Here is a 56,438-nt window from a genome sequence, read left to right as displayed (position 1 = left end):
ATATTCAGTCTCTTGTTAATATAGAAAATTCGAATGTAAGATGAAGGAAAAAACTGGTTTTGAACAGCATTCCCCAAATAGTGGTAAATAAACATTTAACTTTTTGCTCAGATACTGTAAAGGCACAAATTTCCGTGGCGATAAATGTTCGTAGAGTTATCAAGATTAAATTAGTTGTTTTGAAACTAACTCTATTCAATGTAAAGTCATATTGAATTTCTTGTAGGATTTAATTTTGTTCATAATTGTTTAAATAAACGAAATTTAATCCCCGACGAATATGTGTGCTTTTACAGTATACAGATTGAAAGCCCTTAGAGAGTGTAGGTATTACCGGTAATTTGAAGCTTAAGTGTTGGCATCTAATTATGAGTGGAAATCTCTTTATAATGATGTTCAACAAATTCAAACAAAAAGAAACAAAATCCACAAAATATTGCTTCTTCAGCAAAATATTTTCAGATTTAAAGAAGACAGATTAAAAAAAAAATAATAATAATATCAAAACGTTCTTTGCTCTAGACGTCAAATCGACATTCAGAAATATCATTGGCAATTAACAGGTGATAAAATTTTCATTCCTGTGTAGATATTTATTAGTTTTTATTTGAACTCGAAATAAATAAGACTAATGAATCTATTTTACATTTGGAAAGGTTACAAAAAGACTGAAACATAATAGCATGAGGTTATCAAACTGCATGAGCTCATTTGAACAGTATTAAGGAATGATACATGTATTAATTTTAAAAAACATCAAAGTTAAACATTTTCGATATGTTTTTTAAAAAATTGAAAAAAATGCAAAGGGAAAGGAAATTAAAAACAACGCCGAAACTGTATTATGAATGCTTTTTATATTTTTAGTATATTCAATAAAATTTCTTTTTCGTTCAAAAAAAACTTTGTGATTATATCAAAATGGAAACATTTAAAATTTATCCTTGCATGTTATTTCGGGGTAAAGTCCATATGTTTAATAAGAATAATACTGTAATCCTTAACCCAACAGGATCTTTGACATTTCATTACTCCAATTTTTTTTTTCACTTCGTAACTCAATGTAATAGAAGCATACGATGTCTTACTACAGCTAAGATACTTGTTGTGGAATGAGAAAATTTAATTTAATTTAAATAATTTAAATGTTACAGTGGTACATGTACATGCAAGATTTAAAAAATATTATTATACCCGCACTTTCGAAAGAAAGTTCGGGTATATTGTTGTTACTCATGTCCGTCCGTCCGTCCGTCCGTCCGTCCGTCCGTCCGTCTGTCACACTTTTCTTCCCTGAACTCCTCCTACATTTTTCACAGTAGCTTAATCATCCTTTGGGAGATGGTTGGTGGTGTCATGTAGATGTGCAGTAAGGTTTCGGAATTTTGATTTTGCCCCGGGGGATCAAATGGGGGTCGAAAAATGACATTTTTTATACAAAAAGCCCCTTCTTCCCTGAACTCCTCCTACATATTTCACAGTAGCTTAATCATCCTTTGGGGGATGATTGGTGGTGTCATGTAGATGTGCAGTAAGGTTTCGGAATTTTGATTTTGCCCCGGGGGATCAAATGGGGGTCGAAAAATGACGTTTTTTATACAAAAAGCCCCTTCTTCCCTGAACTCCTTCTACATTTTACTCAGCAGCCTAATCATCTTTTGAGAGATGGTTGGTGGTGTCATGTAGATGTGCAGTAAGGTTTCGGAATTTTGATTTTGCCCCGGGGGATCAAATGGGGGTCGAAAAATGACGTTTTTTATACAAAAAGCCCCTTCTTCCCTGAACTCCTTCTACATTTTACTCAGCAGCCTAATCATCTTTTGAGAGATGGTTGGGGGTGTCATGTAGATGTGCAGTAAGGTTTCGGAATTTTGATTTTGCCCCGGGGGATCAAATGGGGGTCGAAAAATGACGTTTTTTTATACAAAAAGCCCCTTCTTCCCTGAACTCCTTCTACATTTTACTCAGCAGCCTAATCATCTGTTGAGAGATGGTTGGTGGTGTCATGTAGATGTGCAGTAAGGTTTCGGAATTTTGATTTTGCCCCGGGGGATCAAATGGGGGTCGAAAAATGATGTTTTTTATACAAAAAGCCCCTTCTTCCCTGAACTCCTTCTACATTTTACTCAGCAGCCTTATCATCTTTTAAGAGATGGTTGGTTGTGTCATGTAGATGTGCAGTAAGGTTTCGGAATTTTCATTTTGCCTGGGGGGTGGGGGGGATGGGGATCAAATCGAGGTAGAATTTTTATATATTTTTTTTTTTTACATATATTTGACATGTTTAATCACCCTGCCTTCAAGAACTTCCCTAATATCTTATGCTGCAATAGCTTTAAACCATGATCATTTAGAAAATGATTGGTTTGTTTTGTGTATGTGTAAAATGGTTTCAAAATTTGAATTTTCATATGGATGGCAAAAAGGGGCTGGAAAAATATGGCACCTCCCTAACCCTGGTGGTCATGATTTGTACAAACTTGAATCTACACCTCTTGAGAATATTTCCATATTAATCATGCTCTTGGTGTTCCTGAAAAGAACTTTAAAGATGTGTTTCCTTTTATTCCTAAATAAAACTTTGATCCCTAATTGTGGCCTGACCCTAGCCTGAGGTGATGATTTGAAAAACTAGAAATGTCTATAGGACATGAATGTCCCGCCAGATGTGTATTACTAATGGTACATTAAACAAGAGGCCCATGGGCCACATCACTCACCTGAGTGCTGAAGCTAAGAAAAAGTAGAAATTGGTTTATTATTGAAAAGTTAAAATCCAAAAGTAATCCCATGATCAATCATGGATTTGCTTTTCTTCAAAGAATTTTCCCATATATTTCTATGTAAAACTTTGGTCGGCCATTTTGGCCCCGCCCTACCCCCTGGGGTCATGATTTGTACAAATTTGAATCTACACTACCTGAAGATGCTTCCATATAAATATGATGAATTATGAATTTGTCATTCTTGAGAAAAAGATTTTTAAAGAATTTTCCCATAAATTTCTATGTAAAACTTTGGTCAGCCATTTTGGCCCCGCCCTACCCCCAGGGTCATGATTTGAACAAACTTGAATCTTCACTACCTGAGGATGCTTCCATATAAATTTGATGAATTATGGCTTTGTCATTCTTGAGAAGAAGATTTTTAAAGAATTTTCCTATATATTTAGAACTATGTAAAACTTTGGTCAGCCATTTTGGCCCTGCCCTACCCCCGGGGGTCATGATTTGAACAAACTTGAATCTACACTATCTGAGGATGTTACTCCATAAGTTTCATCTTTCCTGGCACAGTGGTTCTTGAGAAGAAGATTTTTAAAGAATTTTCCAATATATTTCTATATAAAACTTTGGTCGGCCATTTTGGCCCTGCCCTACCCCCGGGGGTGATGATTTGAACACATTTGAATATTCACTACCTGAGGATGTTAACCCATAAGTTTCATCTTTCCTGGCACAGTGGTTCTTGAGAAGAAGATTTTTAAAACATGCCACCAAATTTTCATTAATTCCCAATTATATCTCCACTTGAATGAGGGCATGGCCCTTCATTTGAAAAAACTTGAATCCCCTTCACCCAAGGATGCTTTGTGGCAAGTTTGGTTGAAATGGCCCAGTGGTTCTTGAGAAGAAGTCGAAAATGTGAAAAGTTTACAGACAGCTAGACAGACAGACGGATGCCGGACAAAATATGATCAGAAAAGCTCACTTGAGCCTTCGGCTCAGATGAGCTAAAAACTAAAAACTAAAATTTGTATTTGTGTATAAAGTTTGATGAAAATATCTTAAACAGTTTTTTTTCAGAATTGAAACTAAAATATAAATAAATTGGATATAGATAATAAATTCTCATCAAATTATGTATAAGTGCATGTTAAACATAAAAATGTCTTAAATTATTTCTTAAAACTAAGCAAAATACATATTAAAGAGGAGGGAGGTCAAGGTCACAGGAATGTGCAAGATGAAGTTTTTGATGCAGCTGAATAGCTCTCACTAATACATATTAGCTTATTATGTTTGATAAAAATATCTTGAATGATTTAATGAAACTGAGCTTAACACTTTGTTTTAAGAAAAGAGAGGTCAAAGGAAAGGTTGTGGTCAAAATGTTGTTCTAGCTGAAAAGCTTACATCAGTGTGAATTTACTATTATCATATGAATTTTGATAAAAATATAATTCATGGTTTATTTGAAACTTAGATAAACACATATTTTAAAAAGTGAGGTCAAGGTCAAAAGAAAATTCAAGGTCAAAATAAGTTAATGCAATAATAGCTCTCATCAGTATGTATTAGCATATGAAGTTTGATTAATATATCTTGAACTGTTTATTCAAAACTGATCTAGTCTAAGACAGTGAGGTCAAGATCACAGGAAATGTCAAGGTAAAAAAGAGTGCAGCATTGTAAAGCTTTAATTGCTTACATCAGTATGTATCATCATGTGAAGTTTCATTACACAACTTGAATCATTATGGTTTCTCTAAAATAAAGCTAAACACTAATTTTAAGAAAAGTTAAGTAAAGGTCAAAGGAAAGTAAAGGTAAACAAGATGTGTTTGTGAAACACTATGTGCCCGGCGGAAACAAAGTTCAAAAAATCTATTTTTAGCATATTGGTCACAGTCAAGGTCACAAGGTCACTGACCGTGGTGTCATTTGAAAGAACTTAATCAGTGGAGTATGCATCCCAAATATGAAGTCCCTATCTACTATGGTTTAAATGTTATGGCCAAAAGTGTAAAAAGCTATTTTTAGCATATAGGTCACAGTCAAGGTCATTGACCATGGTGTCATTTGAAAGAATTTAATCAGTGGAGTATGCATCCTAAATATGAAGTTCCTATCTCCTATGGTTAAAAAGTTATGGCAAAAAGTGTAAAAAGCTATTTTTAGCATCTAGGTCAAGGTCAAGGTCACAAGGTCATTGACCATGGTGTCATTTGAAAGAACTTAATCAGTGGAGTATGCATCCCAAATATGAGGTTCCTATCTCCTATGGTTCAAAAGTTATGGCAAAAAGTGTAAAAAGCTATTTTTAGCATATAGGTCACAGTCAAGGTCACAAGATCATTGACCTTGTTTTCAACTGAAAGGGCTTTATTAGAGGAGTATGCATACCAAATATCAAGTTCCTATCTCCTATGGTTAAAAAGTTATGACAAACAGTGGAAAAAGCTATTTTTAGCATATAGGTCACAGTCAAGGTCACAAGGTCATTGACCTTGATGTCATTTGAAAGGACTTTAATAGTGGAGTATGAATACCAAAAATGAAGTCTCTATCTCTTATTGTTCAAAAGTTATGGCCAAGGTTAAAGTTGACAACAGACAAAAAGACAAACAGACAAACAGATAAATAGACAAACAGACAAACAGACAGGACAAAAACAATATATGCCCCGGATCTATTGATCCGGGCGCATAAAAAATATTGCCACAGTTGGATAGTTTACATCAGTATATGCATCAGCATATATGAACTTTGATAAAATATCTAGAAAGTAATTTCTTTGAGCTCGATGGAAAGACAGATGGAAGGGTGGAGGACGGACATGACAAAAACTAATACATGTATTCCTAATCATGGCGTAGCATAAAAAACTTGAATATACATTATATGAGGATGTTTCCATATCAAGATTATACATGCAAATTCAAAGAATTGTGGTCCTTTGCTTTCTGTGTTTAAGTGAATGGGATGCCATAATTTATGGCAGATTGTGTATCAAATATGCATCCCTATCATATGTCACTTTATGAAAATTAGGTCAAAGGGGGGAAATCATCGCATGCTCGAAATATTTTGTTGCAGGTAAAGTACATGTCAAATATGAAAGACCCATCTCTTTTCAATCAAAAGTTATATATATATATATATAAATATATAATATAATATTTTTGAAAAGTAGGTTAAACTTCTAGGTCAAGAAAGTCAAAAGTCATGATATATTTAGAAAAGTCTTTTCAGATGTAATATACATGTATAATTTAAATGCCATATCTTTTCTCTTTCAAAATGATTAATTTAAAATGTTATTTTTTGGAAAGTAGGTAAAATTTTGAGGTCAAGGTCTCACTTGGGTTAAAAAATCATAGTACATTTAGAAAGTTTTGTGGTAATGTACATGTGAAATATGAAAGCCCTATCTCATATTATTCAAAAGTTATGATCAAGGTTAAATTTATTGTGACAGATGCACATACTGTCAAAGATGGCCAGACTGACAGACAAATAAGATTTAATGTTCCCTCCCTTTCCCCCAAAACGGGGGACAATAATGCCCTTGCTGTTCTTGAGAAGAAGATTGATGATGGAAAAAATCCCCTGCATATTTCTTAACGCAAATCAATATTGTGTTTTTATGTCATTTAATTGTTTGTTTGTTGTTAAACATCCCTCTCAGGAATTTTTCACTCAAATGGAGACACCCCCACTTGAAAAATAATGAGGACAAGTCGGATTTGAGGTCAACATTCATTTTAGGAGTTTTCAACCATTAAGACGTAAAGAGACAGGAACTCGATCCTTCCCCTCACCCCATCCCAGACCCCTGTTTATATTCATGACATGTATGCAAACTACTGCTTGTTTTACATTTTTAAAAAAATATGTTAATAGCCTAGCTATATACAAATACTTTAATGTGGTCCATCTCTTTGAATGATTTTCATTCCTAATTCTAGGAGGATAGGTTGATGAATGAAATGTCAAGCAATCTTATTACTGATGCACTTTTATTTCATTTAATGCAGTCATATTGTGAACATTTCCAGTTAGAATCATTAGAAGAGTGAGGATGACCTCCAGGGGGTTCAAAACCTTTATACACCATTAAATTTACATAACATAATAACACAAAAAGCGCAAAATTATGTATGGTCAAATGGAAAAAGTTTCCCATTATTTAGGAGTCACATGATCATTTGCCATTACTGTTTACAGGGACTGGAAGTGTATCTTGAGACCCCCCCCCCCCCCCCGAATTTGCAGGACTATAATATAAAAAAGACTTTGGATGCCCTCCACCCTAGAAAACAGACACCACCATAACTTCTCCTTTTATTTGCTTCTCAGGAAATTCTGGTCTGGAAGTCCCCCCTCCCTCTCAGAAAAAAATTCTGTTTTTTGTAACTGAATGTAACGTCGATAACGGGCGATAACTCTTTAGAATGTGAAATTCGTCTCATTGCAGCATCGGATGACCTTTGATCCTTTAAACTTTAACTTAACCAGTTGCATTTCAGACTATGTTACCCAAATCTATACCAAAACGTGTACTTACCGACTGCCATAGCTCCAACTTCATGAAATATAATCCAATTAAACACAAAATAATTCCAACTGACATACATGCAATGATGTGTACACAACACTAAGCCTAGTACTGCACCTGCAGTGCTATCTAAAAATGATTATGGTAAAACTAGTACTTAAGTTAGGTACGTGACGCAAGCCCAATGTGATGCAGGTTTTCAGATACATTTACAGTATAAGAACAAATTTAAAATTATTATTTACAAAAGATGTTTTATCTTAACTTTGCCATCTAGGCCTATTTCCAAAAACAGGAAAATAGGGTGTGTTTGCGTGTGTGTGTGTTGATGGGAGAAGGGTGGGGGTTGACTAAATTGATTGGGTATACATGGTATATGGCAGCTTTCAAGGTGTTTCTGCCTAATCAAGTATAAAAAAAGTTTGTACATTTTGGAAAAAATAATCAAAAACGCTTTAAACTAATTTGAATAATATTTGTTGTTGAGAAAATAGATTTAAAAAGTTCCAATTATGGGCCAAAAATTTACCCCCCCCCCTTGTTTCAAACCTAATTTACATCATTAATTGAATTCTGTTGTTTAATTTCAGACTGGTAATGAATTATGAATATGAAATACATGTACCTATAAGATCGAGGCTCATGGGTCACATGTTCACTTGTGAATATTATGCTCAATTTGATGAATACATGGAGGCCCTAGCTATTATGTAAATTATTAAATTATATTGACTTTTTCTTTGGTAAAGCCTAATTTTAGAGGAGTGTGCATTTAGAGGCAAACACCTTAGTGCGGGTATTACTGTCTCATGACAGCATCTAGTTGCATATTGATTTTTAAAGACTGTGAATGAAATTATCATTTTGTTTTCTGAGTAAATGTTTTTCTCTTCATTTTATTTACATAAATAGATAAAAATTAATTTATTGTTCAATACAATGATATGGAACGACAGTCCCAGAAGTTCATCAAAAGAATACAGATTTGGAAGCAGTGCAAACACGGACCTATATAAAAATGAGAAGGTGAATGGGCTGATGTGAAAACATATACAGGGTATCATTGATTTTTTTCCAAATATTAATGGGGGTAAAGTGGGATTTGTTTGTGTATATCATAAAATAATTCAATCCAAATACGCCACTACGGAAAATGCATTTAAAATCAACAGCCTTTCGTATGAAGCCAGCGTTGATTTATAAATAAAACACACCTTATTTTATCGCATCAAGACTGATATCTATTTCCAGGTGGATAAAACAAATGTTTAACATTCAGAAACCATTCAGACATATTTTATGCATGGAGTACTATTCAAAAGTTTATAGTCTTATTCTCATTACAATTTTTGTTCAAGCTGTATGCGAGAAAAGATTTGATTATTACCTTACAGTTTACGGAATATCAAAATCCTATCGAACATATACCCTTTCTGCAACTAGAAACCTCTTTAAGTGTGGAAAACCAATGTTGTGTGGAATTACTCTACAATTCTATCAACAGACAATGTGTACAAATATTTTTCTCTACATGGGAAGACAACTCGTATACCGGTCAAAATCTGCAGACAAGTTTAGATTTTGTTCACTTCAGTAAAAGAAAGTAAACATATTATTTCAATATTGTGTGAAAATAATGGTCTAAAATTAGAAAGAAATCGTCAAGTAGCGTTTGACTTAATAATACCTTTCATTAAATGACAACTTCTTTGCATTGACAACATAACTTACAAAAAGATTAAACAAGACTCTTGATATCATTGTGTCATCATTTAAAATATTTCCTTCATAATTTTAAAGTTTTTTTAAAATTAAAACTATCTTGCAGAATATGTCAATTAAGAAAAATAACCAGAATTTTTTTTTCTCAGAGGAAATGATTATGTCACATTGATTTTTTAAAGTTTCTTTTGAAATTTTTAAGGGTATTAATGGAAGTTTATCAAGAAGGAAATACGATTAATTTACAGTTATTTTAGATACATCTTAGTAGCACTAATTTTAGCGAGAGCTTTGCATTTTTTCTGATTTCAGGAGTTCATGGGTTTTAATAGACTCTGGATCGATCTTCTTTATCTTCTCATTACATGTATTACATAACGAAGAATGTATGATTAGAAATAAGATTTTCTATTCTTTGTTATCTTCTACTTGAGTTTTAATGAGAATGTGCCACAGGCATAAAAGATGAAGGATTTGATAATAGTTTAACAATGAAAATATTAATGAAATATTGAGAAAGTTTAAACCTCGTCAATGGACCTTTAAAGTAGGTTTACATATACACATGTACTATGATTAATTTTCAAGAGCATCCAAATGATTTTAATACTACAGGTTCAATGTATTAGCTATATAGATAAACTTTGCCCGAACAATTGATGAAAGCTGAAAATCAACAATGCAACGTATGGTTTTTATTGTAAAAAAGCCTGACTATTTTACATATATGCAAAAATGAAAGCAGACGGTCTCGCAAATTTAGGCAAAAATTAAGGTCATTTGTGTAAAAAATGATTTACAGTACTATAATTTTATATGCAGGCATATAATACATACTGATAGTTTTATAATATGATCATTGCAAATAAGTATGAGTTCAAATAATAAAATAGATAAGAAACGAGTAACATGAATACTTTTCTCCATGCTGTTTGGGATTTGATATACAAGTCTTTTGAAGCTGGAAACGACAATGAATAGACAACCCGATGGGAAAAACACAAAATGAATTGAATATCAATACTAGTTTTTATTTAAATAAGAGACAGTAAAACAACTTCAAACGCTTTACTAAACACTGAGAAATATTGTCAATAATATTAATAATAAAGAAGAAGGAACAATTTCTAAACAAATTAAGCCGTTTTATTTTCTAAAATATGAAAGTGATATAAGACATTCCAATTCGATCTTTTTGATTTATTGGAATTCCATGCATAATTACTCCTAAATGCAAGTATGACGTCATAAACCTTTCCCGTATTTCCTTTAAAAAGGTGCAGAAGCATCAGTTCTCAGCGGAATTTTCTTTAAGAAAAAGACTCTGCCACCATCTCCCACAACGATTTTGAGATATATGACTTTTGAAAATATTTTACACAATATATCCAAAAGGTGAAGTGGACGACTTTGGCAGACACTATTCACTAAAAGAAAATTAGCACAGAAATGAGTCTGATGCTTTTCTTAATATTAAACTTAGTTATGATGTCAGATTTCCAGCACGGTCTTCCTTCGTGCCATATTTTTTTTATTGATTTATCATATGCATCTAATCAACTCTTGTTTAAGCCAATTTCATAAATTGTTGAGAACATAACATTTTTAGGGCGCAATAAAGCCCAAACCATGCCTTCCTCTTCATCATCTTACTAATAAATGTGAAGAGATTCAAGTAGTAATCAAACTGATATTAACAGGTTGTATGCCCCCATGGACTGAATACAACAACCATTGTTACTTGAAAGATCAGAAGAAGGTCACGTGGTCGGAAGCTAAGGTAAGTTACATACTGTAAAAGTAGTTACTCTCATATTCTGATCGGTCAAAATATTCCGAATAGGACCTTAAGCATTAAACAACTACACATTCATGTAAAACTGTTATACTAATTCATTTAAATATTGTTAAAATTGATAGTAAATACTCATTCGTCTGCTCTTCATTTATAATTTCCTGCAATGATTCCCTATGAATAGTACAAAAATTGTCATATAAATATCTAAATATTTTAATCTACCAAAAACGTTCAACGTATCAAATTCAAAAACTAATATATACGGCAAAAGAAGTATTTAAAACAATTTATTGAATTCAGCACATTTCAGAAAGTTTTCAAAATTTGACTTTTGTGGGGGCAAATATATATAATATACCGCATATGGATCTTTATTATAAGTAAAAATACCTAAGAAGTGATGACAAAAACTTCAGTCAAAATACAAACTAATGATAGAAATAATCGCCCAAAATAAACCACGTTAAAAATCCAAGAAGTAACGAAATGCTGACTGTCAACTATGTCGTTTAGAGCTTTTAAACGTTAACTTATTTCACAAAATACTTTTTTCCCACAAGGTTGAGTGTGAAGAGATGTGCTCTCAACTGGTCGTAATTGACAGCAAAGAAGAATTGGTCTGGCTCGCTACAACGTTTCTTTATAAAAGTAAGTTGTATTGTAGATTACCAAGGATATTATTATTATTGCGTAATCACGCTTAAATTTCTGCTTGTATGAATTCTATTCTCGTGTATACATTTACATTTAAGATAATGTGCTAGAATGATAATAATAATTATAATTTGTGTATTATTTCTATTTAATAGCCAAAAATAGTAATCTAAATCTTAGGTACCTGGCATCAGCAGTATTTTTTTAAGTAATAAGGTGTTTGTCTCCCCGATCCCTCAATTTTTAATGGACTTTTTTAAAATACATTTACAGTAAAACACGTTTATAACGAAGTACTAGGGTCTGACAAGTTTGCATCGTTCTTAAAATATACCGTTATATCATTCAAATTTACAATATATATAGTCACAGGGATGCAAAATTTCTTTGCTGTAAGTTTTAATTCAGCGTGTTCGATATAACCGTGCTTTATTGAATATATTCCTTATATTTACACTCTTTATGGATCATTTTAGATAATTGTCCTTTCAATGTATTCACTGACTGTAGCGCCTGGACTAGCGGAAATGACCTTGAAGTTGAAGGTCAATACCGCTGGAATGACTCCAACGTGACCATGAATTTTACCTATTGGTACCCAAAAGAACCAAGCATCATTGATCCAACAAAAGCTGATAAAAGAGATTGCATTGATCTTCTAAGAACTGCCAAGTGGAATGATAGACCATGTTCCTTTCTTAATTCATTCATTTGTAAAAAATCATATGTTTTCTAGATAAATATACAGCATATGTCACAAAACTGCAATCTGTCTTCTAAAATATTTTGATATTTTCTTTAACTGAATTCGGATGTGGACTCATAAGAGTCAAAGATTGTCATGGTGGTGATGTGCAAATAGTAAACAGAATATATTGCCTTATCGATATGAACTCAATTTGATTTTATGCGTTTAATGCGTCAATAATTTTACCAAGATAAAAAACAAAATAGGAAACTTAATGTTAACATGATGACGATTCGATATAGGCCAACATAGATACTAAGCATATAAACAAAAAATAATTAGACTCAATTACCGACCAACGTAGCGATGTCGACGATTTGAACCATGTTAACAAGATTTTAAAAAGGGCAATGTTGACACGATGTCGACTCGACATCGACCAACATTGCGATGCCGACAATGAGAACAATGTAAACAAGATAAAAAGAAACGCAAAGTTGACACAATGTCGACTGGATATCGATCAACATAGCGATGTCGACGATGTGAACGATTTAAGCAGGGTAAAAGAGGCAATGTTGACACGATGTTGACTCGATATCGACCAACATTGCGATTTCGACGATGAGAACAATGTAAACAAGATAAAAAGAAAGGCAATGTTGACACAATGTCGACTCGATATCGATCAACATAGCGATGTCGACGATGTGAACGATGTTAACAATAAAAATAAGAAGGGCAATGTTGACACGATGTCGACTCGACATCGACCAATATTGCGATGCCGACGATGTGAACGACGTAAACAAGAAAAATAAGAAGGGCAATGTTTACACGATGTCTACTCGATATCGACCAATATTGCGATGCCGACGATGTGAACGACGTAAACAAGAAAAATAAGAAGGGCAATGTTTACACGATATCTACTCGATATCGACCAATATTGCGATGTCGACGATGTGAACGATGCAAACAACAGAAAAGGGGAAGGCAATGTTAACAAGATTTTGACAAGATTTTGACGTTATATTGTTGAACAATGTAACATATAGAGAGATAAAGATAGGCATTATTGTCATGTTGAATATGTTATGATATTAGGAGGACTAGCATTTTTAAAGCGATGTCGACAATATCGAAAAAGCATCGTGCACTTGACATTCCTGGTACAGATGGGCATTTCCAATGCCTTTATTTGGCACTCGGGGCCTTCGGGTATGTATTTTAGTCTTCTTTTTAAAATACAATTACTTTTATTTAACATATTTAATCAAAAGGTTGCAATTGTGTATCTTATATTCAAACACAACCTGATTTCTTTCGTATCATAACAATTTCAAAATTTTAATTGGTTTGAAATTTTAACTTAAGTCTGTTTTCAGTTTATTGTCTTGGGGCCTTGCGTTTTATTTTTCTTTTTTGATTAGTTAAGGTTATCAAAAATGAATGACCAAGGTCAAGGTCAGAAATGGACGACATACACGATACTGACCACTAGATTCTCTGTGGTCTAACAGCAATGTAGATCTAGATTTTTGTGGTAATAATGTGATCAGTGATGGGATAAGTGACTGCCATTCAGAAATTCATAAAACTGTGAGTGTTTTACATGCGATTTTTCTATAACTTCATATTTGGTTCACCAAACGGTCACTATTGAGCGATCTACTGAGTTCAGTTCACCTGTACACGGACACGGGGCACATACTTGTCCACTCTACGATCGATTTTATGGTTAGACAGTGATACCGGTATTGACACTAACTATCTATCTGTCTATCATGCCGGGTAGAAAAGCTCAAAATCGATTTAGATATGGGCAAAGAGATCAACTTTCCCCCTTGTCCCCAAATGAATCTGACCACCCAAGTAAGCGGCAGCGTCCTAACTCTACGGGTTCCTTGAGCACTCTAGATCAGGATATTTCCGATCTAAGTGCTATACTAGAAAATGCCAGTGAACACCCTGAATCCCTGAAAAAAATCACTTCTTTGATTCTCAGTAATCCCAAAATAAAAGACTCAATATCAAAAACACTCATTCCTGAAATTGACCGAATGAAATCAGAAATATCTGACTTGTATCAAAGAATTGATGAACTAGAGCAATATTCCAGGAAAAACTGTCTAAAAATCTCTGGGATTCCCGAACCTAGAGAAGGGCAACAAGAAGACACTGACCAGATCGCACTGAATGTTATCAATAGATACATATTAGAAGGTACTGGGCATCGACCTCTGACCGAGTTCTCAATCTCAAATTCACATCGCCTAGGTCCGAGACCACGACCAGGAACTAAAACTCCACCTCGAAACATAATTGTGAAATTTGTGAGGTATAGAGATCGTGCAAATGTCTATAATAATAAAAGAAACTTGAAACCTTTTAATGAAAACCCCTCCAACACTTATAAAATATATATCAATGAAGCCCTCACAAGCAGAAGAGCAGAACTATATACAAAAATTCGAAAACTTCGCCAAGAGAGGGTCTTCCACTCCTGCTGGACAAATGAAGGAAAAATCTTTGTTAAAAAAACTGAAAAGGGCAAAGTATTCAACATAAAGAACGAAAATGACATTGCCAAGGTTGTAAGCTTTATTCCATCTGCCAACACTTATGACCTACCTGAGGACACTAACGAGAGTTTAATACTAGAATGTGAACATTTAGTAAGAACAGCTGTTTAAAACAGCTGATAATCATGGTCAGTAAGACGTTTGGCCAGCAATCTCCTTATCTGTTGTATGTATCCATGGTATCATCATAATCTTCATACAACTATATTCAATTACTCTATATAAGCTGTTAGCCTCATAACCAGCAATTGTTCTTCTTTTATAATGGTACAACTGTTTTGTATTTGTATATACGTTACTTTTTGTATTCTTGTTTATTTTTTGCTTTCTCTCAATCCGGATCTCGGATTTCAGTATCAATACCGGTTTGTCATTTACTGTGCTTTTATTTTTTTCCGATTCAAAACTAGCATGTGCAGTGTAGGAATGTCCGAGGCCAGTTGTTTTCTTGTTCAGCATTATTTCATATTTGATAGTTGTGATTAAGTGCATGTGTCTACTTAGATGGCCAAGGACATTGAGTTTTATTAGGTATGTACTGATCTGCTTACGTATATTGTTATTAACGAAGAGTACTTACTTTTTATTACTTGTTATATACTTTTTGCTTATCATATCTGGCGTGGAAACAAATCCTGGACCACCAAATCTATTTAAACAAAATTTGCGTATAGCACATAATAATGTGTGTAGTCTACTTTCAAAAATAGATGTTGTATCAGCTGAACTTTCTGAGTATGACATTATAGCTATATCTGAAACACATTTAGATAACTCAATCAGTGATGAAGATATATTAATTACTGGGTATCATACCCCCCTGCGTAAAGATAGAAATCGTTTCGGAGGTGGCATTGCTTTATACATTTCTAAAAGTATACATTTTTCAGAAAGAAAAGACCTAGACTCTAGTAATATGGAGATTCTCTGGTCTGAAGTAGTAGTAAATAATAATAAATTACTTGTGGGTGTTATTTATAGACCCCCTAACTCAAAGGCAGAATATTGGGATCATTTTCTATATAATCTACAGCAAGCTTTAGATCTTAATATTCCAATTCTATTATTAGGTGATTTTAATATCAATATGCTGTCCAACCAAAGTAGACAATTTAAACTCTTATTACAACGACTCAACCTTACAAATCTCATAGATAGTGCTACCAACTTTACTGTGAGCACTGGGACATGTATTGATTTAATATTAACTAATAATACTTGTCTGATTCAAAATCATGACATAGCAGCACCTTTTTGCAGCTCTCATTGTGTTATTAGTGTCGAACTTAAATTCACAATCCACAAACAATATGCTTACAAAAAGGTAGTAAGAAATTATGAAAATGTAAATTTTACTGCACTTAATGAGGAATTAAGACAATGTGAATGGAACTCTATTTTATATGATTCAAAAAATATCAATGAAACATATTCTAATTTTGTCTCTTCATTAAACAATTGTATTGATAAACATATTCCTAAGAAAACCATTACCATCAGACCTAGAGATAAAGTATTTATGAATAATACCATACGGAAATTAATGAGGAAACGAAACAGGACACACCATAAAGCAAAGCATACAGACAATCCACTGCATTGGCAGACATACAGAGAACTCAGAAATACAGTTATTGATGAAATTCGAAAATCCCGTGAAAAATATAACAAGAAAATATCCTCAATGATTGATAAATCAATCCCCCCTGGAAAATGGTGGAGAATAGTCAAGTCAATATCAAAACTAAACAAAAATTATGAACCAATACCACCACTTAAATCTAAAGGTAAACTTATCTTCCATCCAGTTGAGAAAGCTACAGTCCTTAATAAATACTTTGCACAAGTTTCATCTATTACACATGAACCAGACATTCCCCTTCATGGTCCTGGTCCACCATTACAAAATACAGACACTTTATCTGAAATTTTTATCACTGAAAATGAAGTTTATGATCAATTATGTATCATTGACAGTAGTAAACCACCCGGTCCTGATGGTATTTCCCCAAGAATTTTGAAAGAAATAGCTAGCACAATTAAAACCCCTTTAACAAAACTCTTTAATAGATCACTAATTGAAAAAAAGTTGCCAGATATTTGGAAACTATCACAGATTACACCTGTTTTTAAAAATAAAGGTAGTGCTCAAGAAGTATCAAATTATAGACCAATATCCCTTACAAGTGTCTTATGTAAAATAATGGAAAAAATTTTGTTTAAACAATTGCATAATTTTATGAAAGATAATAATGTAATTTACAAATATCAGTCAGGATTTCAACCTGGAGACTCAACTGTGAACCAACTAGTAGAAATATACAACACTATAATTTCAAGTCTTGATAAAGGTAAAGATGTTAGATTTATTTTTTGTGATATCTCAAAAGCATTTGATAAAGTTTGGCATAAAGGTCTCTTATCTAAACTAAAAAAATATGGTATTAATGGCAACATATTAGGCTGGATTGAGAATTATTTGTGTGATAGACAACAAAAAGTTGTAATTGATGGCTTTTCATCAAACCATGAGACAGTAAATGCTGGTGTTCCCCAGGGTTCTGTTTTGGGACCTTTTCTCTTTCTCCTATACATAAATGATATTTGTGATGATTTAGCAAACAATATACGTCTTTTTGCTGATGACACCTCTTTATATGCTATTGTAGAAAAAGAAGCCACAAATGTAGCACAGTCAATTACTAGTGATTTAGACCTAATTGATAAATGGTCAAAAAAATGGCTTGTTGACTTTAATCCAAACAAAACTGTAAATGTTGATTTTACCCGCAAAAATATAAAATATCCGCCTATTACATTTGGTCATCATGGCCCATCCATTATTCAAAATGCATCTCATACCCACCTAGGATTACATTTTCAAAGTGATGCTACCTGGACTTCGCATATACAATTAATTCATGAAAAAGCTACAAAACGACTAAATATCCTCAGAATGCTTAAGTATAAGATGAAAAGAAAAACACTTATTAAGATATATTTTGCATTTATTAGACCTGTTTTAGAATATTCAGATGTTGTTTGGGACAATTGTTCTGAAAAAGATGCAAAACTTTTAGAAGATATCCAAGTTGAAGCTGGTAGAATTATTACTGGATTAAGATCAAATTCCTCTAGATCAAAATTGTATGATGAATTAGGGTGGGATCTTTTACAAACTAGGAGGAATATTCATAAATTGCTACTATTATATAAAATCATAAATGGCTATTCACCTAAATATTTAACGGACTTGATTGAACCTTTTCGTCCTACAAACCACCCCTATAATCTAAGAAATAATGATGCAGAATTCAAAATTCCTTCTATTAGAACTACATCATATATGGAAAGTTTCTTCCCATCAACTATTAAATTATGGAATGATTTGCCTGATTATATCAGAAATGCCCCTGGAATATCTTCATTTAAAAGTCTTTTAAATTCATATTATTGTAAAAAAGGTAAAGAAATTTATCATTTTGGAATAAGAAAGTACAATATAATACATTGCCAATTGCGAAATAATGCAAGTAATTTAAAGGCAGACTTATATAACCAATTTTTATCAGAAACACCAATGTGTGAATACTGTATTGACTCTATTGAAGATGCTCATCATTATTTTTTTGCTTGTCCAAAATATAACTCTCCAAGAAATGTACTTTTCCAAACAATTCAAAATATTATTGATTGTGATCAAACTCATGAACTTGATTTACTTTTGTATGGTAGTCCCAATCATGGACTAAATATTAATACTCAAATATTTGAAGCAGTACATGCTTTCATCGCAGCAACCAAACGTTTTATTTGAATTGTAATGTATGTTACTCATGCCAACACTTTATAACCGGTACATGTATTTCATTGTAAATTTTTTTTCTCTCTCTCTCTCTTTCTACTTTTTTTTCTCTTGTTTTTGTTCTTTTGTTTTTGCTACTATGTGTGTCTATTTATTTTTATATCTATATATTGTGTGTTCATTTTGACCTTGTAGGGAGAGGGCTAAAATAGGCTTTGCCTGCTGCCCAATCCCATTCACTTATGTGAATAAAATTTTGTATAAATAAAAAAAAAAGGTTATCCTTAAATTTTGCAATAATTTTTTTGGTTGTTTAATTAAAAACTTTAAAACATGATTGAATGAGTCAAATAAGCTTAGTGTTTTATTTTTTTCTTTGTGAAGATGTCAATAGATACAGGTTAAAAACACAGGTAGAAAACACCTACTCATGTCACGAATATACCTTTATTTTTGCCATCAAAAAGGGAATGAATAAACAAAAAAAATTGAATTAGACGATATTTTTACCCCCTACATCTATCCCTTTAAACATTCCATTATAAATACACTTAAACTACTTACACCTTACTTTTTTGATAACTGTGTTTAAAAATCCGATAAGCATGAAAATGACTCTAATAATTTGCTACTTTACACCACAAAAAAGGAGAAAATAATTTACTCTCACTAGGACCATGGGGTCTTTAAATTCATTTCCCATGAAATTTACGTTAATGCAGATCAGTCATAAATGTTGTCTAAGTAAAGTTTTCAAAATTAAGATGCGGAACTCGTGCCTTAATTTTCATTTGACGTAATGCGTGAATTATAAATCTAGATTTCTAAAAAGAAAATTGTTTTGTAAAATAAAATGAGTGCTCATATAGTTCTCTTCATTCTTGTTAATGTATTGGATATATTCTTATATGTATACGGTATGTTTTACAATTAAACGTCTAACAGCAATTCTAATAAATCAGTAAAAAATTCTCTGCAATGTCTTAAATGTTAATCAAAAATACATTCATCATTATCATCAACTTTTACCCCCGTATTAAACAATATACATTCAATTAATCTCATCCCCGTTTTTTTTTATGTAATAATGTCTTACTGTTTATTTTTTAAAGAATATATTATTAATTACAGTAAATATTACATGAAAATTAAAATAAATGGACAAATCTGTCTCATTCCTTACACTGCATGATAATGATTAAACAACATCCAACTTTATCTACCCTGTCCAATGCAATTATTTCAGGACAGCCAACAGTTATTCTAATAGGGAATGCCAGCGTTACACAGGGTGATCAAGCATATTTGAAATCTACCGTAATTCCTGAGATTAATATCACATCTGTTTTGTGGCAAAAAATATCAAAGGATGACGTCAGAAATATTTCAGTTGATCTGCCAAAATACGAGCAGAGTCAGCTGACTTCCGGTGGAACTATTGTACTCACGCTGAAAATAATCAACGTGAGTGCTAAAGACGAGGTTAATTACAGAGTTGTCGTAGAAAGTGATGGGAAATCTTTTGTAAGCAATCAACACGCACTGGACGTACACGAAGGTAGCTATTTAAGTACTATTACATATATTCATTTAGTTGAAAAAGTAAATAAATGTTGACAATCCATTATTAAAAAAAATGTTTATGAGTCGCCCGCCTGACGTAGTTGTTAGAACGTCTGCTCTAGGGTCGCGCAGTAAGGAGTTAGATCCTAACGTCGCGCGTTCCATTTCCTCTGTGGGGCGTGGAAACCGGTCTTTCGGATGAGACCGTATAAACCGAGTTCCCGGACATGTTTAGTAGAAAAAGATTTTTGTATTCGAAAACGGCTTAGGAATGAAAGAAGACTTCAATAATTTTGATGTTACTTAGTCTTTAATTTGTATTTTTAATTTGTATTTTTATTTGAGAGTTTTAACCAATTTTAGTGATTTGTGTAATTCATTGGAAATGTATTCTTGGTGGGTTTTTTTTTAAACTTCAAAAATACAATTATTACAAAACATCTTGTAAACAGATGCCTCAAACTGTGAACCTGGTAAATATGGAGATAATTGTGAGAAAGAATGCTCCGGAAACTGCGCCAATAACGCGATATGTGACCCTACATCCGGGTACTGTCCGGGGGACTGTACTGAAGGCTGGGAGGGAAAATTGTGTGACAAAGGTTTGTGAGATGAATATTTACTTTTGTCATTTGTAGAATGGCTGTAATCAACACAAAAATGAATCTCAGCAATACAGCTCATGAGCATTCAATGACCATTCTGTTAATTAACGGCGTAGGTTCACCCTGTGCTACTCAATTTGCTACTTAATTTTATATATATTATACATACATTGTAAATTGCTATTGTGGCATATATATGTAGACGAAATGAAATGATAATTCCCTCTAGACCTTTGCATTAGATTTTACATATTTAGAAAAAAATATTGTTTTAATCATATTGGAAAAGATTTAACTCCCACTAATTGTATTTGTAATCTCATTTCACACGGGTGCTTTGAAGTACTAGTATTACAGCGTATGAGTAAATTAATATCAATCATCTATGGCAAGCCCTTTTACTATTTATTCGTAAAATAATTTTTTCTTTGAAAATGAGAGATATCTCTCTAGCATAGAGAGATATCTCTTTAGCTTATGGAGATATCTCTTTAGCTTATAGAGATATCTCTTTGACTAATAGAGATATCTTTAGACTTCAGAGAGATATCTCTTTCAACAAAAGAGATATCTCTTTTTGAAAGAGAGATATCTCTTTTAGTAAGAGAAATATCTTTATAAGCTAGAGAGATATCCCCTTAAGCGAGGGAGATATCTCTTAAAGTTAGAGAGATATCTCTTTAACAAGTTTAAAAGAGATATCTCTCTTAATTAGAGAGATATCTCTTTAGATTTTCAAAAAGAGATATCTTTCTAAGCTAAAGAGATATCTCTTTTAATGAAAGAGATATCTCTTTTCCAGTCACCCTTAAAATAAAATAACTAATTCTCCCGTTAAAAACGAAAGCGAAACAGGAAGTGATGTCTGTTAAGTCGTTCGTTTTCTGGTTATTGAAAAGAAGAGGATAAAATGGACTGATTGATACAGGTAAACAACGTTTAATTGCTTTACTGTTTTAAGCGAAAGTAACAGGATTTCAAGATTGGTTCCATATTATGTTTATTTCATTTATTTAGCTCACAGGACAGCTGAGCCGGGGATCAATTAAAAATTCGAAATACATGTACCCAATTTCATCGATCACGGGAATACAGGGTTGATTACTACGTACATTAAACATTATCCTGATAGAATTAATGTTTTTTAAATTAATTAATACTCCAAAAATAACGTCCAACATTAGTGATTACTAAGTCTTCTTTCAAGTACACAGGGATGTATACACTGGCTACAGTTAATATTGAAGTTGAATATATATATTCAACTTCAATATTAACTGTAGCCAGTGTATGTACGATCAATATATTAACTGTAAAGCCTTATGACCCCCTTCCCAAACACAGGCACCTGAAGTATGGATAATACCCCCCCCCCCTTTTTTTAAAAATTTTTTTTTAATTAAATAAAAAAGGGAGGTATTATCAATACTTCAGGTGCCCGTGTTCCAAAATACTCTTACAATTATTAGAAAGACATTTTATTTTCTTAAAATAGGCATTAGAAATAGGAATTTTCTTATTTGTCTTAGCTAGAACAATCCCCAATTTATCCAATGGTGTCACCAAACAGGTCTGCACTGGGTCCATAAGACATTCATCATTCAATGGTAGAACATTTTATCTACATTTATCATTATATTTCACAGGGATCCAGGAGTTACTGAAACAAGAGGCCTATGGGCCACATCGCACACCTGAGAAGCTTTGACAATTCTGTTCTTTACCACATTTCCCCCTTGTTATACATAATGCATCCCCACCCTACCCCACTGATAATAATTTAGACATTTTGAAATCTACATTACCCATTGATCCTTCCATGGGCACATATGTTTCAGCTTTTTTGGCCCAGTGGTTCCTGAGAAGAAGATTTTCCTATATATTTCTATGTAAAACTTTGATTCCCTGTAATGGCCCCGCCCTTTTCCAGGGGGTCACGATTTGAACAATTTAGAATCTACACTATACCAGGATGCTTCCACATAAGTTTAAGCTTTTCTGGCTCAGTGGTTCTTGAGAAGAAGATTTTCAAAGATTTTTCCTATTTATTTCTATATAAAACTTTGAATCCCCATTGTGGCCCCGCCCTTCCCCCGGGGGTTACGATTTGAACAATTTAGAATCTAAACTATACCAGGATGCTTCCCTATAAGGTTCAGCTTTTCTTTCCCTGTGGTTCTTGAGAAGAAGATTTTCAAAGATTTTTCCTTTATATTTCTATATAAAACTTTATACCCCATTGTGGCCCCGCCCTTCCCTCGGGGGTCATTATTTGAACAATTTAGAATCTACACTATACCAGGATGCTTCCACATAAGTTTCAGCTTTTCTGGCCCAGTGGTTCTTGAGAAGTAGATTTTCAAAGATTTTTCTATATATTTCTATGTAAAACTTTGATACCCCATTGTGACCCGCCCTTCCCCCGGGGGTCACAATTTGAACAATTTAGAATCTACACTATACCAGGATGCTTCCACATAAGTTTCAGCTTTTCTAGCCCAGTGGTTCTTGAGAAGAAGATTTTCAAAGATTTTTCCTATATATTTCTATGTAAAAATTTGATACCCCATTGTGGCCCCGCCCTTCCCCCGGGGGTCACGATTTGAACAATTTAGAATCTACACTATACTAGGATGCTTCCACATAAGTTTCAGCTTTTCTGGCCCAGTGGTTCTTGAGAAGAAGATTTTTCCTATATATTTCCATGTAAAACTTTGATACCCCATTGTGACCCGCCCTTCCCCCGGGGGTCACAGTTTGAACAATTTAGAATCTACACTATAACAGGATGCTTCCGTATAAGTTTCAGCTATTCTTGCCCAGTGGTTCTTGAGAAGAAGATTTTCTAAGATTTTTCCTAAATATTTCTTTGTAAAACTTTGATTCCTTATTGTGGCCCCGCCCTTCCCCTGGGGGTCATGATTTGAACAATTTAGAATCTACACTACCCCAGGATGCTTTCACATAAGTTTCAGCTTTACTGGCTCAGTGGTTCTTGAGAAGAAGATTTTTTAATGACCCAACCTTATTTTTGTCTTTTCTTGATTATCTCCCCTTGCGGGGGGATATGTCCCTTCATTTTAACAGTGAATTAAAATTCCCCTTTACCCAAGGATGCTTTGTACCAAGTTTGGTCAAAATTGGCCCAGTGGTTCTTGAGAAGAAGTCGAAAATGTGAAAAGTTTACAGACGGACAGACAGACAGACGGACAAAATGTGATCAGAAAAGCTCACTTGAGCCTTCGGCTCAGGTGAGCTAAAAAGGGACAATGCTGTTAATGAGGCATATTCAATAATTCTTATACTCGTGAAGAGTGTGGCAACTCCCAAGTAGTTAATGATGGCACTCATTTTTAATCAGGTACAGGATAAATTTTTGGGCTGCACTTTTCTTTACTTTAATATTTCTTTACTTTAATATTTCAAACTTACTACCCCGGTAGTTAAGTATCAAGTCCACAAAAGCTCAAAAACCATGGTGAATCATTGGACACTAATGATAGTTAAATTTGTCATATGCTTTCTTATTAAATTATCAATTTGAAATTTGATTGGTAAAAATCATTTATTAACAAGTACAATTCTTCTACTGTGTGCCTGTCATTAAATCCCAACAATTGCAAATGCACATCGATAGGTTCTCCATAAAAATTGCTAACTGCGCAGAATGGTTGCACATTTTTTTTCAATGAACGACATTTTCTTAACATTGAATCCTTCAGTATAACAAGACAAATATTGTATGCTTATTTTAATACACTATAAATAAACTTAAGAACAAATTTAAGGATTGAAGTTTAATTTGTATATTTGGTAGTTACATGCGTAATTAGTTATATATATAAAGGATGTACACAAGCATTTTATAACATTGAAAATATTCAAGAAAGTATTCTCTTAATTTCTTGTAGATCCTCACTTCTAGGATGTTTTCCATGTTCTTGTGAAAAGTGTTTTACATGGCACCATTCAGCTACAAATACTTTGCCGGTGGAACTGTGACATCAATCAACTGCTCATGCCACTGCTAATTGGCAGAATTTCCTTTGGGACAAGCAAACTGTTTCAAATATTTCACACCTGCAAGTTAGTACTTATGAAATTTTGTATGAAGGAAGCTAAAAGCTATGAGTGCTGAAAATACAAGCCAGATGAAGTACAAAAGTGTTGATGTTAGTCATTTAGAATTTTTAATTCTTTGCAGGTAGTGATGAGTGTACTGGAAGTTTTTTCGGGATCTTGTCTGACATCATAGGTACAACTGATCACTGTGCTTTCTTGGTTATATAAGCAGGCTTATTGTTAAAGCGGTGACTTATGTAGCTTCAAATGATGCTTGACTGTTTAAGTGTTTTTCTTCGATTTATAAGTAAACCTTGATTGATCTCTGATGCAGTAATATAGAGCCATGTCCATTCTTTAATATTCCATCATCCCACTGTCACAAAGTACTGAAATAAAAATGATTTTGATTTAAAAAAATTTTTGGTTTTTATATGTAACATAAAATTCTACAGAAATTCAAATATTAAAACTACTTCAAAACAAGATGTGTTTGTGAAACACTATGCACCAGGCGGCAACAAATTCAAACAAGTTTTTTTAAGCATAAAGGTCACAGTCAAGGTCACAAGGTCATTGGCCTTGGTGTCATTTGAAAGAGCTTAATTAGTGGAGTATGCAAATCAAATATGAAGTCTCGATCTTTAATAGTACAAAAGGTATGGTGAAAGTTCAAAATGGTATTTATAGCATTAAAGTCACAGTAAAGGTCAAAAGTTCACTGGCCTTGGTGTCATTTGAAAGAGCAGAACTAATGTAGAAGGCATTCCAAATATGATTACTCTATCTTTAATGTATCAAAAGTAGACGAAAGTTAAATAAAAAAGCTATTTTTAGCATATAGGTCACAGTCAAGGTCACAAGGTCATTGACCTTGGTGTCTTTTGAAAGAATTTAATTAGTGGAGTAGGCATATTAAATAAGTCTGTATCTCTCATGGTTCAAAAGTTATGGTGGAGGTTAAAGTTGACAAAAGACAAATAGACATAGAAACAGGATATAAACAATAGACAATAATTCACTTATTTTATGATTGTGTATATTAATGTGACTGAATTTTGGAATCAATTTTTACAATGGTTTAGTGTCATTGAAAAAGATTACAAAATATCCAAAAGAACTGTTTTACTTGTTAATATAGAAGGAAGTTGTTTAGAAAATTTTCTTTTATTAGTTGCAAAAAATTTTATTTACTATTCAAGATCACAAGATAGTAAGCCATTATTTATTGATGCAGTAAAGTTATTTAAGTATTACAGAAACATAGAAAATTGTGAAAAAGTTTTTCAATGTGAGGTTTTTGGATAAATTGTATGTTTAACTGTCATATGTTTACATATATGTACATTTATTATGCCCCCACCCCCCCTTTGAAGAAAGGAGAGCATATTGCTTTGCTGCTGTCTGTCAGTCCATTTAGTTTCCATTCATTTTCTTCACAACCATTGCACTGAAATGAAATTTGGTATACAGCCTTACAGGTATATCAGATGAATATCTAGGTCAAGTTCTGTTTTGGGTATGATTATGGCGCCATTTTTGACAGAGTTATACCCCTTGGATTTAGAACAAGAGGCCCACGGGCCTTATAGGTCACCTGAGCATTCTGCAACAACTTTCCAGTTATTGAATTTGATTCATGTTTTAAGCCAGATGCTATATGGCATTCACAATTTTGAAAGAGGCACCATTGATCATCATAACAATACACTTAGCAGTTGCTTAGCTTGGTTTATTGATTTAAATATGCCCAATAATAAGTTCATAGGATCTTCATGAACGTTTCATGAACATTTCATGAATAAAATTCATGAAAAATTCAAGGAAATTCATGAATTATTCATAATCACCTCGCAAGGGTACTGATACCCATACGCAAGGTAGGGGAAAAAAATGCATTCCAACTAATCAGTAATATTCAGCAATAATCAGTAATGCCCCTAACACTGTGAAATAAACCCCTGACCCTAGGTCCACACATAGCACAAATTTTAAAAAGGCACCGTTAAAATTGTCTATCAAAAAATAAATAAATGTTTTATAAATACAAAGGAGCAGATTTCAAACAATTAATTCATTTTCAGTATATAAGTAGAGCCCCACCCCCACCCCTGAGGCCTTGAAATTCAAAACTTTGCAAGATTAGGGCCCTTGCTCATCATAACTATTTAGGTAGTTCATCTGCTTCATACCCAGAGACAGAAAAGAAAATTTTCAAAGATTTAATGTATATTCACTATATAATCAATAGAGCCCCCCCCCCAGAACCCCTGACCCTGGGACCATAAAATTCACAATTTTGGTAGAGGCACTCTTGCTCATCATAACTATGTACTTAGTTAGTTTATTTAATACCTAGGAGCAGAGAAGAAGATTTCAAAAAAATCATGTATTTTTACTATATAATCAATACAGCCCCGCCCTAACACCAGAACCCCTGACCCTGGGACCATAAAATCCCCATTTTTTGTAGAGGCACTCTTGCTCATCTTAACTATGCACTTTGTTAGTTTATTTAATATCTAGGAGCAGAGAAGAAGATTTTCAAAGAATTCATGTATTTTTACAATATAATCTATAGAGCCCCCCCCCCCCAACACCAGAAGCCTTGACCCAGGGACCATAAAATTATTCACAATTTTTGTAGAGGCACTCTTGCTCATCATAACTATGCACTTAGTTAGTTTATTTAATACCTAGGAGCATAGAAGAAGATTTTCAAAGAATTCGTGTATTTTCACTATATAATCAATAGAGCCCCCCCCTAACACCAGAACTCTTTGCCCTGGGGCCATAAAATTCACAATTTTGGTAGAGGCACTCATGCTAATCATAACTATGCACTTAGTTAATTTATTTATAAATATCTATGAGCAGAGAAGAAGATTTTCAAAGAATTCATGAATTTTTACTATATAATCTATAGAGCCCCCCCCCACCAGAACCCTTGACCCTGGGGCCATAAAATTCACAATTTTGATAGAGGCACTCATGCTCATCATAACTATGCACTTAGTTAATTTATTTAATATCTAGGAGCAGAGAAGAAGATTTTCAAAGAATTCATGTATTTTTACTATATAATCTATAAAGCCCCCCCCCCCCTTTACCAGAACCCCTGACCCTGGGACCATAAAATTCACAACTTTGTTAGAGGCACTCTTGCTCATCATAACTATGCACTTAGTTAGTTTATTTAATACCCAGGGGCAGAGAAGAAGATTTTCAAAGAAATCATGTATTTTCACTGTATATAATCAATAGAGCCCTGCCCTAACACCAGAACCCCTGACCCTGGGGCCATAAAATTCACAATTTTGGTAGAAGCACTCTTGCTCATCATAACTAACTACTTAGATGGTTTATTTAATACCCAGGAGCAGAGAAGAAGATTTTCAAAGAAATAATGCATTATCACTACCTACTTATTTAGCCCTGCCCTAGCACTAGAACCCCTGACCCCAGGGCCATGAATTTCACAATTTTGGTAGAGGACTCAATGCTTATTACAATCATGCAAACAGTTTGACTGCTTGATGTCCAGGAGTAAAGAAGAAGATTTTTAAAGATAGCATTAATTGTAGTGGTTTTGGCCCCACCCCTCAGGCCCCAGGGGGGCAGGGATCATGAAATTCACAATTTTTGTTCCCCTTCACCCATAGATGCTTTGTGCCAAATTTGGTTGAAATTGGTTCAGTGGTTGCAGAGAAGAAGCTGAAAATGTTCAAAAGTTTACGAACGACGAACGACGACGGACGAAAACAGATAGCAATAGGTCACCTGAGTTTACTCAGGTGACCTAAAAATTCAAATTATTTGCAGTTTCCGTTCATTTCCTTTGCAGAGGTTGCACATAGTGAAATGCAATTTAGTATACAGATTTATCAGATGAATATCTAGGTCAGGTTCTCTTTTGGGTATGCTTGCACCATTTTTGACAGAGTTATGCCTTTTTGGACTTAGATAAAAAATTCCAATGTGGGGGGAGGGGGCATAAGTATTTTACAAACATCTCATTATTTTCAAGTTTAGAAAGTGCACTGTGTGAGTGTGTGCAATTGTGGTGGTGAGTGGGTGAAAATTGTCTTGTGTTTGTACAGTGTATATATGGATATGGAAAATGCTTCAAAATAAAGCATTAAAAAAAGTTTTGGAAAGTATGGCAATCATATACCAGTACTCAGAAATGCTAAATAAAAGGCTTTGTAGAAGAAAAAAAATAATTAAAACCAGGGTTCGACACTAACATTTTTAGCCTTTGGTCCGGCCGGACTAGTGTCTCTTTACTTTTACTAGTCCGCAGGAAATTTTATGAGTCCGTCAATAATATAAATAAACAAGAGGCCCAAGGGCCACAGCGCTCACCTGAGCACATCGGGCTTGAATTTACTCCCCCCCCCTTCCAGGCGTTCATCATTTGAACAAACTAGAATCTACACTACCTGAGGATGATTCCATATAAATACCCCGGGTATCACTAATCATAGCTTTGAAGTACTTGAAAAGAAGATTTTAAAAGGTTTCCCTATATATCCCTATGTAAAACTTGGGTCGGCCATTTTGGCCCCACCCTATCCCCAGGGCCGGGGGGTCATGATTTGAACAAACTTGAATCTACACTACCTGAGGATGATTTCACATGAGTTTCATCTTTCCTGTCCTAGTGGTTCTTGAGAAGAAGATTTTTAAAGATTTTTCTTATATATTCCTATGTAAAACTTGGGTAGGCCATTTTGGCCCCATCCTTGTCCCGGGGGTCATGATTTGAACAAACTTGAATCTACACTGCCTGAGGATGCTTCCACATGAGTTTCATCTTTCCTGGCCCAGTGGTTCTGGAGAAGAAGATTTTAAAAGATTTTTCCTATATATTCCTATGTAAAACTTGGGTCGGCCATTTTGGCCCCACCTTTGCCCGGGGGTCATGATTTGTACAAACTTGAATCTATACTACCTGAGGATGCTTCCACTTGAGTTTCATCTTTCCTAGCCCAGTGGTTCTGGAGAAGAAGATTTTTAAAGATTTTTCCTATATATTCCTATGTAAAACTTGGGTCGGCCATTTTGGCCCCACCCTTGCCCTGGGGGTCATGATTTGAACAAACTTGAATCTACACTACCTGAGGATGATTCCACATGAGTTTCATCTTTCCTGGCCCAGCGGTTCTGGAGAAGAAGATTTTTTAAAAATGCCATTAATTTTTAACAAATTCATGATTATCTTCCCTTGGAAAAGGGCGTGGCCCTTCATTTGAAGAAACTTGAATCCCCTTCACCCAAGGATACTTTGTGCCAAGTTTGGTTGAAATTGGCCCAGTGGTTCTTGAGAAAAAGATAAAAATGTGAAAAGTTTACGACGACAACAACGACAACAACAACGACCGACGACAGACAACGGACAAATTTTGATCAGAAAAGCTCACTTGAGCCTTCGGCTCAGGTGAGCTAATAAGTAGAATTAACATTGCTATGTACTTTTTATACTTTTTTGGAAATAAACAAAACATTTACAAGAAATGTTTTATACCAAGATTTGTTGAAAATTTCGCTCGCAATCAGGAATTCGAACTACGATCGTATTCCCGATTGCATTCGTTTTTCTCTATACATGATTATATCATGCAAACATCCGACATCTTTCTTTATGTGTCATACTAAATCATGATCGCTAAAATGTTTAATTTCATATCATCGAGTCCTAAAATTAAGCTCCAAATTGACTCAGAATTAGGTAACTTCCCGCCAAGAAGCTGGAAAGCTAAAATTAAACACAGGTTTTTCCAGTGAAAGTTGTTGAGAATTGAACATCAATAAATTCGACTCTTTTTCCCCAGAAAAATTCATTAGTCCGTTCGGACTAATTAGACACAAATTTTATTAGTCCGAAAGAAAATGTATTAGTCTGAGACTAGCGGACTAACGTTAAAGTCGAACCCTGTAAAACTACCAATCAAATAAGTATTAAGATGTAAATCTTTTAAGATGAAGGTTTTCCTTTGTCAGATTCTTTGCTTATAGGGACACTTACCTTTAATAATGTCATGACAGGTGAGGCACATGACTGGTCTTCATGCTGGATCAGTTCTTAGTTAAAACCATCCAGTATTGTCCTAAGATTGCCAGATGTACAGACAAAACCTGTAATTTAGCAAACTTCTGTAACATGCCATTTGAATTATTACATAGGCCATACTTGTATGTGCAACTGATAATAATGTAGGACTAAGGTGCCTGACAAATAATGAGTTATAAATCTTACAAATATCCATTTATTTGATACAAATCTTAACTTTCTTCATTAAATTTTATCAATGATTTTACAAGAAAATCAGAATAAAAATTGTCCTTTTTATACATAAAAAATATTTTCATTTAAATTTTTTTTATTTAAAAATATTTGTTGCATTTTCATATTTAGGGAACCCTTCCTAGGCCAACAATAAAAAAATGATTTGTTTGATGTACTCTGACCGACCTGTTAAAATAGCCCCTACCCATTTGCATTCATTTTTTGGGGGCACTTAAAATTTTTTAACACCCCCCCCTTAATTTCCATAGATGTTTTAAAGAAAAGGTATCATATATTTTTAGGATGCTTTTTAATTTATTAATACAAAGTCTTTCTAACTAAATGAAAACATTAACAGATTTCTGAGTCTGTGGTTTTAAATATGACAGTTATCAATTTATTCAATGCTGTAAGGCATAAAAAAAAACTAGAAATATGTCCACAGGACAGGAATGCCCGCCGAGGGTATATTAGTCATGCAAAATGAAAATTCGTATGAAATTTGATCAGGATATCTTGAAAAATGTTACAGTTGAATTGCTTACATCATTATGTATCAGCATATGAAGTTTGACACTAATTTCAGAGATGTGAGGTCAAGGTCAAATAAAAGGTCAAGATCATGTTGATGCAGTTGAATTGCTTACATCAGATTGTATCACCATATGAAGTTTGACACTAACTTAGGAAAACTGAGGTCAAGGTCAAAAGAAAGGCCAAGGTCAAAAAATGTTTGTTTCAGTTGAAAAGCTCTTATCAGTATGGTGAGTTTGATACAGTAAATCTCGTTTAGTACGAACACAAATATTGTGAATTCATGGGTATAGCGAAGTCATTTTGGATTCCCATCTATAAAATTTCAATGAATTTCTTATACAATTATAATGAATTATTGATATAGCGAAGTAATTTCATAGGTCCCAGCAACTTCGTTATAACCGAGTTTTGCTGTAATACCATCTTGAATGGTATGTTTAAAACTGAGTTAAACACTAATTTAAGAAAAGTGAGGTCAAGGTCAAAGGAAAAGTCACGGTCAAAAAATGTTGATGCAGTTGCATAGCTCTTATCAATATTTATCAGCAAAGTTTGATGAAATATCCTGTATAGTTTCTTTGAAACTGGGCTTTGAACTGAGCTAAACGCAAAGTTTGACGCATGGACAGAAAGACGGAAGACAGACATGACAAACACTATATGCCCTAGTGATGGGGAATCGGAAAAAAATCAGAATCGATTATCGGTAATAATCGGCTGGGCATAATCGATTAATAATCGATTATAATCGAAATTTTGAACTTTAATGAAATTAATATAGAAAAGTTAAAACTTATTCAGATTTCTGTCAGACTTTTCCAAAAAAACATTTACTTACATAAAATATTCAAAAATAATAACTGAAATTTCTTTTTTTAAAAGTGGAAAATAATATTTTGTTTACTTTAAAACAATATAGGACTATTGAAACAGAATGGGAATTTATTATTATTTTTTTTACAAAGTCCATGCAATGGGTATTTTACTGATATTAGTCCCACCTTTCATTTAATACATGTATCTATTTCTTAAAATTAGTTTTAATTAGTTAAAGTTGCAAGTTTTGAAAGTAATTATCCAGAAGTTAGACTTGTATTTATGATTATAATTACGTTTAAAGATTGACTAGACTAATTATGTTTTCCTTTGTATAGTAAAACATTGCAATATTACCGTTTCCTGGTATTAGTCTAACCCCATATTTAATCATGGCGGTAAAAGTATCAACAAGGTACGAAATCCTTCCATGTTTTCAACATTCATCACTACTTTTATGCTCTTTGCACTTGGATTTGGGAATAAAATTAAAGTATGACAATTTTATTTTTTGTTAGCGATGTCGGCGACATTTATTTTATAATCGATTAGTAGCATCGAAGAGCTTCTAACGACCGACAATCGATTGTCGGCGACAATCGTTCCATCACTAATATGCCCAGGCCATAATCATGGTGGGGCATGAAAAAACTACCGGTGCCTACCAACCTACCTACCAACCTTGATAAAAGTGGGTAGAAGTACATCAAACAAATATATCTTTAAAGCTGGCCAGTTGTTGACTAGTATATTAGTCATTTTGATATGCTATGTCTTATAAAAAATAAATTTTATATTTGTCTTAGAACTTATTTTGTTGCATCAATTTCATACCTGTATTTGATTTGCATTGTTTTGGATGCTGATAATTCAAAGTCAGTAAAGTCTTAGGTGCTGCTGACTTTGGATCTCTTAGGAACTGCATCTTTTATCTGTGTTACTGGCTCTCTTGTACCTCTGCTATAAAATAAGTTTTAGTGTATACAGTTGTGTTTTATCAGTGAATAAATAGAACAGACAGATTGATTGTTTATTGTTTATCGTTCCTCTCAAGAATTTTTCACTCATATGGAAACGACAGTGGAGATCGAGCTGCAAATTTTGTCCTAATGACCTATACTCAGCACTCAGGGCCATTGACTGATTGAGCAGGAAGTGATCTTTTTTTGTGCCAACACCTGACCTACTGCAACAAGGGGCCACAGTTATACTGTATCATCCCAAGGACAGGTCTCTACATATAATTCCCACAGTGGGATTCAAACTCATGATGTAAGGATCAACACCTTATTTCGCGACTCTACTAGAGCAGACACTCTAACCACTGTGCCATGCAGGCGAATTTGAACAGATAGAAAAATTTACCAAAATCCATAAACCATGTTCTATAAACAGGAAACATACTCTCTAAAGTGAGAAATATGGTCATCTAAATTTTATTTTATGCAGAGAGATGGCAAAATATTAATCCGAGATTCCTCTGACTCTAACCCTTTTATATTGTGACTTGTGCTGGGGAGATATCCCCCGCCATGAATATGACCAGGGCATAAAGTGTTTCTCATGTCTGTCTTCTGTCTCCCCCGCACAAGTCACAATATAAAAAGCGGGGGTTAGAGTCAGAGGAATCTCGCATTAGCAAAATATATGAACATCTTATCCTTGTGAAATAGATCTAAATTTCTACAAACATTTAATGCTCAAAAAAATAATCCACTGATACAAAGCAGGTTAAAATTTACTGAAAAAAAAGTATATTAAAAAATTACCCAAACAAAAGTGATGCAGCCACAATATCATAAATATGACGTTGGTACCCATCAATGACAAAACTCCTCCTCTATAATCAGCTGATAAATAACATCTCGGATTCAAGAGAAATCTGTTAAAAAATTAAGGCAAAAAATAATTTCAAAACTATTTCATTCGGTTAAGAATAAAACACTTCATTTTCCCTCAAAATAAACAAGAAACGGATGACACTCTCTGATTTGTTTACCTGTATTTCGATCGAAATATTCCTGGTGGACGCTCGCACCCAATTTCTTATGACATGAAATTCATACATCGTAAGTCGGACAACCCTTCGGCTTTGTTAAACTATTTAATTTCCCCCTGAAAGCTGTGTGTAAACCAGAAACATGCTGAACTCAAATACACATTCACCATCACGGTCACCATGTGCGAGGAAGTTAAATTTATCGTAAAATCTCGCGAGTCACGTGACGAGACTTACAGACTCTGGACCGAATTTTCTCAGCTTTTGAAATAATGAATAAAAAGTTCACTTCCGGTAAAGGGAGAAGTCATTACAAATGGAATTTAAATAAACATAATGAAGAGAGATATCTCTTTGCAATAAAGAGATATCTCTCTTTGCTTCAGAGATATCTCTTTTAGACCCTTTTGAAAGATATCTCTTTCACTTCGAGAGATATCTCTTTAGATAAACTTACAGAGATATCTCTTTTACTTTTGGAGATATCTCTTTAACTTGGAAAGATATCTCTCTCAGTGAAAGAGATATCTCTCTAAGTGAAAGAGATATCTCTCTAGTTGAAAGAGATATCTCTCTAACGATCAGAGATATCTCTTTAACGTTCAGAGATATCTCTTATCACGAAAGAGATATCTCTTAAGGAGAAAGAGATATCTCTCAAAGAAAAAGAGATATCTCTCTACGAATAAGAGATATCTCTCTAACTTTAAGAGATATCTCTTTCTTATAGAGATATCTCTCAAGAATAAGAGATATCTCTTTAAGTTGAGAGATATCTCTTATTTTTAAGAGATATCTCTCTAAAATGAGAGATATCTCTGTAATTTTCAGATAAAATTTATTTTCCGAATAAATAGTAAAAGGGCTTGCCATAATCATCTCAAATATAAGAATTAATTTTTAAAACAAAGAATACTGAAATTATCTATTTTTTTTTTTTACAAACAATGTGGCTAAAATATGATTTAAAATAAGAATTCCATTGTTATATTCTTATTTATGACACTCTGAATCGATATTTAAATAAATCAATGAGTATGTAAATGGCTTGATTTAACAATGTCTAAAAAGACATTCTGAAGTAGTGGACTTTTTTTTGTCCAATGCTCTCACCCCTTTGTCTCATTGGCTATTACAGAGTGTAAGGCGGGGTTTTACGGCGTTAATTGTCGGAAGACCTGCAGTGGTAATTGTTTGGATAGAGAGCCTTGTGGAAGATTCCGAGGACATTGCAGAAACGGGTGTACTGATGGGTGGTCAGGAAATCTCTGTGATTACGGTCAGTTATAGACTAAACAGCAGTGAGTACAGTTAGTTACATAAGGCGGCAGAAAACAGGTTCCCTTTCAAAGGGTTCCGGGGTATAGGTAGCAGAGGGTTCGGTTGACAGTTGGTAATATTTGACTGTCAAGAGAATGATATTGTTATGTTACTGTAAAGGGAATAGGCGTTTGTTCTGATTAAGTTATATTATGAAGGATATAGCTTAGTTAACGTTAGATAGCTTAGGATATCACGAGATCACGGTGATTGATGTGGTTACAAAAGAAATTACAAATTTTTAACATAAGATATTGTTATTTATCTCATACGTGTAGGTTATTTATCCATGGGTAGATTATTAATAGCACTTTCGGTTTTGACACGATTCTTCGCGTCAAGATGTTTTATTGAAACTTCTATTTGTAAACATTCTTGCCCTTATAAAATGGTGACCTTATAAAATGAATGATAAAAAGCAATAATATCGGTAAAAGCAAGAAAAGGTCTCATATATGTTTACGAAGTGTCTTATTTAATTAAGGTAACTGTATTGGCTACTTGAAGACGGATATTAAACACCCCCCTCCCCTTGAAATCGTTCTCGGAGAAGTAAACCTTAGCAGTTAAGTTCTTGCTAAAAGAGTCATTCAACAATGCTTTCTTATATCATACTACGTATGCCTACCTAGTAATTTAGGTGTAACTTACCATGGATTAACCATGAATCTACAAGCAGTCTTGCCTAGTACTGCCACCGTACAAAGAGTTAAATTTCACGATCCCTTGGGCCTTACAACTTTCAGTCAGAAGTTCGCTTGATGTAAAGCTCGAGCAATTGTCACATAATGCTTTCAAAAACACAGACAGAAAAAAGATATAAATTCTGAATATGATCTACCTTCTTTTGGGGCATGTCAACATCAACAGTGCTATGGCTTTAAGTTATACCTCATCAATTTGAATTAGAAATCATTCATGTAGTTTGGCAGGGGAAGTCTCAAAGTATTGTTTAAACGAAAGTCGTATGAGATAAATAGAACATCTATATATAATTGTGTGATTTGTGTTCGCTTTATCCAACTCGTTACAACAATGTATATACGCGGATAAAGCCAATTTCAAATCACACAATATAATTATATATACTCAATATATATTGAATGTTTTCAAGGCACATTTCTCTACATGATTAAAGAGAGTAACTTGACGGTTGTATTGCGATCATTAATAGAATAATCACATTTTGAAAGAAAAGTTATCCACATGAAAAACCACAACAAATTATACATGTCAGTATTTTTTATATTATTACCTTTCTAGCTGTACCACCCTCACCGACGAATACACCACAGACAACTGGATCAGAACTCCCCTCCTATGTCCTGTATGTAGCCCTTACTGTTACTTCAGTCATCATACTGGGGGCTGGTGTTTCTGTCCTGGTTTACTGGTAGGTTTGATTTTAACTTACAAAAGCTCTCCATAAAACAAAATGTGGCATCTATATTGAAAAGTCCCTACATAGTTAAGAGGCTGAGACACTTTTTGCTTAACGTTTTTAGAAGGTAACCTTTGAATGAAAATTTGAAGATTTAAAAACAATATTTTTTTAAAAACAAATTAATGATTATATCATACTTTTGACCGAATACATATAAAACATAATCAAAATCAATATATTTTCAGGTGCAAACATTCCAGAGCATGAACAAACATTATTCAAATGTTGCATTCATGACTTTAATATGTTCATAACATTCAAATTTTATTTAAACATTGAACAATATATAGCACCTGTTTTTTTTTCTTAAAGATGAAAATTACTATCACTATAATTATGTTTTTAGTGTGAGGAAAAAAACAAGGAAGAAGACGCTCATCAACGAATTGGGACAAAAATGAACGCAACGAAAACGACAAGATATTCAATATCGATAACGAAATATATGATTCAATATATGAAGAACCAATAGAACAGGAGAGCGAGCGGCCGCCATCTTATCGCTCTGTAGACCATGCATATGAAGAGATGAAACCAGACCCAGTCAATGAATATATAGAGATCACTGAATGAATATTACACATGCTACAAGGGGTTGGGGGAGTAAAAAATGCCATTTTGTATTACTTGCAATTGTATCTATATTAATCTAGTGTTTGATTTAAATAAATATTTTTGTAATAAAAATGTTGATTTTTAACGGCTTCGTTGTTTTTATTTTTATAATTACCATTGCTTCTCATCACAATCCCTGATAAATTTCATGTTCCATTAAAATATGCATAATTAATCAAAGTAGTCTCATTCAGAGTTCGACTTGTCCATCATCAACTTTTAGTAAATCTAAGTATACCACTAGTAAACCCTTCCACCTTTCGACGTCCTTCAAAATTCATCAAACATTGAATATTTCGTAGATAATGCTTAGGATGTTAGCTAAAGCATAATAATATCCTTGATAATTTATCGATTTGAAGCATCGTTTGGATGTTAAAAATCAGTTTCACTCGTTATTTTTAGGAATAAATATAGTCAATAACCAATCACCAGTTAAGAAAGTATAGATTTGAAAATCTTTCAAAGGTATGAAGGGGGTTCCATCAAATGGTCTATCAACCTCAATTTTATCGAACGCAAACATTAAAACAGTAGGAAAGGGGAAATTCGGAATAATTCTACAACATATAATTTTGTTAAAAATCTAAACTAGAACAATATGCAAGTGGCATTTTGTCAGTATTAGTGACTATTTTGATTATATGGCTACCCGAAACAACAGGGAAAGAACTACCTAACACACTAAAAGAGGTTAACGAACTTTATATCTCCAAAAAAAGATGATCTGACAAATCTTGACTGACTTATAAACTTAAGGTAGATCGCGGGTTTGCTGACGTCACAATAGGATTTGACGTAAAAAGCTTACCGCGTTCAAATAAGCAAGCAAAATATATCTTCAGCAGTGCTAAAAGAGAAATATATATTAAAGGTTGTTTGGTGTGTTTAAATATTTATTGTATGTAATTGAGAATAATTGATGTTTTGATCAAGGTTGTCTTTTATATTGTAAGTAGTTTTTAACACTGATATCTATTGTGTGTACACACATTTCTAAAATATCATTGCCTAATTGTTGATAATATTGTCTGAGCCAAGTACAGGTAAAAGATTGTCAAGACAAGAAAGAAAGGACAGTATATGGTACGTCAATATGCTTTGTAGCAACCTCTAATGATAAAACGCCGCTTAATGATACAAATAGCATTAAGCGTTGCAATTGCAACGTTTAATGCCATAAATTATTGCATTAATAGCTGACATCACCAACCGCTAATGCTAAATTGCCGCTTAAAGACAGAATTATATCATTAAGCGTCACAAATGCAGTGCAACACCGACGCTTAATGAAACAAGCAAATATCGACATATTCGACGCTTAATGATACACACTTGTGTATCATTAAGCGTTGCAGTTGCAACCCTTAATGATATAAAATTTAGAAATCGCTTGTAATATCTAAGAGAAACACACATCCACCTTTCCTGAATAATAAGATATCACTTGTCAACATATTTATATATGCCCTTGTGCTATATAAATGGTAATTATAGAAGTTTTACTGTGTTTTCTATCTAGTCAAGGGAACATCTTTAAGCCTCGGATGTTTAAGAGACAAACAGTCAGATAGCTGGAAGAAAGAGAAACAAAGAAAGGGATAAATGAAATGATATTCAAATCCTTTAAAAGAACCATTTTTTTACTGAAAATACAGAAGCAAACAAGCAAATAAATTCCTTTTAATTTGATACAATGATTTGAATAGTCAAACTGAAATATATATATCATATTTGAATATTTTTATCGAAACTTTGTATTTTAGATTTGATACAGCTTAACACATACCACTGTTAACGTTTCAGATATACGTATCGAGATTTTCACTAAAGTATTTTTAATCTGCTTCGTTTCTCCAAATTCCGAAAAAGAGAGACATCAATACTGACAACTTATGTTTAAGGATATATAACAAAGAATACAAGTAATACATATAATAATATATATTGTGTTGAGAAAAAAGGTTCATTTATGCTTTATTTGTGAGCAGTATTACTTGATTACATCACCGTTGCATCACTGCATGATTATTTTAGAATCAATTTTGAATTCTAGTATGTATCAAATTACAATATACATACTGACTGAGGTTGAAGAGGCTGGGTTTTTTTTTAAAATTCTAAATGATTTTTTTTTTAATTCTAAATGAATTTTTTTTAAAATTCTAAAAACACACACACCTTTCCTGAACAATGAGATATCACTTGTCAAAATTTTAATATATACCCTTGTGCTACATGTATATAAATAGTAATTATTGAAATTTTACTGTGTTTTCTATCTAGTCAAAGGAACGTCTTTAAGTCCCGGATGTTTAAAAGACAGACAGTCAGATAGCTGGAAGAAAGAGATGCAAACAAAGGGATAAATAAAATGATATTAATTTTTTTTATATTATTATTTTTTACTAAAAAATACAGAGGCAAAAAGCAATTAAATTCCTTTTAATTTGATGCAATGATTTGAACAATGTTGAATAGTCAACCTGAAATATATATATTATAATTATATTATATATTATATGTATATATTATATTTGAATATTTTAATCGAAACTTTGTATTTTAGATTTGATACAGCTTAACACATATCGCTGTTAACAATTCAGATATACGTATCAAGATTTTCACCATTGCTTCGTTTCTCCAAATTCCGAAACAGAGAGACATCAATACTGACAACTTATGTTTAAGAATATATAACAAAGAATACAAGTACATGTAATACATACATGCTGTATAATAATATATATTGTGTTGAGAAAAAAGGTTCATTTATGCTTTAATTGTGAGCAGTGTTACTTGAATAATCACTGTTGCATGATTATTTTAGAATCAATTTTGAATTCTAGTATATATCAATTTACAATATACATATTTACTGTGTTGTTTTTTAATTCTAAATGACGCATATTTCATTTGCAGTATATTTTTTTTCTCTCGATATATAAGACTGTTTACATCTGACTGATATTAAAATGAAATAGATTTGAATGAATATAGTTCTTTTTTCGGTACAAGAGAAGCCCTCTTTATTAATACTAGTATTCATCAGAAGTGTTTTGTTCACCGCAAATGGATATTGAAAGGTCGCATGAAAAGTCCGACTGTGCTTTACTTGCTTTGGTTAATACAGTAATGAGCTACAAAATATATCTCGTCTCATGCAACTACGGCCAGAATGAGAGAAGCGCGTACATTTAAACCGTGGTTAGCGACGTTCCAAAGTTTTCACAAATCAAAGTTCCAAAGTTTTGACTTTGCTTCTCTAGTTAATTACATTAAACTATAGTAAACTATATATGTTTTCTATGGTATTTATTTTTTGTAAGGGACATATGTCCGCTATTTAACGTAAGCCGTGAGTGAAAAAACTGTGTAAATTTCAAACTTATAAACAGAACCGACTAACAGGCGAGTATAAATAGTACATGTTTACCGAAATAGATCATTCTTTACTTACAAATGCAGTTGAGAAAGACTGAGATCTTTCTAGTTAGGAATAGAATTAACAACTTTTGAATAATATAAGAAATTATTGTTTCTAATTATTCCAAACATAAAGTACAATGCTTTGATACTAGTATGCTTGGACTTTTGGTTTTAAAGCATGGCATTCTTGGCGATACATAATCAGATGTTAAATCGATTCCACTTGGTCACTAGCTCATCTTACTCTATACATATAAAGTAGCACAAATGCAAGGAAAGAAAGAAACACAGAAGTCTTTCTGTTTGCTGTCTAGTTGGCAAAAATAAACACGAGTTAGAGTTCTTATTGCAATGATATTTATTTAACTTTCATATTTTTTATCGTTATAAAAAACAATACTTTGATTGGAAATAGTTACTTTAAGACCCTGGAAAGCACATGTAATTCACGTAACGAAACGTAAGTTGCATATAAAGCAAGTATGTGGCAAAATTTTCCAAGTTAAGGGGAGGGTCTCCAAAAATGGAGAATACAAAATCCCTAATCTTCCCAAAAACATTAAAGAAATATTTAAACTTAAGCATGTTAAGTACGATTCTTCTCTGGTTTCTGACTAGATGGAATATTCAATGTATATGTAATGGTTATAAGACGAAAACTGTCCATTATGTCAGATATTAGACGACCCGAGGCGCGTTAGCGCCGAGGAGAGTCTAATATCTGACATAATGGTCAGTTTGAGGCTTATAACTTACTTAAAACATTTCACCATTGTCGAACACTTCCATTGTTAACTTATTGGACAGCCACAGGTAAGGTGTCGTTCTGCTTGGATGACTACCTGGCACTGTTCATCAAGTTAGGCCAAAGAAAACCAGTTTTGGTTTTTCTTCTGATTTTATTAATAGTAGGAATCATCGAGAGGTGTTTTATATCGATAAATATGAACATTAACTTTGTTTAGTCTTATTTGTCCGCATTGCAACATTTTTTATCTATACTACGCATGCGTTAAAGTCAGTTCTACTAAATTCTTGACAATTTATTCATTTTACAACGCAACGACCACGGATGACGACGTGCGTTTTGATTTTGAAAAATACCTTCAGAATCGGGTGTGTTGACGATGCCATTTATCGATTACACCAAGATGCCTCAGTTCAAGTTTTTACTATGAAATCCAGATACATATTCTTATGTTTCGGAGTTTCCCGTTAACAGGTAATTTTTGTAAAGCAATAGGATGTGAAGTATTTTACTCCTACAACTGTTTAAGCATTTTCTTTGAAATTGGGAGATTATTTCTGATGTTTGTTTTTTTTAATGCAACACTTTCTCTTTTGTGTGCAGATTTCGAACTCGGAAGGATTTTACCCCAGCCACTCCTTAAAACAACGACAGACACTCGCTCAAACGACGCAGAACTAGGTTGACAAATGGTGATAAATCACTGAACGAAATTACAGGTTCTGTTGGAATTTCGTGAGCGAAATTTTGTGCTAAATGCGGAAAAATGGATATATCAATAAACAAAAAGCCCAATGTTGTGTGTAAGAAAACGCATTCTTCTCATTCATTCTTTGTGTCCATTCTATATTCTATATTATGTTCCGTGAATCAAGCATTGGGAAATGAATCTATTATATAGCAATGAACGGTGAATTCAGGAACTTTATGATCGGAGCCACGGATGCGTCTACAATAATGAATCTGAGACATTCAATTCACTGGATTTTTTGTGCGATTTTCAATAGGATTTTTTGTGAAATATTAACATTTAACGCTACTATTTTCCTACGTTGTTCATATTAAATTGTTTGATTTGTCATTGCCTTTTAAGTGCTGTTTACTTATTTGCCTCGCTCTTTGTTCTCATTTTAACGTTACCTGTACCTGTCCAATAAGTTGAAGCTTATTGGACACCTACAGGTAACTTATTGGACGGGGTGCAGGACAATAACAAATTTATTGAACCAGGTTTAACAAAAGATGACGTCACAGAAATGTTTTAATTGTTGATATGTCATATATTTAGATGTAAGAGGTTTAAAAGACCATATTTTTTTCCTCATCACAATTATACACTTGAAACAGAACAGGTAAACTGCGTTTGAGAACTAGCAGGGACTATATTTTTGGCGGAATGGTGATGAAAATATCTTCTTTTCTGCCTTTCAAAATTATCATAGAACATTGAATTTAGTTATATTTTTTATGCAATCAAAGACTAGACGAAATTTTTAAATGTAAGTTAAATTAATAATAAGGGACTAAAGTTTCAAAATATATCAAATAAATAAGATTTTTCACACATACTATAACTATGTTTGCTTTTAAATGCCTCAAATCCAAGCACAGATTTTAGCCAAAAATCCGTAAAAAGTGTTATCTTAGTAAGCGATCAAAACTATTAGTTTTTGTATCATTTTGTACCTTTATGTGCCAACTTTACTATATGTGAAAATTTAAATATAGAAAGCATATAAAAATAACAAAAAAATCCTAAAATGTTAAGAAAAATAGAGGATATTCGGAATTGCAAATATCCATTTTATTCCAATTACCTATGGCGATTTGGTAATATCATTTTATAGGCCCTATATGGTAGTATCTTTTTATGCAAAAATAATAAAAATAATCTTTAAAACTACAAGTAGGGATCGCATTATTGGAAACAGTAAGTTTTAGCTCTATTGGTCAGAGACTAGAAGAGCTTATACGATAGCAATGCGTCCGTCCGTCTAGCTGTCCGTCTGTCTGTAAACAATTTTTTTAACGCTACTCCTCCTACAGTTTTGGTCTGATTTTAATATAACTTGGCACACAAGTAGATTACACTAAGATACATAATATAGTGCATCGTTTTTTTATTTCGATGGACGGTGTTGCCATGATTACTAAAAAGAGAATTTTCTGTGAAATTTCTTTTAAATGCTACTCCTTCAACAGTTTTGATCTGATTTCAATATAATTTGGCAGACAAGTAGACTACACTAAGATACATAAAATAATGCATCGGTTTTTCATTTCAATGAACCATGTTGTCATGGTGACTAAAAATAGAATTTTCTGTGAAATCCCTTTACAATGCCACTCCTTCTACAGTTTCATCTGATTTCAATATAACTTGGCCACAAGTAGACTACACTTAGATAAATAAAAAAAATGCATCGTTTTTTTTATTTCGATGAACGGTGTTTCCATGGTTACTAAAAATAGAATTTTCTGTGAAATTCCTTTAAAACACTACATGTCCTACAATTTTTGTCTGATTTCAATATAACTTGGCACACAAGTAGACTACACTAAGATACATAAAATAGTGCATCAGTTTTTGATTTTGATGAAGAAGGTTGCCATTATTAGTAAAAATAGAAATGTCTGTGAAATTCCTTTAAAACGCAAATCCTTCTATAGTTTTGGTTTGATGGCAATGGCTGCTTTTCTCATCCTTTGTTATAAGTACAAACCAGTAGAGCTACAGTCTTGACAGAGACTTCAGGTTTAATGTTAAGTCAGACGACACGTTCCCCAAACATATATAATTTTTCTAAAGAGATTGTCATTGAAGAACAGGTACATAAACAAGATTCCTCGCAAAAAATAAGGGTACCTTACCAGTCATTTGGACAAGATATCGAAGGTTCATATTTCTTATATAACCCTAATGGGTACGCAGCACAGTTAAGGTTACAAAAAGGAGGCGGAGCCTAATTTGTACGGGAAAACTTGACTATGACATCATACACAATATACGTCATGCAACATTTCTTTAAAATACCACAAAATGAGTTTATCTGCTAATTTAACCAGTAAGAAATCATCAAACTACATAAAAACTTACTACAGCGTGTTGTTTTGTCGTTAGTTAAATCCCACATAACAAGTTATAAACAAGGCACTGATCGCAATACACTTGTCAAAATGACGTCATTTCTTACAACGTGACGTAGTTTGTATGCAGTGAGAGACAGATCAAGTAATATTTTCTCAACAAAATTTTTATTCTCTAATTAAATAAAATATTATTTACAGATATTCTGTGGGACAATAACTTGAATTTAATGTCTTCTTCGCTATTTTATTGATATACTTTCTGTACATTACGTATTTAATTGGCACTGCCGTGTATTTGTATGAAAGTACATCGGAGGGTAATGTGGGGGGTCTCAATAAATCGATCTAGTGCAAGGGCATACACTCTATGGATCAAAGTAAGCTTTTATATTTCAACTATAGAACTAATAAGGTATCTGAAAAGTGCTGCGATCCTGATGAAATCTTTAAAACAATTTAATTATATCAGTATTTCATGCCGCTGACCAGCAAAAAATATAGCATTCGGTCATACAAGTATAATTTTAACAATGAAATTACAGAATTTAGACAGGATCGCAGCATTTTTTAGAAACTACGATACATGTTTAAAATATTTATATACTAAACTTGGAAATTTAACTTGGTTATGCCCTTGCACTAGTGATATTTATATGTAACATCAAAACTTCAAGTCAATGTGCTAAAATCGCGTGACTGCCGCATCACGTGACTAGTCTAAATATGAAATATAATTGTCCTCTATATGTAGTTATTAATCATAATTACAATTATCCGATATAAATAATGTACTATAAATAATCGCCATCCCGATTACGAATACATTTTTAAATACAAAATTTAGCCGATATTTCCATTGCGCACCTTAACTGTACTGCGTAATCCTTTGAACGTCTATTTCACCATTTTTTGGTGTACCTATATTTAAAAACATTTTGAAAACATTGTAGAAATCAGAAGAGAATGCCAAATATGAATATTTTTTTTTCTTATTCCAAGATATAACAAAACATATTATTAAGGAACGTATCGTCTGACCTTAGGGTAATGACCTTGACCTGACTTTGCCTCTAATATTAAACGGTCAAATTTATTCTAACTGATATCATCACTTAGAAATATTGTCCTCTTGGTTCTGTGAATATTTCATTAATTTTTAAATACAAGAAATGTGAGAGGAATCCTACCTTAACTAACATAAAATATTTATTAATGTAAATAACCCCTACCCCATCCCATGCCGACGCTTACATACTCTGTCTCATTACTTCTCCTTACATTGAAAACGTCCATTAAACTACAGCGTAGTTTGATCGGCTTTTTGTTTTATTTTGATGAGAAAGTCGGTGATGTTACATTGGACGACAGACTGAAATTTAGAGATTTTTTTCAAGGCTGGCATTAAGAAAAACGAACATATCCTTTAAAAAATAATACTACAGTAAACTATAGTTTACTTAAGTTAACTATAGTACCAAAGTAAACATTTAGAAACTTAAATTTACTATTGATAGTGAAAACCTTGGAACTTTGATTTGCTATAGTAAAACTTTGAAACTTTGATTTACTACAGTGAAAACTTTGAAATTTAATTAACAATAGTAATGAATTTGAAACTTTGATGTAATTATGTTTTGATTCCTATTCTTAATATTTCATTCTATTTCAAGGTTAAGATTAAGAAAAAGGTTCCAACATTTTTTAGGAACAGGACCATTTCTCCAAAAAGAATAATGTACAATGAATGAATACTAGTACATGCATTAAAAGAGAGGGTCTCTTTTGTACCGAAAAAAGAAATATTCATTTAAATCTATTTCATTTAAATATTAGTCAGATGTAAACTTAGTCATATATCGTAAGAAAAAAAATATATCTATGTCGAGACTGTAGCTCTACTCGTTTGTACTTACTTATAATAAAGAAAGATAAAAGTAGCAATTGGGGCTTAAAACTTTACAAAAACAATAAATAGAATGACGGTCCTTAATTAAGTCTACTTTTGTGGCAACATTGCAATAAAACTACAATTGAAGGAATAGCTTTCAATTAAATTTTACAGAAATTTCAATTTTAGTTACCATGGCAACATCAATCAACAAAATCAAAAACACGAAACTGATAATAGTGTATGCCAGTATAGTCTACTTGCATGCCAAATTATATTACAATCTGACTAAAACTGTAGGAAGATTAACATTTTGAAAGTATTTAACAGAAATTTCTATTTTAGTTACCACGGCAACACCGTTGATCGAAATTAAAAACCCAATATTTAAGTGTAGTCTACATATGAGCTAATTTATTTTGAAATCAGACAAAAAATGTTGGATAAGTAGCATTTTATTAAATTATTTCTATTTTTAGTAACTAAGGCTACACCGATCACAGAAATCAAAAACCGATACAGAAATTAAGTATCTTAGTGTAGTCTACTTGTGTTCCAAGTTATATTGAAATCATACCAAAGCTACAGGAGGAGTAGCATTTTGAAAAATTGTTTACAGACAGACGGACAGGCAAATATACTATAAAATGAAGTATGCGTCATTTAGAATTAAAAAAAATCAGCTTCATCAACTTCATTCGACATGTTTTTTTTAATAATCTGATAATTATATACATGTACTAGTTTTCAAAATTGATTCTAAGATAATCATGCCACAGTAAAGTATTCAAGTAAAACTGATAACAAATAATTAAAGGGTGAATGAACAATTTTCTCAAAATAATATATCATTCAATGCATTGCATTCATTTGTATTCTTTATGTGTTATATACTTAAACACATATATTGTCAATATTGAAATCCCCCTTTTTCGAAATTTGGAGAAATGAAGCAGATTAAAAATAAAATTTTAGTGAAAATCATCTATTTATTTCTCGATACGTCTATATGAAACGTTAACAGTGACATGTGTCAAGTTGAACCAAATCTAAAATATTTAGATGTATTCTATATATTTTAGGTTGAGTATTTAAATCATTGTATCAAATTTAAAGAAATTTAACTGTTTGTTTGCTTCTGTATTTTCAGTAAAATGGTTCTTTTAAAAGGATTTGAATATCATTTTATTTATCCCTTTGTTAACATCTCCAGCTATATCTGACTGTTTGTCTCTTAAACATCCAGGGCTTAAAGACGTTTCCTTGACTAGATAGAAAACACAATAAAACTTCAATAATTACCAATACAGCATAAGGGCATATATAAATATTTTGACAAGTGATATCTCATTGTCCAGGAAAGGTGGATGTGTGTTTCTCTTAGATATAACAAGCAATTTCTAAATTTTATATCATTAAGGGTTGCAACTGCAACGCTAAATGATACACTAGTGTGTATCATTAAGCGTCGAATATGTCGATATTTGCTTGTTTCATTAAGCGTCGGTGTTGCACTGCATTTGTGACGCTAAATGATATAATTCTGTCATTAAGCGGCGATTTAGCTTTAGCGGTTGATGATGTCAGCTATTAATGCAATAATTTATGGCATTAAACGTTGCAATTGCAACGCTTAATGCTATTTGTATCATTAAGCGGCGTTTTATCATTAGAGGTTGCTACAATGCTTAATGAACTTTCATTTGTACATGAGTTTCTCTTACTTGGGGGGGGGGGGGGTGTTAAATTAAATAATTATCAACAGGAGAGACGTTAATGATTTAGGTAACATCTCCAAATAAAATATGTACGTCCTATAAATTGTCGTCTAAAACTCAGACCTTTTTATCAATGACAATTAATAGCGACTGGGGTTACAACAGTTACTGCAATTGGTGTTTTTTTTTTGTTTGGGGGGGGGGGGGGCTAGGCAAGAGTTGCAGGTCCGTAGGAAGCAATTTCAGTTCGGGGCTCAGCTACTCGTATATATTTTCAGTTGGGGATACTATCAACAACCAAAAATTCCTTGACAAGCATAAAAAAGGAGGGGGTGCCAGATGTTTAAATATTGTCGCCTCAACAATAGCATATAGTAGTAATGTTTTCTATAGTATCAATAGCTGTTTTCTATAGTATACTGTATCCTTTCTATAGTATTCTATAAATCGGTAAAGTAATGATAAGAAATGGCCTTTACGACATTTTGAAGGGAAAACTTAAGTCTGTTAATTCAGGGATATAGACAAAATCAATTCATTCTATGAAGTATAAATGTATACAATGTAGGTCATAAAGCTACTTTAATTCAACTGCAATATTTCCTTTTTAAAATCGGGTACATTTTATTGATAGATAAAAATGATGCAAAAATTATATATGTTTGAAAATGTTTTCAAATCCGCTAAGATGTTTTTTCCCTTACACCATGTACATTTGTTATAATTTTTCTGCACCCCTAGCATTGTACGTTTATTGCAAGAAAAAAGAAAACACATGACATTGAAATTGTGCCACACTGTTGGAGATTATATCGGGAAAATTGAATTCACGGATTGCATGCTTCATTTTGAGTGAATTGTTGATTATTAATTCAATTTTTTCAAGTCATGCAGGCATACGAAAATAATGACGTCGCACCAACGTAATATAACGTCGTGATGAAAATATAATACTTTTGATGAAAAATTGTAAAACTTTGAAGTTTTTTTTTGCAAGAAATTGAGCGAGAACACATACTTATTTTTTTTAATAAATCGATTCTAAATTTACTTCACATTCATTGTGTCTAGTAATATAAAATTCGTCTGTTTCGTTTTAATTTTATGAGTATGATTTTGAAATGCGTATACCGGCAGAAAAGGGACATTTTACTATATATTTCATTGAAAAAGTGTCATCTATTCTCATCAACATTAGCGCATTTGAATTACGATTACAATCTAACCAGGCGGACGAATTTCAAAAAAAATTCAGAAAGAAAAATTCAAAACGAGAGGAGTTAGCTGACAAATTTTTAGCCTATGTTTTCAGGCATACAGTAAACCCGCGATCTACCTTAAGAAGTTTGAAAGGTTTCTTAATTTAATATCTTTATAAATCTTTGTACAAAATCCTTTTTATTATACTCATTTTTTATGATGTTATTTTATCGTATTTGTTTCTTGTGATATAAAAATCCCGACTGAATTTTTGCATTTTAGATTGAATTTTGAGAGGCATATATGTTTGTCAACATCTTGTTCAGTACTTCTGGTTTTTAGGTCACCAGAGTCACTGAAAGTTGCTTTCCGTTTTCGTCCGTCGAAGAGCGGGGTGTGTCAGCATTTCAATATTTTCAGCTTCTTCTCTTAAACCGCTGAACAAAATTCAGCCAATTTTAGCATATGGTATCTATGGGTTAGGGGAACAAATTTTTTGAACTTCATGGTCTCTACCCCCACCCCCCACCCCTCGGGCCTGAGAGGTAGAACTAAAACCAGCAGTTTTAGCAGTGTTATCTTTAAAAAAACTTCTTCTTTACTGCTGGACAACAACCAAACAAACTCTTTTCATGATTGCAAGAAGTTTTGGATCATTTACCAAACTTGTAAAATCCGTGGTCAGGGATTGTAGTGACAGGGCGGGGTTACATAGATTATGTAGTGAAATGAATTATTTCTTTGAAAATATTTTTCAGTGCTCCAAGGTGTTATAAAAACGTACTAAATTTGTGATTATAATGAGAAACGATTTCTCTTTCACAATTGTAAATTACATGGCCCATTGGTCGGGGTTCTGGTGTAAGGTGTAGTCTCCATAGATTATGTAGTGAAAATATAAGGATGTGACACTTGAATTATGATAAATTGAAAATACATTCATTCATTGTAAATCCTTTCTATCTCTCTTGGGTATTGAGCAGAAAACCTACCTGAGCGACGCCCCTGGGTCAGAGGTACCATAGGGTTAAAGTTTTTATAATTAAATACTGAAAATTAAATAATAGGTTGAAATGTGCTCCTTGGTATTAATCAAAATTCATGATGAACAAGGGTGCTTTTGCAAAATTTTGAAATGTCAAGGGTTTCAGTTTGGTGGAGGAACTACTAATTATTGCTGATTTTTCCTTATTGGGAGAAATAATTTTTTTATTTCTACTAAACTAAGTAACAAGAACAAAAAACCACCTATTGGACACTGTACACTTTTGATTCTTGTGTTAAATTTCATTTTCAAATACTTAGGTCAATAACCTACCTTTCATGCCTGAGTATTTTTCGCAAAATATCTCAATTCTTCAAACTATTACAATTTTTTTCTTTACTCAAGAAATGTTACAAGCAGCAAATCACTTCAAAAAATGAAATTTTATAGAATTGGAACAGCATTACTTCGTATAAATAAACAATTAGAGTTTCGGCAATAAACTTGTTAATTATTACAGTCCAATTTTCCTCTGTCATGTTTCTATTTTCCATAATTTTAATTAGATATTAACTAATCTGAATGATAAGACCTCTAATCTATTTATAGTCTCATGTTACTTTTGTTGCCCTTATTCTAATGACGTTAATATTACATTTGTATGAGGTCAATGGTCAAATTATAGAGGTTATCATAGATTGTCTGGGTAGGTTTTTTTTCATATTTTATAATTTCCTCATTTCATAGCATTCAATTATTTGAAATAATTCATGGGCTTTTACACACATAATATTTTTAACAAAACATGAAAAATTATAAATCTAGTCCGAATTTCTTCTGTATTACCAAATATTGGCATTTGTTCCAGTATATTTTCTTCATATAATAAAAAAATTAGATTTTAAAATTAATATCGATTTAAAACGTATTTTATCCATTTAGAACAATATTTGATTAAATACATTATTTTACCTAATAAAATTTCCTTTCTGTCTTCTAAAGTCTGAGTGGATGTTTTTTTTTTCTTTCTACATTTTACCACAGACTCTTATATACTAGGTAACTGCTATTAAAATCCATGTGGACAAATTAGCCTGGTTTATCTATGCATTAGTTCTCCGATGTCGCTTCAATTCAATAATAAGAAATGCAGCTTATTAAAATTTGCAGGAACAGAATGATTAATATAATATTTATAATGTGATCCAATTAATGTGATGAGCAAAGGCTTTTAACTAAATTGAAAGTGGCATAGTTAAATCCATCTTCTATTTCCTTTTATCAGATCTATGTTTATAATTTTTCGGATTGTGATTTCTGATTTTTATTCGACTTAGAGAACTTGGTTGTACTTATTTTGTATTTCCCTGCTTCATTTAAATGACTACATTATCTAGCATCGATCGGCGTTTGGTTCTCTATGGAATCATTTTGCTGCCTTTATGTAGCACACTACATCATGGATACTGGAGTCTTCAATACGGATATAGATTGGAGGGAAGACTGATTAATTCCTATACCGGTTATAGTATTGTAGACTGTGTACAGGAATGTCTTAGGACAACAAGATGTCAATCAGTTAATTACCACAGGGGAGCTAACTTTTGTGAGATTAACTATAACAGCATGGCTTCTGAAGAAAGATATGCTGCGTTTAACAACATCGACTCTACAGATAGAGATATAAACAGGGCGGGTTGGATATACAGTGATAAAGACAACTGGGATAAGGCAAGTAAATTAAAGTATTTTCTTTTTTTCTAAAAGAGAGATAACTCTGCATAAATAATTTCAAACTGATGAAAATTGAAATGAAATATTAATTTCCTTGTGTTATTGTTTCGTTTTTATTCAACCGAAATGTTAATTTCGCCAGATAAATGTAAACAAAAAAATATTACGACTATATTACTAAAATATCACCACCCTGTAAGTTATTAATGAAGAGATGGTTTTTCTTAATAATTAGAGAGGTTTAGCAAACCAACGTGTACGCGTACGTGTACGTGTAGCACCAGAAATCTGTGCATTACGTCATCACTTTTGCTTATGACGAATTTCTACACGTATCTTCTTACGCAAATTACCTGTACATTGCCAAGTACACGTAAGGTAAAACTTGTAGCTTATAATTCGTTAACTGTTGTTTATTTTTCAAAAAGTGTGCGTTTTTCTGAAACCTGAATATTTAATGCAAATACTGATATAAGAACTGAACGTCAGTAATTGAAAAATATCAATTTATAGGGCGTTAAAATTACAACATCTAGATTTTCGAAAAAGACTTTGACCGATTAAAAATATAAGAACTCTGTACAATCTTTTTCTCATAAGTATATGCATATATTTATGTAGAAAGGTGATATACGTATTAAAAGTATTGCTTTTGCAGATGATTTTTAAATGTGAACCACTTTTACATTTAAAAACTTACAAGTACAAGTACAAGTTATACTTTGCTAAACAAGTAAAAAATGTTAACGTGTACGTGTAATTCTAACTTGTAGTTTACACGTACATGTACACGTACAAGTGAGCTTGCTAAACCTCTCTATTAATTAGAACGATATCAAAAGATATTAACATAATGTTAAAGGAAAATAAGCCATTTACAGCTTGGAAATTTGTTGTAGAATGGGGAGAAATTTTATTCTTACTCATTAGAATTTTTTGTGAAAAGGGCACAGGAGCCTTAAATTATCAAGGGAAGATGTTGAAAAATATGATAAACAATAATCAGATACATTGTATATATTTATATTAAGTTGTCATTTGTATAATAATTGATGAATTACACGTAATCGTAATTCTTTTAACATATGATGTCTTTTATGTAATTTATTTTAGGATCTTATTTGGCCTTGTTCCGTCTCCGGATGTTCAGTCAACGCAAAATGTACCACTAATGCATTGGGTAAACTAAACTGCATCGTTTCAGGTAAAATTATCAAGGTTTTGATTTTTAAGATTTATTTTGGTAAAAACTGGGCAAGAAAATATGGTGAAACATATTACACTATTCACTCTCTGCCAGTGGTTTTATATGTGATGTTATGATATTTGTAGAAAATGAAATATATATGTCATAGCTTGTTAGTAGAACTGTAACTAATTTGTTTACACTGTGTGGTGTGTAGGAAAAAGAAACATATACGATGATTTCATTCAAGTATTTTTCAAATAAACTTTTAAGTCAGGTCAAGCTTACAAATTTATTATCGTGCTGTTCACATTATGCAGTTAATCTTTACTGTATGCTAAAATTTTTTGAACTTGGCAAAATTACTGGGCATTTGATTTTTTTTCCCAGTGAATTTTCAAATAAAGTCACTTTGATTATAGATTGTGGCTTTCCTAGAGGAGTGGACACTGATAAGGTAGATCATTGGTCCGCTATTGGTATACACAGACAGATGCCTCCATCGTGTGCCAGAGGATATACACAAATGGGCTCTGGATTAATGAAATGTCAGACTGATGGGGAATGGACAAACAATGTCAGATGTGGTATGAGTATATTGTATTTTTAGCTCTTCTGAGCCAAAGGCTCAAAGAGCTAATGCTATGGCCATTTGTGCGGTGTGCGTCGTGCGGTGTGCGCTGTGCGTTAACTTTTTAGAACATGGGCCATAACTTAAGAACCCCTTGGCCAATCAATGTCAAATTTGTTACAGGGTATCCTTGGCCCAAGGGCTACCATTTATACTAAAATAAGGGTTGGGACCCTAAAACAAGGGGAGATAATCAGGAAAACAAAACCAAAAGTACTGGTTGCTAAAAAATCTTCTTCTCCAGAACCACCGGGCAGATTTTCACCAAACTTACATACAATGATCAGGATATGTTGAAGATTAACAATCGTTCAAAGCATGACCCTGGGGCAAAGGGCGTGGTCTCAAGGTCACTTTAAAGTTGAACTAAATTTACAATTAATAAAAATGTTTATATTTTGCTTACTATAAGGACTAGGATCATCAAATCTTGTAAGTTGATGCACCTTTGGACTTCACATCATGTTAACTCAAAAGTAGGACACGGTGACCTACTTTTTAAATTTTGTAAGCATTTGTTTTCAAATTGATTTGAAGGCATATTTTGAACACTTTAAGGCTTATGATCATCAAACTTAGTCAGTTGATGTATCTTGGGTCCTTGAACAATGTCAACTTAAAAGTAGGTCACTGTGATCTTTTTTTTGAACTTAATGGCTTATCCTTTTTAAAACATTTAATCCTATCATTTCAGGCACTGAAAGGGATAGAATCATCAAATCTTGTAATTTGCTGCATCTTGGGATCTTAAAACATATTTTAGAAAAAATAGGTCACTGTGACCTACTTTTAGAATTTTGCAGGCATTTGTTTTCAAATTGTTAAAAAGGCATATTTTGATTACCTTCAGACCTACGATCATCAAACTTGGTCAGGAGATGCATCTTGAGACTCTGAAAAATGTCGGCCAAAATGTAGGTCACGGTGACCTACTTTCAACATTTTATGGCTATATTTAAGTATCTTAGGTATTTATTGGCTTAGAATCATCAAACTTTGTGAGTTGATGCATCTTGGGTTTTCGGAGAGTGACAACCAAAATTTAGGTCATGGTGACCTACTTTCGACATTTTATGGCTATTATTAAGTATCTCTGGTACTTATTGGCTTAGAATCATCAAACTTTGTGAGTTGATGCATCTTGGGTTTTCGGAGAGTGACAACCAAAAATTAGGTCATGGTGACCTACTTTCGACATTTATGGCTATGTAGCAACCTCTAATGATAAAACGCCGCTTAATGATACAAATAGCATTAAGCGTTGCAATTGCAACGTTTAATGCCATAAATTATTGCATTAATAGCTGACATCACCAACCGCTAATGCTAAATTGCCGCTTAAAGACAGAATTATATCATTAAGCGTCACAAATGCAGTGCAACACCGACGCTTAATGAAACAAGCAAATATCGACATATTCGACGCTTAATGACACACACTTGTGTATCATTAAGCGTTGCAGTTGCAACCCTTAATGATATAAAATTTAGAAATCGCTTGTAATATCTAAGAGAAACACACATCCACCTTTCCTGAATAATAAGATATCACTTGTCAACATATTTATATATGCCCTTGTGCTATATAAATGGTAATTATAGAAGTTTTACTGTGTTTTCTATCTAGTCAAGGGAACATCTTTAAGCCTCGGATGTTTAAGAGACAAACAGTCAGATAGCTGGAAGAAAGAGAAACAAAGAAAGGGATAAATGAAATGATATTCAAATCCTTTAAAAGAACCATTTTTTTACTGAAAATACAGAAGCAAACAAGCAAATAAATTCCTTTTAATTTGATACAATGATTTGAATAGTCAAACTGAAATATATATATCATATTTGAATATTTTTATCGAAACTTTGTATTTTAGATTTGATACAGCTTAACACATACCACTGTTAACGTTTCAGATATACGTATCGAGATTTTCACTAAAGTATTTTTAATCTGCTTCGTTTCTCCAAATTCCGAAAAAGAGAGACATCAATACTGACAACTTATGTTTAAGGATATATAACAAAGAATACAAGTAATACATATAA

The 56,438-nt window shown here is 32.8% G+C and overlaps 1 protein-coding gene and 2 long non-coding RNA genes across 5 annotated transcripts; 2 read left to right on the top strand and 1 right to left on the bottom strand.

The window, feature by feature from the left end:
- Positions 1–16,271: 16,271 nt before the first annotated feature.
- Positions 16,272–37,569, top strand: LOC134259306 (uncharacterized). Its single transcript, XM_062741903.1, has 6 exons — positions 16,272–16,728; positions 19,780–20,091; positions 20,549–20,698; positions 35,543–35,683; positions 36,988–37,117; positions 37,515–37,569. The coding sequence occupies exons 1-6, from the start codon at positions 16,272–16,274 to the stop codon at positions 37,567–37,569; spliced, it is 1,245 nt and encodes a 414-aa protein (XP_062597887.1).
- LOC134259312 (uncharacterized) lies at positions 23,960–25,183 on the top strand. 2 transcript variants are annotated; one of them, XR_009990327.1, is made up of 3 exons: positions 23,960–24,062; positions 24,613–24,787; positions 24,906–25,183. It is a non-coding gene; the product is annotated as an uncharacterized LOC134259312 (long non-coding RNA). The 2 variants fall into 2 exon arrangements; XR_009990326.1 differs by lacking the exon at positions 23,960–24,062 and having other exon boundaries at positions 24,603–24,787.
- Positions 25,021–34,571, bottom strand: LOC134259311 (uncharacterized). Of its 2 annotated transcripts, none has more exons than XR_009990324.1 (5): positions 34,405–34,571; positions 34,175–34,287; positions 33,240–33,365; positions 30,792–30,901; positions 25,021–25,152 (listed from the first exon to the last, which is right to left on the bottom strand). It is a non-coding gene; the product is annotated as an uncharacterized LOC134259311 (long non-coding RNA). The 2 variants fall into 2 exon arrangements; XR_009990325.1 differs by having other exon boundaries at positions 33,240–33,362.
- Positions 37,570–56,438: the final 18,869 nt, after the last annotated feature.

The sequence above is a fragment of the Saccostrea cucullata genome, unplaced genomic scaffold, assembly GCF_032062105.1.
Source record: "Saccostrea cucullata isolate Sc308-1 unplaced genomic scaffold, CSIRO_AGI_Scuc_v1 ctg3308, whole genome shotgun sequence".
Lineage (NCBI taxonomy): Eukaryota > Metazoa > Mollusca > Bivalvia > Ostreida > Ostreidae > Saccostrea > Saccostrea cuccullata.
The sequence above is the reverse complement of the archived record's forward strand: the minus strand, read 5'-3'. Positions and strand labels throughout refer to the sequence as shown.

What these genes read in the sequence shown, in the direction of transcription:
- LOC134259306 (XM_062741903.1), top strand. Translation starts at nt 16,272, where the DNA reads ATGAGGAAACGAAACAGGACACACCATAAAGCAAAGCATACAGACAAT. An exon ending in TAAACCACCCGGTCCTGATG is followed by an intron (nt 16,729 to 19,779) that starts GTATTTCCCCAA and finishes CAATTATTTCAG; the next exon opens with GACAGCCAACAGTTATTCTA. An exon ending in GTTTCTGTCCTGGTTTACTG is followed by an intron (nt 37,118 to 37,514) that starts GTAGGTTTGATT and finishes TTATGTTTTTAG; the next exon opens with TGTGAGGAAAAAAACAAGGA.